This window comes from Chlorocebus sabaeus, chromosome 17 (assembly GCF_047675955.1).
Source record: "Chlorocebus sabaeus isolate Y175 chromosome 17, mChlSab1.0.hap1, whole genome shotgun sequence".
NCBI lineage: Eukaryota > Metazoa > Chordata > Mammalia > Primates > Cercopithecidae > Chlorocebus > Chlorocebus sabaeus.
In genome coordinates, this window is record NC_132920.1 from 7,366,174 (window position 1) to 7,422,868 (window position 56,695).

The window sequence follows — 56,695 nt, forward strand, 5'->3', positions numbered from 1 at the left end:
GGGTCTCACACTTTCATACACAGGCTTGATTGTGCAGTAACACCATCCTGGCTCCTTGCAGCCTTGACCTGTGCTCAAGGTATCCTTCTGTCTCAGCCTCCCAAGTGGCTGGGACTACAGGTGCATGCCACCATACCCAGCTATTTTTTTTTTTTTTTTTAAGAAATAGGATCTTGCTGCATTGTCCAGGCTGATCTTGAACTCCTGGCCTCAAGTGATCCTCCTGCCTTGACCTCCCAAAGTGTCAGGGTTACAGGCATGAGCCACCATGCCTGGCCTGATAATTTTTTTTTTTTTTTTTTTTTTTTTTTTTTTTTTTGAGACGGAGTCTCGCTATGTTGCCAGGCTGGAGTGCAGTGGTGTGATCTCGGCTCACTGCAACCTCCGCCTCCTGGATTCAAGTGATTCTCCTGATTCAGCTTCCCAAGTAGCTGGGACTACAGGCGTGCACCACCACACCTGGCTAATTTTTTGTATTTTAGTAGGGATGGGGTTTCACCATGTTGGCCAGGATGGTCTAAATCTCCTGACCTTGTGATAATTCTATCTTTAATTTTTTGAGGAATCACTATACTGCTTTAGTTCCAATTTTTTCATATCCTCATCAAAACTTGTTATTTTCTGTTTGCTTTGTTTTGGATCTTGCTAGTAGCCATCCTAATGAATGTTATTGAGAAGTGTCTGGGTTCTTTTTTTTTTTTTTTTTTTTTTTTGAGGCAGCGTCTTGCTGTGTTGCCCAGGCTGAGGTGCAATGGCACAAGCTTGACTCACTGCATCCTCTGCCTCCTGGGTTCAAGCAATTCTCGTGCCTCAGCCTCCTGAGTAGCTGGGCCCATGGTGTGTTCTACCACAGCCAGTTTTCTTTTATATTTTTGCCAGGGATAGGGTTTTGCCATGTTACCCAGGCTGGTCTCAAACTCTTAGCCTCAAGTGATCCACCCGCCCCAGCTTCCCAAAGTCCTGGGATTACAGGTGTGAGCCACCACACTTGGCTATGTCTGGGTTCTTTTAAATACCAATGTTTAAAAATAGAATTATTCTATGAAAGACAATCTAGGCCCCAAATTTTGACTGCTAGAATAAACAATATAGTAAAATGTGTATAATTTCCTAGTTACACTTTAAAGGTAGGATGAAGGTTAAGGTGCAGAAAGTGAAGTTAATTATTATTCTTCATTCATGGTTAGCCTCATCTTGAGTCTAGCAGGGCGCCACCCCTCCTCCCTGTTGCCAGTGCCTGTCCGGTTCTCTCTCACCACAGACATTCAGTGTAACGTGGCTGCTGAGATATTAACACAGGACTGCTATCCGCGATCCCAATTGCCCTCAAAACCCTTGGAAAATAGCTCTTTGTTAACAATGTCACTTCTTCTGTTACTCTTCTCACTCAAGCCACTATGCTGGGATTGAAAGACTTTGCTCTTCATGGCTTACGGGAAAGTTAAGGTAGTATTTTTTGCTCTAGAAGCCACGTGAAAATGGGACTGCATTGGAATAAGCATCTATAGGAGCTGATACCTGCCCTGGCAGTATCTGGTAACCAAGAATTTCCAGAATTGCAATGGGAGAGTGGGGTGGGGGGAAAAACCCCAGTTCAAAAGAGGAAAAACAATCAAAAGGCCACGTGCCATGGCTCATGCCTGTAATCCCAGCACTTTGGGAGGCTGAGGTGGGAGGATCACCTGAGGTCAGGAGTTTGAGAACAGCCCAGCCAACATAGTGAAACCCCGTCTCTACTAAAAATACAAAAATCAGCCGGGTGTGGTGGTGAATGCCTGTAGCCCCAGCTACTCAGGAGGCTGAGACAGGAGAATCGCTTGAACCTGGGAGGCAGAGGTTGCAGTGAGCTGAGATGGTGCCACTGCATTCCGTGTGGGTGACAGAGGGAGACTCCGTCTCAAAAAAAACAAAAAACAAACAAACAAACAAAAACCTGAAAGGTGGGGCAAAATACAATGGTAGAAATGTATACAGGTATGTCCATAAATGAACAAAATTCACCAGGAAAATAAACAAAGATTATTAGTCAGTAAAAGATAACCAGATAAATGCTGCAGTTCCTGCCTGCCTGAAGGCCTGAGAAACTTTCCCAGTAGGGTTAGGGGAAGTGAGAGAGAGACTGAAGGTATTGCGAGGGCTACCCAGCTCTCCACTTTTTTGAATGTGAAACGAAATAGAAGAAGAAGAAGAAGAAGAAGAAGAAGAAGAAGAAGAAGAAGAAGAAGAAGAAGAAGAAGAAGAAGAAGAAGAAGAAGAAGAAGAAGAAGAAAGACTTTGCCTTTGAACTCTCAAGAGCAATGGAACTGAATCTCAGGCTGGGCATCTACAGGCTGATGAGTGCTATGACTGGAGGCCCATTGAAGGCATGTGGGGCAATAGGAGCCATAGAGAGGGACCTACTTCTCTTTGCCAGGGAACTGAGAGCTCAGAGGTGGCTCCTCGCGAGACATGACTCCTAAACTGAGTCCTGAAGATCAGTGAGTGGGCCAGGCGGAGGAGAAAGGGAGGAGGAGCATGTGCAACGTCTCAGTGCCGAGAGAGCCAATTTGTGGGAAGAACCAAGAATCGCTCCGTACGCTGGAGTTGAGTGTTAGAGTGGGGTGGGAGGGTAAGAGAAGAGGTGGACAGGAGCTCATTCATGGAGGGCCTTGAACCTATGCCAAGTCTGTAATTTATCTTGTTAGAAATGCACAAACATTGGTTTTATACCAGGGCATGTCATGATTACATTTTTTTTTTTTTTTTTCAGAATGATCATTCTAACCCAAATGTGGAAAATAAATTGGACAGGGGAATGGGGAGGTCTGTTAGGAATCTGTTTTATCCTGGCAAGAGACAAAAAGGGCAAAAGGAAGAACATGCATTTGCTCATTCCTTTATTCATTCACTTATTTGACATTTGCTTCATGTTTTTGCCTGAGCATCTGCTATGTGCTAGCACTGTGCTGTGCTGGGTGCTGGGAATACAAAGGTAAAAAAGAGAAACAAGGTCCCTGCCTTCCTAGGGCAGACACTTGGCAGTTCTGGTTTTCTTAGTCTGTTCTGTGCCACTATAACAAAATACCACAGACTGGGTAATTTAGATGGAACAGAAATTTCTCTCCTCAGAGTTCTGGAGGCTTGGAAGTCCAAGATTGAGGGGCTGGCATATTTCAAGATCTTCTTCCTTAAAAAAAAAAAAAAAAAAAAAAATCTATCTCTTAGGCCAGGTGTGGTGGCCTATACCTGTAATCCTAGCACTTTGGGAGGCCGAGGCGGGAAGATCACCTGAGGTCAGGAATTCGATACCAGCCTGGCCAACATGGCAAAACCCCATCTGTACTGAAAAAAAAAAAAATACAAAAATTAGCCAGGCTTGGTGGCACGTGCCTCTAATCCCAGCTACTCAGGAGGCTGAGGCAGAAGAATCACTTGAATCTAGGAGGCAGAGGTTGCAGTGATTAGGAGACTAGGAGCCGAGATTATGCCACTGCACTCCAGCCTGGGCAATAGAGGGAGACTCCATCTCAAATAAAATGAAATAAAATAAAATAAAATAAAAAATATCTATCTATCTGTCTATCAATCAGCTATCTATCTATCTACTTATTTAGAGACTGAGTTATGAGACTGGCTAATTTTTGTATTTTTGGTAGAGATGAAGTTTCATCATGTTGCTAAAGTTGGTTTTAAACTCCGGGGCTCAAGCGATCCACCCGCCTCCACCTCCCAAAGTGCTAGGATTACAGGTGTGAACCATCGTGCGTGGCCAGGGATCTTCTTGTTGTGTCATCCCATAGTGAAGAGTGGCAAGGCAAAGAGAGAGACAAAAAGAACAGGAATAAGTGAACCCACTCTCTCAGTAATGGCATTAATCCATTCATGAGAGCAGATCACTAGCAACATAGACAAGGTCTCACTCTGTTGTCCAGGCTGGAGTTCAGTAATACAAATATAGCTCAGTGCAGCCTCAGCCTTCTGGGGTCAAGTGACCCTCCTATCTCAGCCTCCTGAGTAGCAGGGACTACAGGTGTATGCCGCCACATCTGTCTAATTTTTTTTATTTTTTGTAGAGACGGGGTCTCTCTGTATTACCCAGGCTGGTCTGAAACTCCTGGGCTAAAGTGATCTTCCCACTTTAGCCTCCCAAAGTGCTGGGATAAGATTACAGGTGTGAGCCACCTCATCCAGCCCTAAACATCTCTTAAAGGTTTCACCTGTTAATACTGTTGTAATGGCAATTAAATTTCAACATAAGCTTTGGTGGGGACAAACATCAAAACCAGAGCACCGGGCAAGTGTGAAGGCAATGACAGTATGTATGAGCTAACAGGATACAGAGTATTTCTGGAGCATATATACCAGAAGCGTATTCCAAGAGATTTGTAGCATCAGAAAGACTTTCTAAAAAACTTCCCTAAAATGATGTCTCAGCTAAGACCTGAAGGAGGAGCAGGAGGTGGCTGGGTGAAGGAGAGATAGCGGGGGTGCCAGGTAGTTGGAATAGTAGAAGCAGCTTTCCAGAGATGAGAGACATCAGAGCATCTGAAGGAATGAAAATAAGCTCAGTATGACGACCACAGGGATTATGAAGGTATGAGGCTAATGAGGGAAGCAGGGACCTGATCCCAAAAGGGCCTCTAAATGACATGAAGGAGGCTGGACCTTATAAGAGGCATGGGATCGTATAAGAGAAAGGATCAGATGGGCATCTTGAGAAGATCACAGTCTGGATCAATAGTAACAAAACAGACTAGAAAGGACTTGGTGAACCATTAGCTAGATTTGGGGTTACAGAAGGGCACGAAGACTCCCAGGTGCCTGACTTGGGTGCCATAAAACAAGAGGAAGGGAGGTTGGGAAGGAAAATCTAAATTTTATTTTGGACTTGTTGATTTTGAGGGACATTCAAGGGGAGCTATTCAGTAGGTGCTTGCATATACATTCCACCTGGAGATGGAATAGAGTTATTGGCGTGTGGGACCTACACAGTGCAGAAATCATGCGAGTGGATGAGATCGGGTAAGCGAGTTTGCAGGGTGAGAAGAGATCTGTGGATAGAAACTCAGGGGATTCCAACATTTAAGGTTCAGGCAGGGGAAGAGGACTCTGTAAAAGAGGCTGGGAAGGGACAGTTAGAGGTAGGAGGAAGACTCAGAGCAAGAAATCATGCACTCTAAAGATCTCCAAAGAAGAGGGCAAGGTCAAGTGTGTCAAATGCCTTGGAGAGGTTCGGCGAGATAAGGATTGAGAAGTGGCCATAGAGTTTGGCAAGGATAGTTTCGGCAGAGAGATGAGGGTGGGAGTGGGCCGACTGCAGTAGGAGTGGGTGGAGCCGTGGGAGGTGGGGAAGAGACTTCAAGTCAATGAAGTGAGGAGGCCAAAGCCATCCTTGATGGTAGAGCAGTGTCCAAGCCAGCCAGGGGTGGGTCCATGGAAAGACAGACGGAGTCCATGGCTGCAGGAGGAGAATGCTAGTAGTTAAAAAGGTGAGACCCAGCTAGGGGAACAGAAATGTTTAGGGGTTAAAGACGAGTGCTTCTGGCTGGTAAAGGATCCTGAACCACCGAGCACATTCACTTCTGTTGCCCTTATTAATCTTAAGCATTGGTTATATTCACCCAGACAGGAAGCAGGAGTTCTCTAAGTGTTATTTAAGTGACCGGTGAATAGGAATTATTGAGTACTTACTATGGGCCACGTGCTGGAGTTACAAATGTAAATAGGTGCCTGCTCTTGAGTATCTCATATCCTTTGAAATACCTGCATTGAAAAAGGCAGAGTAAAACTGGATTGATTTCCAAAGCATCAAAAACAGTAAGGAATGTAGATTTTAATAAAATCTCACTTGTGTTTTGTTAAATTGGGTTCAGAGAAAAACGAATCTCATGAAGTTTCGCCTCTACAATTCACATTCCCAAGGTCTGAGGGGTCAAACGGAAATGAAGGCGAACTCAAATCTAGAGTTCTGTGAGAGTGGGATTTGGGTCAGGGCAGATGGAGAAACAGACCACGAGGCCGGGGTGGGAAACTCGGGCTGGTAGGGCTGTTAGGACAAGCTTGAGATCAAGTTTACATGGTCTTATGCCAGATGGATATGGATTACAAATGGGAAAACGGCTTTTGGTTTATTTGTTGTATACCTTTAGGAGAAAAAAGTGATTCTACATGAAAATACTAAAAGGGCCGGGCGAGGTGGCTCATGCCTATAATCCCAGCACTTTGGGAGGCCGAGGCGGGCAGATAATGAGGTCAGGAGATCGAGACCATTCTGGCCAACATGGTGAAAGCTAGTCTATACTTAAAATACAAAAATTAGCTGGGCATGATGGCGCGATCCTGTAGTCCCAGCTACTCTGGTCGCTGAGGGAGGAGAATCACTTGAACCCAGTAGGCGGAGGGTGCAGAGCACCGAGATCATGCCACTGCGCCATCAGCCTGGTGACAGAGAGAGACTCTGTCTCAAAAAAAAAAAAAAGAATATACTAGAGGGAAATAAACTATAAGTGTTAACAGTGATTACCTTTTGGTGGAGTGATTAGGAGTGATTTCACTTTCCTCATAACTTTTCATATTTTAAATATTTGTGATGAATAATACTAATTTTATAATCTGAGAAAAGATGCTCTTTTTCGAATGCAAAAGAAAATATCAAAAAGAGGCACAATACCGGGAGTGGCGGCTCATGCCTGTAATTCCAGCACTTTGGGAGGATAAGGCAGGAGGACTGCCTGAGCCCAGGAGTTACACACCAGCCTGGGCAACACAGCAAGACCTTGTCTCTACAAAATGCAAAAAAAAAGTAGCTGGGCATGGTGGCATGCACCCGTGGTCCCAGCTACTCGGGAGGCTGAGGTGGGAAAATCACTTGAGCCCAGGAGTTTGAGGTTATAGGGAGCTGTGTTTGAGCCCTTGCACTCCAGCCTGGGCAACAGATGCCTGAAAAAGAGAGACACAGAGAGAGAGAGAGAGGCAGGTTTGTGTTCCAGTGCAGTGACCAAAATGAAAACAAAGAAACAAAAAAAGATACTGGATGATAACATCGCTTCATCAAAAACAAAAAATGTAGAAGATTGCATTGGTAGGAGCACTATTCAGAAATGACACCGAAGACCTAAAAACCACATGCCATGATTAACCTTGTCACAAACGAGGGGTGGTCCTAGGCATTTTCTTTAATGTATTTGTCAATATATAAAATCTAGAAATAATCGATCTGAAAGAAATGGTGTGATTGTGTGTCAGCCCTGCACACATTGCCTCTAGAAGAGGAAGATGACTTGTCCAGGTTTGTACAGTTATTATCTACATTTTTCTGATCATGTGATATTTAATTTTATCTTGAAAGTCTTCAAATTATGAGGTAGAAAGTGCACTATGATAACAAATGAATATTGAGTTATAGCTGCTGGAGCTCCAAAAAATTAAGTTATAATTCTTCTTCTTTTTTCTTTTTTATTTGAGACAAAGTTTCACTCTTTTTGCCCAGGTTGGCTGGAGTGCAGTGATGCGACCTCGGCTCACTGGAACCTCCACCTCGCGGGTTCAAGTGAGTCTCCTGCCTCAGCCTCCCAAGTTGCTGGGACTACAGGCACCCGCCACTCTGCCCAGCTAATTTTGTATTTTTAATAGAGACAGTGTTTCACCATGTTGGCCAGGCTGGTCTCGAGCTCCTGACCTCAGGTGATTCGACAGCCTTGGCCTCCCAAAGTGCCAGGATTACAGGCCTGAGCCACTGTGCCCAACCAAGTTACAATTCTTAATTGTGACATTTTTATTGATGAAAAGAAAATGATTTGATGTCTCTGATAAGAGAGTGATATATTCTAAAATAAAGACTCATTACTAACTGAAAAAGAGTTTTTAAAGTTTAATTTGTTTGGTAAGAGGGAAGTAATCTCTAAAAGATATGGTTGGCTATTCTTAAATTCAATTATAATGAGTATTTGTGGGAAGGGAGATAGATGGAAATGTGTTTTGGGAATGTATTCTCATTTTCAATACGATTCCCTTTTATTAACCTCATGGGAAGGGGGCCTGCTTTCCCTTGTACTGAATCTCTAGACAAAAGAGTAAAGTGTCCTTCCTGCAAGTTGCTGCCAGTGCAGGCAGGTCAGGGAATCTGCTGCCGCTGGTAGGGAAGACAAGCTTGCAGCTTTCCACACCCATTCCTGAATTGTGAGAAAGGAAACTTACCTAGAAGCTGGAAGGAATCCAGAAAACATGAGCAAACCCACAGCTTCTTCCTTGATAGAAAGGCGTGTCCACTCATTTCTTAGGTCTACTGAAGCCTTGAGAAGATTAATTGAGGGTTTGCCTGCCTCGGAGGCATTTCACCTGGGCAGGCTGTGTCCTGATCAGCAATGTTTTAGGCTGTCAGGACAGACAAACACTTAGGCACTCTGTGTGTGAAATCCCAAAACCACAGCTGCTGACCCAGGATTTTGTAGACCCTCTCCCCTCTTTAGGGCCAGAGAGCCCCAGCAGTGAAAAGCCCAAGGAAGGTTTTGTTTTCCTTGTCATGTCTTTCAAATAAATTAGGGAGAATGAGCACAGCTAAATTTGAGAAATTATTGGCACAGCCGTCAGTTAAATCCTCCAGATAGAAACACATTTTTCTTTCTTTCTTTCTTTTTTTTTTGCTGTGTTTATTTTCCATACAATTTTATTGAAATGTGCCAAGAGTACATGGGCAGCATAAATGCATGAACAGGAAAAAAAAAATCACATATACAATAATTTTTTTTTTTTTTTTTTTTTTTTTTGAGACAGAGTCTTGCTCTGTCGCCCAGGCTGGAGTGCAATGGCACGATCTCGGCTCACTGCAACCTCCGTCTCCCGGGTTCAAGTGATTATCCTGTCTCAGCCTCCCAAGTAGCTGGGACTACAGGCGCCCGCCACCACGTCCGGCTAATTTTTGTACTTTTAGTAGAGACGGGGTTTCGCCATGGCTGGTCTCGAACTCCTGGCCTCAGATGATCCGCCCACCTTGGCATCCCAAAATGCTGGGCTTACAGGCGTGAGCCACCGCTCCTGGCCTTGCACAATAATTTTTTAAAAGTGAAGAAGTGAAGGTTAATCTTGGGAGATATCAGGTCCCCTCTGGCTCCCCTTGCAGACTTCCAGTGTTCCAGTGTTTCCATTAAGGTTAAGCCTCTACAAACCTAGCATTCCAAAAAAAAAAAAAAAAAGGCATAAAGGAAAGAGAAATGTCTTCCCGCTCAGATGGGACTCTTCCTAGGCACCTAATTAGGAGGCATGCTGAGCGGTGGAGAAACACAGCTTCAGAGTGTGAGGGTATGGACCATCTGGGTTTTTCATCTGGCAGTGGTGCCCGGAGTCGCCAGGGCATCGCTCTGGGGTTCCCATTCCAGCAGCCCAGAGCAGCTGCGCCCACTTTTGCCTAAGAATACTTTCCCAGAGGATGGCCGCTTCACGCCCAGCACATTGCACATCTCAGCCACCTCCCGCGGGGCGTTGAAGAACCGCAGCACGTTGCTGGGGTGCTGGATGCGGTTCTGGGGTGCTGGATGCGGTTCTTGGCTGCCCGCTCCGGGGTGGGAACCGATTGTTCGGGATTCACTGAAGTCTGTGTAACTGCAAGACCTGACTTCCAACCCGCATGACTGACCGGGTATGATGCCTGGCTGCTTGGAGACAGACATTCGGCTTCTGTCCAAACATGAAATTGTTGTTGAGGTAGGTAGTGGCCCGGTCCACAGCGTAGCCATATCCACCACGGCGGTCCCCGGCTTGCTTTTCATGAATTTTACCTTCTCCGCATTGCTATACAAGCAGAAAACACTGAACACTTGGTCACAGTTCATCTTAGATTGATCCAAGCCATAGGCCATGAGCACAGGGCTGTCGGCGTGAGGGCCATGCTCGGGTGGTGGGGGAAGGGTGGGGGTGCCCATAGTGGGGGCCGTAGCGACTTGGGCCCCGACGGTGACTCCCCCCACTGGTGGACCCATCCCTCTCCCTTCTTAGTGAGGTGGGGGGCTGGGGGGCCGTAGCCCTCATCATGGTAATGGCTGTGATACCCGCCGTAGGGACCTCCATATTCTGTGGGGTGATCTCCCAGGAGAGGGGGCTGCCTCTGGCGTTTGTTTGAGTTGCTGCCAGGGTCACCTTGCACTGAGATTGCGGTTTGTGTAGTCCCAAGTATCCTGATCATTCTTGAACACATTCAAGCGTGTAGGCTTCGCGTACTCATCTTCAGAGTGCAGCAGTCAGAATAGATTTCAGCCCCATGGAGCGAGGCCTTGGCCCACCGGGCCCTTTGAACACAGTCAGATTCCACCGTGGCCTGAACTCCATTCTTCCGGAAAATGACAATTCTCTGGACAGGGCCACAAGGATTACAGATAGCGTAAAGAACATCCGTGGTGATCTGGGGTTCAGGATGGTAAAGAGAAAGAAGCACACGGTTCATGCTCCGGGAGTCACCGAGTTCGGGGCGGGAGATCTTCTGGCGGGTAGAGTAGTTGACAAAAGCTGGGTGACCGGCAATGTATATTTGGTTGTCGGCTGTGTAGTTCCCTGTGTTGCAAGCCCCCGGCATGTCTTCAAATTCCACCAGTGCTTGTCTCTTTTTAAGCATTATCATCACATAGCTGATGGCTCCAAATTCCTGCAAGGCCTCCACAAGGTCAGCTTCCACTACACTGCCAATTAGGCCCCTGATGTGGACAACTGGGGAGGCAGGGGTTTTGTGTGGGTCATAACAGTTCTCCTTAGAGATTAAGCTTCCGTCGGATGGAATTCCCCACTCCAGAGGACAGGGCCGCTGCCCATCCCTTCCGCTCCCTCAACCTCCCACCAGGCAGGGCGGGAGACACATTTTTCTTTTATGAAATAAAATCTGAGTTGAGAGCCCATCTGAGATTTTTCAGTACCTTTTGGAGTCAATTTAAAAATCCCAGGGCAGGGGAGGCGCGGTGGCTCGTGCCTGTAATCCCAGCACTTTGGGGGACAAGGCGGGCAGATCACCTGAGGTCAGGAGTTCAAGACCAGCCTGGCCAATAGGCCTTGGCCAGCCACGGCAAACCCTGTCTCTGCTGAAAAATACAAAAAATTAGCCAGACGCAGTGGCGCGTGCCTGTAATCCCAGTTTCTAGGGAGGCTGAGGCAGGAGAATTGCCTGAACCTGGGAGATGGAGGTTGCGGTGAGCTGACATCATGCCACTACACTCCAGCGTGGGCAACAGAGCATGACTTCGACTCAAAAAACAAAAAGTGCGACTGCAGGTGTCTATCAGGGTAATGTGGTGGAGTTTCTTCCAAGCGACTCAGAGCTTGACAAATCCGGTCACAGTGAGAAAAACATTGGTAAAGTTGTCCAAAAGAGCAGACAAGGTCATTCAAGGTATTTGACCCACTTTTAGGAGTTAAAGCAAAGAGCTAATTATTCAGGATTTAAAAAAAAAGATTTTTAGCATTATTGTACATACCCTTTTGTGTAAAGTGTAAGGTAAGGACCACACTTTTTTTTTTTTTTTTTTTTTTTTTTGGCATGGTGTCTTTGTTGAATATCGATTGATCATCAATGGAAGGGCTTATTTCTGGATGTTCTATTCTATTCCACTGGTCCATAAGTCTATGCTTAGGCCAATACAAAATTGTCTTGATAACAGTGGCTTTACTCATATAGTAAGTTTTGAAATCAGCTAGTTTAAGTTCAACTTTATTTTTCAAAATTGTTTGGCTTAAGTTTTTTTGCATTTCTGTATAACTTTTAGGGTCATCTTGTCAAATTCTATTTTTAAAGCCTGATGAGATTTGATAGGGATACATAGAATCTATAGATCAATTTAGGAAAAATTTCCCTCTATAATATTGAGTCTTCTGATCAATGTACATGGTATGTCTCTCCATTTACTCAGCTCTTCAGATAAATATCTTAGCAATGTTTTGTGTTTTTTAGTGTATAGCTATTGCACTTTATTTGCTAAATTTATTCTCAAGTATTTTATTCTCTTTGATACTGTTGTGAATAAAATTATTTTTTAATTTCATCTTACTATATTGAAATACAATTAATTTGCATGTAGTGAGCTTGAGTCCTGTGACCTTGCTGATCTCGTTGATTAATGCTAGTAATTTTTTTTTTTTTGTAGATTCCTTGGGGTTGTCTACATACAGAATCATGTTGCCTTTGAATAAATATACCAACCTTTATACCTCTTTCCCAATCTATATATATTTTATTTGTTTTTCTTGCATTATTTCATTGGCCAGAACCCCAAGTACAGTAAGTCCTCCCTTAAGACCATTGATAAATTCTTAGAAACTGTGACTTTAAGCAAAAAGACATTTTGCTCAAAGTCTTTTTTTTTTTTTTTTTTTTTTTTTTTTGGTAGCTGGGACTATATGTGCATGCCACCATGACTAGCTATTTTTATTTTTTGTAGTGACAGGGTCTTGCTATGTTGCCCAGTCTGGTCTTGAACTTCTAGGCTCAAGTGATCCTCCCGCCCGCTACCTCTCAAAGTGCCTAGATTACAGGCATGAGTCACTGTGCCCAGCCTCAAAGTAATTTATTTATAACATTGACGAGAAAAAAAATTGGTATGTTTTAAGTCATTTTGCTTAAAGTCACAGTTTTCAAGAACCTATTGACATTACATGAGGACTTACCATACAATGTTGAATAAAAGGGCTGAGAGCAGATTCCCTTGCCTTGTTCCCAATCTTAGAGTAAAACCATTTGATCTTTTGCTTTCTTATTATTTTAAAAATTGTAGTAAAATATACATAACAAAATGTGCTCTTTTAACTATTTTGAAGTGTACAGTTCTCGGCATTATGCCCATTTACATTGTGTAATCATCATCAGCATCCATTTCTAGAACTTTTTCATCTCCCCAAACTGAAACTCTGTACCTATTAAACCCGAACTCCCCATTCCCCCAGCCCCCTGCAAACACCATTCTACTTTCTGTCTCTATGGATTCCATTATCCCAGGTACCTCATATTAGTGGAATGACAATATTTATCCTTTTGTGTCTGTCTGGTTTCACTTAGCACAGTGTCTTCAAGGTTCATTCACGTTGTAGCATGCCTTGGAATTTTCTTTCTTCTTAAGGCTGAATGATATTTCATTACATATTTATTCTTTTAAGTATAATGTTAGCTGTGGGGTTTTCATAAATGTCTTTCATCGAACTGAGGAACTTTTCTTTTATTCCTAGTTTATTGAGAGATTTTATCCTGAATGTAAATGGGATTTTGAGAAACAGTTTTTCAGCAGCTATTGAGATGACCATGTGGTTTTTCTCTTTTATTGTAACTATAGAGTATAATTACATTAATCAAATATTGACTGTTAAACCAACCTTGCATTCCTGGCGTGAGTCCCACTCAGTCATGGTGCCTAATCCTGTGCTTTTTTCTCAGAGTTATATAGCTTTATAATAGCTCTTACATTTAGGTCTATGATTGATTTTGAGTTACCTTTTGTGTATTATGTAAAGAAGTGGTCTAAAATCATTCCTTTGCATATGGATACCCAGTTATCCCATTTGTTGAAAAGCCTATTCTTTCCCCACTGAATGATCTTGGCACTCTTGTTGAAAATCAATTGACTGTAAACGTAAGGGCTTATTTCTGGAACTTCAGTTCTGTTCCATTGATCTTTATATCTTCCTTATGCTGTACCACACTGTCTTGCTTACTGTAATAACTGTAGTAAATTTTGAAATCAGGAAGTATGAGTCCTTCAACTTTGTTCTTTTTCGAGACTATTTCGGTGAATTTGGGTCTCATATTTCTTAGAGTCCTTTTTAACTTAACTCATCTGGGAAGAATTGCCTTCACTCAGTTGTGGCTTAAGATTATACACTAAAGCAGTGCTTCTTAATTTGGCAGTACATAAGAATTACCTGGGGGGTTTCTATCTTTTATTTTTATTTTTGGAGACCAAGTCTGACTCTGTCGCCCAGGCTGAAGTACAACAGCATGAGCTCGGCTCACTGCAACCTCTGCCTCCCAGGTTCAAGCGATTCTCCCGCCTCAGCCTCCCAAGTAGTTGGGACTACAGGCATGAGCCACCATGCCTGACTAATTTTTGTATTTTTAGTAGGGGTGAGGTTTTACCATGTTGACCAGGCTGGTCTTGAACTCCTGACCTCAAGTGATCTGCCTGCCTCAGCCTCCCAAAGCACTGAGACTACAGGGTTAAGCCACTGTGCCTGGCCTATATAAATTCTTATAGCCTGCACGTTTATTGTATTTTTCCCCTCTTCTATTATTAGCTTTTATTTTACTTTAACTGCTTATGTTTATGGCATCCATGGTGCTATTATTTTATTCTCTTTTTTTTGAGACAGAGTCTCACTCTGTTGCCCAGGCTGGAGTGCAGAGGTATGATTTTGGCTCACTGCAACCTCTGCCTCCTGGGTTCAAGCGATTCTTCTGTCTTGGAATTACAGGCACACGCCACCATGCCTGGCTAATTTTTTTATTTTTAATAGAGATGGGGTTTCACTATGTTGGACCAGGCTGGTTTTGAACTCCTGACCTCAGGCGATCCGCCTACCTTGGCCTCCCAAAGTGCTGGGATTACAGGCGTGAGCCACCGCACCTGGCCTGTTTTATTCTTTTTTATATTTAATATATATATATATTTTAATGGAGTCTCACTTTGTTGCCCAGGCTGGAGTGCAGTGGTGCGACATTTGCTCACTGCAACCTCCGCCTCCTGGGTTCAAGCACTTCTTTTGCCTCAGCCTCCTGAATAGCTGGGACTACAGGCACACGCCACCATGCCCTGCTAATTTTTGTATTCATTTTTACTTTTAGTAGAGACAGGGTTTCACCACATTGGCCAGGCTGGTCTTGGACTCCTGAACTCAAGTGATCCGCCTGTGTCAGCCTCCCAAAGTGCAGGTATTACAGGCGTGAGCCACTACGCGGGGCCTAGTCATGTTATTATAGGTGTCTTTGTGATAAATCACTCCAAATCCCTGCAGGAGAAAGTGGGATGTTAATAAAAACTTTTAAGGCTTGACTTTCCCTTTCAAGAGCCTAATATCGTGCATGGAACTTCCTGCTCTCCATAAAATATGTTTTGAGTGCTAAAAAGGAATAACTGGCTGAGGGAGGGAGGTCAGAAAAAACTAGGTAAACCATTATCAAATTGATTAGGACAAGGATCCAGCCAACCCCATTCATCATTTATCAAATACCTGCAGTGCTACATGTTTGCCCAGACGATTGTGCTCAAATCGGGCTGGGCAAGGATGTCTGCTGGAGATCTCAGTGCCATGGACTTGGTGATGATATCCGCATCTGTAAAATGGGTTAACAGTACCTACCTCACAGGCCTGTTGAGGGAATGAGGTGAGATGATATATTCATAGCACTCACCCCAGAGTCTAGCACTTGATGAGTTTGTCAATATTATCTTTCCTCCTCGTCTCCTTCCTCAATTAGATGCTAATACATCTAATTACAATACATCTAATTAGCAATTAGATGCTAAACACAATTTAAACTAGGTACTAAAATTGTATTTACTTTACACAAAGACATAATTTGTCAAAAGTGCAAATGAACTTTGTCATGTTTTGATCCAAGGGAGTTTCTAATCTTTTTGGGGGAGGTGGGAAGGGGGAGTAAGAAATGAGAGGCTGAGCTCCCCATGCGGCCCATGATAAACACAAGACAACTTTGTGTGGAATCGTCACTGGAGGGCTTGAGTAGCAGAAACACGATGCTGGAAGACATTAGAAGAGAATGATCCATGGGCCACAGAAGGAGACAGGTGTGGAATGAGAATTGCTGGCAGCAGCCATCCTTAGAGAAGAGGTAAACTCTCCCCTCTGCAGGGGGCTTGACTCTATGGCCTCAAAAACTGTCAGCTCTCCAGACAACTTCTTCCTTGTGCGTCACATCCAACCGCTGTAGCTTTCCTCTGCCTCTGCGCTTTTCAGTCTGGACCCAGGACACCAACAGCATGGCCCTGGTGCCACCCAAAGCCCACCAGGGAATGGTCCCTATAGTGTCTACATTTTTTTTTTCTCTGAGACAGAGTCTTGCTCTGTCGCCCAGGCTAGAGTGCAGTGGTGCGATCTTGGCTCGCTGCGACCTGGTTCACTCCTGGGTTCAAGCGATTCTCCTGCCTTGGCCTCCAGAGTAGCTGGGACGACAGGTGCCCACTACCACGCCCATCTAATTTTTGTATTTTTAGTAGAGACAGAGTTTCACCATGTTGGCCAGGCTGGTCTCAGACTCCTGACCTCAGGTGATCCAGTCGCCTTGGTCTCCCAAAGTGCTGGGATTACAGGCGTGAGCCACCGTGTCTGGCAAAATGACAATTTTTTAAAAAATGAGAACCTGGCACAGTGGCTTATTCCTGTAATCTCAGCACTTTGGGAGGCCGAGGCAGGCGGATCACAAGGTCAGGAGTTCAAGACTAGCCTTGCCCACATGTTGAAATCCCATCTCTACTTAAAAAATGTAAAACTAGCTGGGTGTGGTGGTACACACCTGTAATCCCAGGTACTCAGGAGGCTGAGGCAGGAGAAGTACTTGAACCCAGGAGGTGGAGGTTGCAGTGAGCTGAGATCGTGCCATCGCACTCCAGTCTGGGCAACAGAGTAAGACTTCATCTAAAAAAAAAAAAAAAATTGAGGATGGCTGGTGGCAAAGGAGACTCTCATGCTACTGATTTTCTGGAGTCTAGAGTTGAACTTTAAGAGTCTTGGTTCAGGGGTGGGCCTGGTGGCTCATGCCTGTAATCCCAGCACTTTGGGAGGCCGAGACAGGGAGAATCACTTGAGATCAGGAGTTCAAGACCAGCCTGGGCAACACGGTGAAACCCTATCTCTACCAAAATTACCAAAAAATTAACTGGGCATGGTGGTGCACACCTGTAGTCCCAGCTACTTGGGAGGCTGAGGAGGAATAATAGTTTGAGCCCAGAAGGTTGAGGTTGCAGTGGGCTGAGATGGCACCACTACACTCCAGCCTGGGTGACAGAGTGAGACTCTGTCTCAAAAAAAAAAACAAAACACAAGATTATTGGTTTGGTGTTCCTAGGACCACTCCTTCTCCTTCTATCTCAGTCCTATTTTATAATTCGATAACACAATTTAGGTTGTGCATTTTAAGGTGAAGATTAATGAACTGTGCAATGGTTTCCTTTATTAACATTAAATTTTTTTGAGAGACAGGGTCTTGCTCTGTCACCCAGGTTGGAATGCAGCATCATGATCATAGCTCACTGCAACTGTGACATCCTAGGCTCAAGTAATCCTCCTGTCTCAGCCTCCTGAGTAGCTGGGACTACAGGTGTGTGCCACCACGTTTGGCTAATTTTTTTTTTTTTTTTTTTTTTAGATACAGAGTATTGCTATGTTGTCCAGGCTGGTCTCGGACTCCTAGCCTCAAGCCATCCCCCCATATCAGCCTCCCAAAGCACTGGGATTACAGGTGTGAGCCACTGTTCCTGGTTCCTTTATTACTTACTGAGGAAGATAAATATAGAGATTTCATGCCTTATTCCATGTTCAGCTCCTACATTTTCAGTGTCGCTTCCTACTAACTTACTCTCCAGTCACAGTGATATAGATATATAAGGCGTTGTCCCAAATCCACCATGCTGTACCTTTGCACATGCTGTTCACTCTTCTTTGAATGTCTTCCCAACTTTTGTATGCCTTGAAAATATCTATTCATTCTTCAATATCTAACTTAGACTTTAGCTTTCTCCATGAAGTCTTCCTGGGGGAGGTCTTCCACCCTCAAACCCCTACTCATTTTTTTTTTTTGTGCCTTTTTTAGACTCTATTTTCATTTTTACATATCAGTCTCCCTTACTACACTGTGAGTTCCTTCATACAAAATCTCCATATTCTTTGTATTTGTATTTCCAACACTATGACTATCCCTTTTATGTGTGGCTATAATGAATGTTTCTGCAATTTTACATAAAAGAAAAAAATTCATGAAGGGAATTTCTGAACTTATTGTATGCCAACAGGTTGGCAATCTACTTGTAGAATTATCCCCATCTTAGTTATTGGTTGGAATGAAAATTACACCCTTATGGGGACACTCCCAGAAAAGCTTGTAAATTTTCTCAAGTCTTTGTTTATCTATAAGATGGCATGAAGCCATAAAATAAGTAATTATACATGTGAAGTATATAATATGCTGTGTAATTACAGATGTGATGCTAATTGAACCCACTTCTCTGCAAGGGCTGTCTCTAAACAATTAGTATTTAGGGCCAGCTCTGTGATATGTTTAACACAATTTAAACAGAATAAAGCAACCAGAGTAAAACCAAGCAAACTAGCTGTTATATCAAATCCATCCAGTACATATCTATTTTAAGGTCTTCTTTCACATTTTAACCAGTATGATGTATTAGTTATGCCTTTTGGTTTGTGCTTCTCAGGAGGCCCATTTCATGTAGGACACTAAAGGATTTGAGGACACATTTGATTTGGAGGCAGCTCACCCTTCAGTTTAATAGTGGATATCCCTGAAAATCAATTCCTGATCAAACTGAAGGTTTAACATCATCCAAATTAAATTGCAGGCTGGGCACTGTGGCTCTTGCCTCTAATCCCAACACTTTGGGAGGCAAAGGTGGGAGGATCGCTTGAGCCCAGGAGTTCGAGACCAGCCTGGCCAACATAGGGAGACCTCATCTCTACTAAAAATAGAAAGGGGGCCGGGCGCGGTGGCTCAGCTTGTAATTTCAGCACTATAGGAGGCCGAGGCGGGCAGATCACAAGGTCAGGAGTTCGAGACCATCCTGCCGAACATGGTGAAGCCCCATCTCTACTAAAAATACAAAACAATTAGCCAGGCATGGTGGTGGGCGCCTGTAGTCCCAGCTACTCGGGAGGCTGAGGCAGGAGAATGGCGTGAAGCCAGGAGGCAGAGCTTGCAGTGAGCCGAGATCACGCCACTGCACTCCAGCCTGGGCGACAGAGCAAGACTCCGCCTCAAAAAATAAATAAATAAAATAAAATAATATAAAATAAAATAAAATAAAATAAAATAAAAAGGATCAGCTGGGCGTGATGGTGCGTGCCTGTAGTCCCAGCTATTCAGGAAGCTCATAGGTGCAGGATCGCTTAAGCTCAGGAAGCTGAGGCTGCACTGAGCCATGATCGTGCCACTGCACTCCAGCCAGGAGGACAGAGTGAGACCCTCTCTAAATAAATATAAGAAAAAGAACAACAAAGTTGCAGAGATACTTGAAGAGGCAGGAAATAAATAAGGACCATATGCTCTCTCTTTTAAACATGTACCTGTCTAAAGCTTCAACTTAAGCTTCATTAGTATTCCATGGATGTAATTTTTTTCCGCCTTAAGTTACCTGCTTATGCTCCTTTATCCATCTCATATAGAAGTGAGATTTTCTATAGTCCAACAAGCATAGTTTGAATATCTACTATGTGCCAAGCACTAAGAGGCATAGGATCTCAATGCTCATGCCATTCTGGGTCCTAAATCCTGTAGCACTCTGGAGCCAGTGCCCTGGGGGTGCAAAGGCTGCAGGATTCTGGTACAGCTATAAATGCCTGAACATTCCAGGAGGAGAGTTTTAAGTTGAATCTTTGTGTGCAGATAACATGACTGTCTGGAGCCTTCTCTTAAGATAACATAATTCATAATGCCACAAACTAGGAAACAGACATATTTTATCCAAAAAAGTAAATTAAAAGGGCTATCTATGCAAGGCATAATGTCTTCCCCCACACCTGCCTTTTTTTTCTGCAGAAGAGAGGCTGGAAGATTGACAATTTTCTAGCCAAGCAAGCTTCAGATATTTGTCAGCTGAGATCATTCTTTATATTCCCATGTTTGATATAAGACTTCAACATGGCAAAGCAAGTAAGTGCCAGCAGGATTTTAAAACTTTGGCATAGAAAGTGACATTGGAGAGCATTAGCTCGGCATCTTGAGGTGGCCCAGAGAGCCTCGGGGTTAGCTTCCTCATTCCACGGGTGAATCTTGCGACTCCTGTATTCACTGGAGCGAATCTCTCCCACCTTTGATTTTTGTGTATTTAGATATATTTTGATGTCTAACACAAAACATCCTCTGAATAAAAGGCTTGTCATTACCATTCACTTTCTGAATAAGTATCCCATTCCAAAGAGTACCATAACCATGTTGTACCTTACAATCATCTCTTCCCGTATCTGTCAACTCTCCTTTTATTTTATCTTTTGGAATTTTTTTATTGTAGTAAAATACATATATACAATAAAAATTTCCATTTTAACCAAAGCATACAATTAAGTGCTACTAAGTACATTCACAGTGTTGTACAACTATCAACACTATTTCTAAAAGTTTTTCACTACCCAAAACAGAAACTCTGTAAGCATTAAGCAATAACTCCCCATTCTCCCCTTTCCCCAGCCCCTGATAATCTATATTACACTTTCTGTGTCTATAAACTTTCCTATTATAGGTATTTCATATAAATGGAACCACACAATATTTGTCTTTTTGTGTTGAGCTTATTTTAGTTGGTATAATGTTTTTAAGTTTCATCCATATTGTAGCATGGATCAGAACTTCGTTCCTTTGTATGGCTGAATAATATTTCATTGTATAGATATACCACATTTTGTTAATTCATTCATGTGCTGATAGACATGGGTTGTTTCCAGCTTTTGGCTATTGTGATTAATACCATGATGAACATTGACATAGACATATCTGTTTCAGTCCCTGTTTTCAATTCTTTAGGAGTGGAATTGCTGGGTCATATGGTAATTCAGTGTTAGATGTCTGGAAAAATGTCAAACTGTTTTCCACAGTGGTTGCATCATTTTACGTTCCCACTAGCAATGTACCACATTCCAATTTCTCCATATCATCACCAACACTTGTAATTCTCTGTGTGTTTATATATATATATGATAAACATCATAATAGATGTGAAGTGGTATCTTATTGTGATTTTGGTTTGCATTTGCTTAATGGCTACTGATGTTGAACATCTTTTTATGTGCTTGGTGCCATTTGTCTATCTTCTCTGGGGAAATGTCTACTCCATTCTTTTGCCAATTTCTTAAATTGGGTTGTTTGTCTTATTGTTGTTAGGAGTTCTTTATACATTCTGGATATTAAACCTTTATCACATATATGGTCTGCAAATATTTTCTATTCCATTGGTTGTCTTTTCACTTTGACAATGTCCTTTGGTGCATGAAAGTTTTTAATTTTTTAAGTGCAATTTATGTTTTCTTTTGTTGCTTATGGTTTGGTGTCATATCTAAGAATTCATTGCTAATAAATCCAAGGTAATGATTGATTAGTGTTTTCTTCTAAGAGTTTTATGGATTTAGCTCTTATTTTTAGGTCATTGATCCATTTGAATTAATTTTTGCTTATGGTGTAAGATAGGGATTCATCTTCATTCTTTTGCATAAGAAAGTCCAATTTTCCTGGCACCATTTGTTGAAAAGACTTTTCTTTCCCCATTGAATGGACTTGGCACCCTCACTGAAAATCATTTGACCAGAGACACACAGGTTTATTTCTATACTCTCAATTCTATTCCATTGGTCCATAAGTTTATCCTTAGGCCAGTGCCACACTGTTTTGATTATTATATCTTTGTAGCAAGTTTTGGAATTGGGATGTGTGAGTCTCCCAACTTTGTTCTTCTGTCTCAAGATTCTTCTGGCCCTTTGGGTACTCTTGCAATTCCATATGAATTTGAGGACCACCATTTACATTTCTGCAAAAAATACCTCTAGTTGTTCTTTGTCCTCTTCCCATAAAGAGCATTCAAACAACTGCTTACTTCCCCAAAGGCCACTCTGGCGCCAGCTCTTCAGGCTGTCTGTGCGATTCTTATCACTGGTGTTGGTCCTATCTGCCTCCCAGGACAGAGTAAGCATCTCCTTGGCTGCAGACTTCCAAAAGCCTGACCTGCTCAACTCCTTTATCAACAAGCTCCTTTTGGAGGCCTAAGAACACTTTCTGAAATGGGGTTAATGGTTTTTTGAGCTGCATTAAGAGAATAAGGGATGAGGTAGTTGGGTTGGGACTTAAGGACTATTTCTATGGAGAGGAATAAATATGATTGCATTCTATCTCTGACCTTTTTGCCAACCTACCCCATTCCCTGAGCCAAGGGAAGAATCCTACATGGACTTATGGGGTGTTAGCTATCATCTTAGCATGCATTTGTTGAGCCTCTAATATGTACTTGGTTGGGCAGTGTAACCATCTGTACACAAGAAACCCTAAATTCATAACCTCAAGGAGTTTACCATCTCCTGGGGGATTTTTCTAGACATATGAGTGTTCCAAATATCTAAAGCATGTGCATGATGCATTATTCAATATCATGATGCATTTTCTGGTATAGACAATGCGTGTGATTGAGGTTCAACTAAGGGAGAGTGCCATGTGAGCCGCAGTCATCAGAGGGCTGCATGGAGAAGGCAGTATACAAACAGGGATGGATTTCCAGAGGTAAGGAACAGAGGACATTCTAATAGGTGCAAGAAGTGTGATGAGAGGAGATGACAACAAAATCCAAGACGTAGTGGGGATTTAATGCCTCTGTGAACCAGTAAGAATCTCAGTTTGAGTGTAACCTACTCATATGGGAGAAGAGAAAGGACCCACTTGCAGAGCCAGGGTGGAGCTAAATTGAGAAGTCCTTGAGTCAAGAGGAGTTGTCTGGAATTGTGGTGTTCTGGAACTTAGGAGCTCATCCTATGTAGCTCTGGCAGCCACTGCCTTTCCAGTTTCTATAGGACTCATTGTTCTCAAGGTGAACGTGAAATGTGGCTCTCACGGACACATCAGCAGGTGCAGGAGTTTGGAGCAACTGCCAGGCACACCCATCTGTATCCAGCTTTTATCCAGGCCACCACCCTGGTCAAGGCCCTTGTCACTTCATAACCTGGAATGACTGACTAGTCTCTCATCTGATCTCCCTGCCCTCAGGCTCAACTGTCTCCAAACCCCGGGACAAATGAACACCAGTTAAATGTGCCTGCAACAATGTCAATGCCATGTTATGCCTTTGCTCAAGGGCATCCTACAGCTAGGATCTGGACTTCTCTCTCTGGAGCTCAAGGCTCTCCATGATCTTGTCTGCTTTTAGTGTCCCACCAACCTCCCACTGCACCTGCAAACAAAGTAATCCCATTTACTTCATTCATTCAGCTTTTCAACTATTTCCTGGCTATCTACTGCGTCTCAGGCATAGGAACTGTTGTGGGCTGAACGGTGTCTCCCTTTAATTCGTATGTTGAAGTCGTAACCCCTAGTATCTCAGAATGTGACTATATTTGCAGACAGAGTCTTTAAATAGGTTATTAAGTTAAAAATGAGGTCACATGGGTGGGCCCTAATCCAATATGACTGGTGTCCTTCTAAGAGGAGGAGATGAGGACACAGACACACACACACAGAGAAGACCATGTGAAGACAGAGGGAGGAAACAATGTCTACAAGCCAAGGAGAGAGGCCTCAAGAGAAACCAACCCTTCTGACACCTTGATCTTGGACTTCCAGCCTCCAGAACTATGAGGAAATAAATCTCTGTTGTTTAAGCCCCCCAGGCTGTGGTACTTTGTTATGGCAGCTCTGGCTGACGAAGACAGACCACTTTGCCAGACCACCTCAATAGCAGCACTTTATGTGCAGTGCACATGCCATTTTCTTACAGAAAAAAATAAGATGATACTGTACATATTCTGCAACTAAGTTTTTCAGTGTAGCAATATTCATAAGCATCTTCCATGTTGGTACTTATAAATCTGCATTATTTTTAGTATGTGCACAGTATTCCATGTTCTTCCCTCGGTCTTTTTTTTTTTTTTTTTTTTTTTTGAGACAGAGTCTTACTCTGTCACCTAGGCTGGACTCTGTCACCTAGACTGGAGTGCAATGGCATGATCCTGGCTCACTGCAGCCTCCACCTCCCAGGTTCAAACGATTCTCCTGCCTCAGCCTCCTGAATAGCTGGGATTACAGGCACACACCACCATGCCCGGCTAGTTTTTGTATTTTTAGTAGAGACAGTGTTATACCATGTTGGCCAGGCTGGTCTCAAACTCCTGACCTCAAGTGATCCACCTGCCTCAGCCTCCCAAGGTGCTGGGATTGTAGGCATGAGACACTGTGCCTGGCCCCCTCAGTCTTTTTAATAGCAAAATTCCCATGACATCAATTTTATTAAAACTCCTAGAACCTATATAGCATGAGTGAATCTTTTTGATTCAAAGCCCTATGTTGCCTTCAGAATGTGAAGCTGGATTAGAATGCCAACTTTCTATGAAAAGGATCATAGACGCCCCCTTCTAGAACTCCCGTATTTTAGAGATGCAAAGACAAAGGGCCAAATAATTTCATTATTTTCTCAAGGTCATTTCAATGGTAAATACTGAATCCAGGGGAAAAGGTCACACCTCCAGGGTTATTCCCACTGTATCACAGTGCCATTGAGGTGGAGAGACCATGAGTACCTTTCCTGGGATTGCTATGCCAGGTTCTATTCCTTAGCCCATTTAACCAGTGTTTTTTATTAACATGGAACAAAAAAACCCATAGAATTAAACGTGACCCTAGAGTCAGCTGGTCTACCCTCATCTTATAAATAAGAACACTGAGGACCGGAGTTCCCTAGGGAGGGTTCACAGGTTGATCAATATTTCCTATAACTGAAATCATACAATGCGAGTCTGGCTTTTAAAATAACTTAAATCTGATTTTGTTCATTTTAGATTTCAGTCCCTTCAAGAGTTGCCTGTTACACTTACAGTGAAGCACATACTCCTCCAGGCTCCAGGCCTGATCTGGGCCCCGCAGCTCAGCCTGTTGTCTCCTCTGCCCACCACACTTTTTCATACTGTCCTCCTTGCTGTTCTTTAAACCACAAAATATTTATTGAGAAGCTGTTTCATGTAAGACCCACTGGCAGATATTAGAGGAAATACAAGTCAGATTTAACCCTGGTCTTTTAAAATATTTTTATTTTTAAAAAATGCTTAATAAAAAAAAATTGTAGTAGAGATGGGGTCTCACTTTGTTGTCCAGGCTCATCTCAAACTCCTGGGCTCAAGTGATCCTCCTTCCTTGGCCTCCCAAAGTGCTGGGATTACAGGTGTGAGAGCCACTATGCCCAGCAAACCCTGGTCTTAAATGAGCTTTATATGTATTTCTCTAGGTGGATAGACAGATAGAAAGATAGAATGGGCTGGGGTTCACTCTTTCCTTCAGTTGCTTAATACAGAATTCTTATCTGTCTATACGTTTTAAATCCAGAGCTAAGCACAGAGGACACAAAACCCAGCAAGGCAAGGGCCCGGCGTCCAGCAGGGAGGACAACCTGGCACATCACTTATAAGAACAGCATGCACTGAACGCTGGGAACGATTGGAACAGTGAAGAGGGCTCTCTCCTCAGCCTAGGAGGGTCGGGGGGCCTCTCAGAGGAGGTGACGGTTGAGTTGTGTCTTGGAATGACAGGGAGTTAGTAAATGTGGGAAGTAGAGAGTAAGGTGGAGGTGGGCCGGGGAGGAGGGGAGGCAGTGAGAACTGCCTGTGTGAGACTCGAGTGCGTGGAAGGACATGTGGAAGGGCGTGCTGCACGGGACAACTGTGCACACTTCTGTCTTGGTAAAGGGGGCACGTCAGAGCAGTGGGCGGAGCAACCAGGGGCAGGTGGGCTGCTGCGTGAACAGCCTTACAGGCTGAGCTAAAAAACCATCCCCACTGCATTTTCATTCTAAACACATTCTATTTTATTTGATTAGCATTAAAAGAAAAGTTATGTATAGAATTTTATGTCTTTTATAGAGCTCATTGGTAGTGTAGTGGGCACAGGATTTTATCTGTGTGTTGTGGCAGCCAGGGGCTAGTTAGGAAGTTACTTTATTAACTCAAGCAAAAAGAGTCATAAATTGATAATTTTATTAGTACTTATTATACGTGGTAATTTCTCTCGCTCTCTCTCTCTCTCTGGATCAGGATATATATGTGTGTGTGTGTGGGTGTGTATATATATGTATATATATAAAATAATCACTGATCCAAAAATCTGAAACCTTAAATGCTCCAAAATTCAAAACATATTGAGCACCCAAGACATCACAGGTAGAAAATTCCTCAACAAACCTTACAAAACGGGTCATAGTCAAAACTTTGTTTCATGCACAAAATTAAAAATATTGTACAAAGTTACCTTCAGGCTATGTATATAAGGTGTGTATGAAACATAAATGAATTTCCTGTTTTGGCTTGGGTCTGATTCCCAACATATCTTGTTATATACAGGCATACCTCGAAGACATGGTGGGTTTAGTTCCAGACCACCCCACAATAAAGTAAATGCAGCAATTAAAGTGAGGTACAAATGTTTTGGTTTCCCAGTTCATATAGAAGTTATGTCTATACTATATTGTCATCTATTAAGTGTGCAATAGCATTATGTCTAAAAAAGGTATATGCCTTAATTTTAAAATTGTTTATTGCTAAAAATGCTGAAAATCATCTGAGCCTTCAGGGAGTCATAATCTTTTTGCTGGTGCAGGGTCTTTTGTCAATGTTGGTGGCTGCTGACTGATCAGGGTGGTGGCTACTGGAGGTTGCGGTGGCTGTGGCAATTTCTTAAAATGAGAAAACAATGAAATTTGCCACACCAATGGACTCTTCTTTTTAACCTCTCCTAACTTCAAACTTATCTTCTGCAGCTTCGTCATCTTTCTCGGCCTTCACAGAATTGAAGAGAGTTAGAGCCTTGCTCTGGAAAAACAAAAGATTTCTCTAGCAGGTGATGCTGTTCGATAGCATTTTACCCACAGTAGAACTCCTTTCAAAATTGGAGTCAAGCCTCTTAAACCCTGCCACAGCTTTATCAACTAAGTTTATGTAATGGTCTAAATCCTGTGTTCTCATCTCTACAGCGTTCATGGTATCTTCACCAGAAGCAGATTCCATCTCAAGAAACCACTTTCTTTGCTCATCTTTAAAAAGCAGCTCCTCATCTGTTCAAGTTTTCTCATGAAATTGCAGCAATTCAATCACACCTTCAGGTTCCACTTCTAATTCTAGCTCTCTTGCTATTTCCACTACATCTGCAGTGACTTCCTCCACCGAAGTCTTGAACCCCTCAAAGTCATCCATGAGGGTTGGAATCAATTTCTTCCAAACTGCTGTTAATGTTATATTTTGACCTCCTCCCATGAATTACAAATGTTCTTAATGGCATCTAGAACAGTGAATCCTTTCCAGAAGGTTTTTAATTTGCTATGCCCTCATCTAACCAAGGAATCATTGTCTATGGAAACTATAGCTTTATGAAATGTATTTCTTAAATATTAAGACTTGAAAGTTGAAATTACTCCTTGATCCATGAGCTGCAGAATGAATGTTGTGTTAGCAGGCATGAAAACTACATTCATCTCCTTGTACATCTCCATCAGGGTTATTGGGTGACTAGGTGCATTGTCACTGAGCAGTCATATTTTGAGAAGAATCTTTTGTTCTGAACAACGGGTCTCAACAGTGGGCTTAATATATTTAGTAAACCATGCTATGCTGTAAACGGATGTGCTGTCACCTAGGCTTTGTTGTTCCATTTATACAGCACAGGCAGAGTAGATTTAGCATCATTCTTAACAGCCCTAGGATTATTGAAATAGTAAGTCAGCATTGGCTTCAACTTAAAGTCACCAGGTGCATTAGTCCCTAACAAGAGAGGCAGGCTGTTCTTTGACGCTTTGAAACCAGGCATTGACTTCCTCTCTTCTAGGATGAAAGTCCTAGATGGCATCTTCTTCCCCAGAAGCCTGTTTTGTCTAAATTGAAAATCCATTATTTAGTGCAACCACCTTCATCAATGCTGTTATAGCTGGATCTTCTGGATAACTTGCTGCAGCTTCTCCATCAGCACTTGCTGCTTCACCTTACATTTCTATGTTATGGAAATGACTGTGCTCCTTAAGCCTCATGAACCAACCTCTCCTAGCTTCAAACTTATCTTCTGCAGCTTCCTCATTTCTCAGCCTTCACAGAATTGAAGACAGTTAGAGCCTTGCTCTGGATTAGTTTTGGCTTAAGGGAATGTTGTGGCTGGTTTGATCTTCTATTCACACCACTCAGACTTTCTCCGTATCAGCAAAAGGCTGTTCTGCTTTCTTATCATTCATGTGCTCACTGGAGTAGCACTTTTAATTTTCTTCAAGAACTTTTCCTTTGCATTCACGACTTGGCTAACTCTCTGGTGCAAGAGCCCACCTTAGCTTTTGACATGCCTTCCTCACCAAGCTGCACCATTCCCAGCCTCTGCTTTAAGGTGACAGACTTGCAACACTTCCTTTCCCTTGAACACTTAGAGGCCATTGTAGGTTATTAACTGGCCTAATTTCAATATTGTTGTGTCTCAGGGAATAGGGAGGCCTGAGGAGAGGGAGAAAGATGTGGGAAAGGCCAAGTGGTGGAGCACAGAACCCACGCAACATTTATCAATGAAGTTCACTGTCTTATATGGGCGTGGCTTATGGTGCCCCGAAACAATCACAATAGTGACATCAAAGATCACCGGTCTCAGATCACCATAGCAGATATAATAATAATGAAAAACTTTGAAATATTGCAAAAATTACTAACATGTGACACAGGAATGAAGTGAGCATATGCTGTTGGAAAAATGGCGCTGAGAGACTTGCTTGACACAGAGTTGGCCACCTTCAATTTGTAAGACATGCAATATCTGCAAAGCATAATGAAGCAAATTGCAATAAAATGAGGTATGCCTGTATACACAAATATTCCAAAATCTGAAAAAAATCCAAAGTTCAAAACATATCAAGTCCCAGGCATTTCAGATAAGGGATACTCAATCTGTGTGTGTGTGTGTATGAATTTTGAGGGTGTTGTTTATTTTTATTTTGTAAAGACAAGGTCTTGCTCTGTCACCCAGGCTGGAGATCAGTAACACGATCCTAGTTCACTGCTGCCTTGAACTCCGACTCAAGGAATCCTCCCTCCTACCTCAGCCTCCCAAGTAGGTAGGACTCCCAAGCAGGTGGCGTATACCACCATGCCTGGCTAATTTATTTTATTTTTTCTAAAGACTAGGACTCTCTGTGTTGCCAAGGTTGACCTCGAACTTCTGGCTTCAAGTGATCCTCTCTTCTCAGCTCCCCAAGTGTGTGTGGTTTTTAAAAATTCCCTTTTGCTGGTGAGGCAACTGAGGAAAGGCTGAGGACACACAGGTCGTGAGCGAGCAGGGAGGAGGTGGGGGGCTGCCTACCTCAGGGACACATAGAAAGTCCTGCCCCAGCTCCCTAGATGAGTGTGGCCTGAGCCAAGGGAGGGAAAGGAAGGCTGAACAGAAGGGGGTAAAAGGAGGGAGGTTTCAGGGGCAGACTTGGGAGCACTGAAGTACAGGGGGAGGGAGAGGAAGGAATCTAGAACAATTTCTAAGTTTCTGGCGTGGACAACTGAGAGATCATGGCATTCCCGGAGGTTGGGGGGAAGGAAACAGGTGAAAGAAAACAAGCCCAGGCATTGCTGTGGGACACGGCAGAAGAGGACGCATGCCCCAGACCAGGAGCATGGTGCCATGAGCGGGTACCAGGAAAGGCCCCGAGGGTGCTGTGTGTTTTAAAATGGGCTTTGCAGCTGGGCGCACTGGTTTACACCTGTAATCCCAGCACTTTGGGAGGCCGAGGCATGTGGATCACCTGAGGTCAGGAGTTCGAGACCAGCCTGGCCAACATGGTGAAACCCTGTCTCTACTGAAATACAAAATTTAGCCGGGCTTGGTGGTGTGCACCTGTAATGCCAGCTGTTCCGGGGGGGGGGGGTGGTGACGGGAAGGGGGCTGTGGCAGGGGTCTGAGGCAGGGGTCTGAGGCAGGAGAATCACTAAAACCCAGGAGGCAGAGGTTGCAGTGAGCTGAAATTGCACCACTGTACTCCAGCCTAGGCAACAGAGCCAGACTCCATCTCAAAAAAAAAAAAAAAAAAGAAACAAAGGGCCTTGGATTAGGTTCAAAGGTCTTTCCGCAGGTGAGGTTGCAATGGAGAGTGTTCTGTAGAGAAGAAACGGGTAGGGAAACATGAGATTGTGTGTCGGGAGTAGTGACCGTATATTTTGGTCAAGGCACTCCATCTGTGGCTGGAAAGGTGTTTCAGGTGGCGGCATAGAAATCCTGGGCTGGGCTTCCTGATGGAAGGCTGTCAGGGTGGATCTAGGTGGATTTAGAATGGGGAGATATTGGAAGTGGGGAGACCAGTTTGCAGGGTTTTGCAATGATGCAGGGAAGTGGTAAGGCACCCTTGGATTGGGTGGTGATGCCGGTATTGGAAAGAGGAGGGTGTAAAGGGACCAGGGACATAGAGTCAACAGGCTTTGATAACTAGAAGTAGGGCTAAGTGGGTAGGGAGGTAGTCCAAGGCCATCCTGAAATTGTTGAGCTTGGGGTGAAAGAAATAAATTCATTTTGGGGAATACTGTGGTAAGACGACCATTGCCTATCCAGGCAGTGCAGCCCAGAAGGTTGACAATGTGTCTGGAGAAAGTCAGTGCTAGATTTGGGATTGTCCTCCCAAGGTTGCAACTGAAGTCTTGAACAGCAGATGATACTGTGGAGAAAAGAGTGAAGAGACAGGAAGGCAGCAGAGGACGCAGCCTCGCCAAACAGCCCATTTATGGGGCAGGAGAAGAAGGAGGCATCAAAGGTGACTGAGGCGATGTAGGAGGAGAATGAGGGCAGTGCCAAGATTCAGAAGTCTGGAGAGGGATTACAAAGAGGAGGTGGCATAAATCAAAAATCACCTCAAAACCCAGGACCCGGCAGGGCGCGGTGGCTCAAGCCTGTAATCCCAGCACTTTGGGAGGCCGAGGTGGGTGGATCGCCTGAGGTCAGGAGTTCAAGACCATCCTGGCCAACATGGTGAAACCCCGTCTCTACTAAAATACAAAAATTAGCTGGGTGTGGTGGCACGTTCCTGTAATTCCAGCTACTCAGGAGGCTGAGGCAGGAGAATTGCTTGAACCTAGGAGGCGGAGGTTGCAGTGAGCTGAGATCGCGCCACTGCACCCCAGCCTGGGTGACACAGTGAAACTCCAACTCAAAAAGACAAAACAAAACAGCCGGGCGCAGTGGCTCACACTTGTAATCTCAGCACTTCGGGAGGCCGACGCAGGCAGATCACCTGAAGTTAGGAGTTCGAGACCAGCCTGACCAACATGGAGAAACCCTGTTTCTACTAAAAATACAAAATTAGCTGGGCGTGGTGGCACATGCCTGTAATCCCAGCTACTCAGGAGGCTGAGGCAGGAAAATCAATTGAACCTGGGAGGCAGAGGTTGCAGTGAACCAAGATCATACCATTTCACACTCCAGCCTGGGCAAAAAGAGTGAAACTCCGTCTCAAAAAAAAAAAAAAAAAAAAAAAAAAAAGCAACAACCACCACCACCACCACCAAAACCCATAACTAGCAAGCTACTGCTGCTTTAGTATTTTGGCCAAGAGTAGATACAACCCTTTCCTTCTTTTTCCCCTCTTACTGTTAGATGCTGGGACTTTCAAAGACTTTTCTAAGTATTGCCAACAGAGAGCGGAAGAGAATGGAGTAAGTAAACATCAGGGTATGCGGTTCTCATGCCAGCACAGCCATGGTGCCCTATGGTGCTTGTGGGTCTCCCTCCAAAGAGGAGCGGAGTTCCGCACACCCCAGCCCGAAGTTGGTAAGGCCCCTTGGAGTTCTTGGCTGGGCCCCCTGCTTCAGTGGGTGGTTGCCACTTGCTGGCCTCTTTTTGCTCCCCCCACATAGGGGCCCCTGCTCTGACAACTGGCATTTGCATCTGGGCAAGATGGAAATGACCTCCCTCTTCCTTTGCCCAGCATGAGTGACCCCTTGTCCTGGTCAGGGACACCAGGAGTCCTGTCACCCTTCCCCGGAGACAGTGACTATAAGCAGGGTCAAGACCGCAGTGATAGGCTAAGAGCTACCAGCACCGCAGTGTGTAAAGAACAGGGTCATGGGGTGCAGCTGGGGCAGGTGGGAAAGGAGGCAGCGCTCTCCCTCGGAGCCAGGTGTAGCAAACACTGCCGTGGTGGAGGAGGCTGGGACTGAGATGAGCCTCTAGGAAAGGACGAGAAGGATGCTGGTGGCTTTTGGCAGAGCTCACTCACTGTGGGACAGGTCGGACCAGACAAACTGCAGACGGCTACAGCGTTGAGTGTGGAGGCTGTGGTGTGGACAGCCCCGCTGGACAGATCTGGCCAATTCCTGCCTTCTCCTGCACCCCATGCAAGCTAGCCGCTCCAGTTCCTGTTCAGGTCTCACCGGTCCGGGTGGTTCAACCACACAGAAGCAGAGGCCCCATCATTCCCCGCAGGCTCACTGCCCTCTGTGGGGTGGGGTTGTCCCTTTACCTTTCTGAGAGTCAGCTGTTGAGGCTGCACCCTCTAACTTAGGTTTGGGGCGTATCCTGGCAATTTAAAGAATCACCCAGTGTTGCAGTCACAGAATTGTGGCATTTTAGGGCTGAAATGGATTTCACATATACAATGTCATAGAACTTCAGAATGTAAGTAGCATGTGGTATTGATCCTGTCTGGTGTTGTCCCGTAACTGGTTCATCCTGGCTCCCCAGAGTCACCCTAAGAAGGTGGAATGCACCCTCTAACTACAGTTTCCATCTCTTCCATCCATCCTTTCCTTGCCTTGCCTGTCTTATACTTTATTTTTTTTTTCTTTTGGTGACAGTCTTGCTCTGTTGCCCAGGCTGGAGTGCTATGGCTCAATCAGGGCTCCAGTGATCCTCCCACCTCAGCCTCCCGAGTAGCTGAGACTACAGGCTTGAGCCACCACACCTGGCTAGCTTTCAAGTTTTTTGTAGAGATGGGGTCTTACTATGGTGCCCAGGCTGGCCCTCAAACTCCTGACCTTAAGTGATTCTCCTGCCTTGGCCTCCCAAAGTGCTGGGACTCCAGGCGTGAGCCGCCGTGCCTGCTGCTCTGGTTTATAAGTGTCCATGCTTTCTTGACTTTTATCCTCCTGTAAAAGTCCTAACCAGAACTTTGAGCTCAGCTGTGCAAGTACAGAAAAATCACACTGTGTGGAAAAAATGTGAGCATCAAAGTTAATTTGCTTTTGTGTTGGAGTCACATTTATCACAAAGACAATAGAGCAAGTCCAAGAAACCATCCTAAATGACATATTGCCAGTCTAGTTTGTTTCTTCTTACTTGTGGTCATGCTGTTGACCCCAGCCTACAGGGCATGCCACTTTCCCCCTCAAGGGTAATGAAGCCTCTTATTGTTGAGGATATTACAAATACACGATTGTGTCTGCATCTCCCTGTTGCATTCCATGTAAATATAATAAGAACATTGCCCCATATTCAACTTAAACTATGACAGGGAATTCCAGGAGGGTTTAATAGTAGTCAGTCTCTTTCCCCTGAGAACCTATTTTCAGAGGAATTATTTATCCCTCACTCCCTATTGATAGTGCAATAACATCCTCCTGCTTCTATTTTTTGACAGGATTCTAGGCTGGGGTGACAGGACTATGCTTTCGGTATCCACTCATTGAAATAAAATGCAAAAGACCAGGCACGGTCTTTTGAGGATCATTTGAGGTCAGGAGTTCAAGACTAGCCTGGCCAACATGGTGAAACCCTGTCTTTACAAAAAATACGAAAATTAGCTGGGTATGGTGGCGAGTGCCTGTAATCCCAGCTACTCAGGAGGCTGAGGCAGGAGAATCACTTGAACCCAGGAGGTAGAGGTTGCAGTGAGCTGAGATTGTGCTACTGCACTCCAGCCTGGGCAACAGAGTGAGACTGTGCCTCAAAAAAAAAAAAAAAAAAAAAATAGAACACAAAATATTTGGATTCTAAATTCTGCTGCTAATTAATAGCGTGACCCTGGGTAAGTCATTTCCTGTCTCTAGGCCGAGGTTTTCTCATCTATAAGTGAAGGATTTGCATAAGGTCAATGATGGGCTAGTACATTTTTTTTAACAATCAGCTCTTAGTGGAGTGGGAGGAGACAGAAGCCTGATTTGTAGTGTTTGTCAGTTTCTGTGGTGTAAATAATCCCACTAAAGGCCCATTTCAAACTACCAATTTGAAGTAAACCGGCTTGAAAATATCCTGAAAATTAAGCCATTGGCTCTGGTGAGCCAGTTATTTAAATTCTGAAGTTCTATGACATTGTATATGTAAAATCCGTTTCAGCCCTAAAATGCCACAATTCTATGATTGCAACACTGGGTGATTCTTTAAATTGCCAGGATACACCCCAGACCTAATTAACAGCACTCGCTTGCTGCATCAGTGCACCGGCATCCTGATGAAAGCTGGCACTGGTCCAGATTCGGAGCCAGACGCCGTGGAAGCAGAAGCTGCTCGGAAGCTGTCGTGGCTGTGAGTTGGGGAACTCAGGCCTTGAAACTCAGTCAATCAAGAGCAGCTCCTGCCTTCCCTTCTTTTGGTCAGATGGGATGATTCATCCCTGTGTTATTTCAGCCACTGTTTCCCAGGGTGCCTGGAAGCAGGGAAGGCCTGAGAGTTTGAAGCAGACAGAGGAAAACAGGGAGGAGGAGGAGAAAGGGATCCGCCTTGGGTAGGGCCCCTGCTGAGTCGTGAGCAGGTGTGAGTCATTCCTCTCTGCTTCAGCAGCCACACCTTTTGTCAAGTTCTGAATGCCAGGTGGAGAATCTGCCTAGACCAAGCGCCCTTGATCAAGTCAGAACAGGTTTCCTGAAAGCTCATTCCCATTAAAATTAATGGAATCAGAATAGGCTGATCTTTTCTGTAACGCCACGTGTTTCTTTTCAACGTGTTTCCTAAATGCTTAGAGAGACCCCAAAAAGTATAGAAGAGGGAGAAAAGAGGAAGAAATGTGCTTTCACATCCCCAGGGCTCGGCACTAGAGAGAGAAGGTGGTTTTGTCTTATCCATTCCTGCCCTCCCAACCAACCACCTTACCAGCTTGCCAAAGAACTGACCAGTGAGGGCAGTGAGGAGTGTAATGAGCATGAATTCTCATGTGCTGCCATATTATGATCAAGATCTTTCCACTGAGTGTGTGTGTTGCTATTGAATTAAGAAGAAAAGGTCTAGAAGGGAAAGACTTGGCATACAACTAATTTCAAAGTCTTAGGGACACACTTCACAACCATAAGGATGGCTACTATTGAAAACAGAAACAGCTCCTCTCTCCAGTCCATGTCTTCAGGGTGACAAAGAAAAGAAGGAACAATAGTCGCGCCAGAAAGGGCCGCGGCCACGTACAGCCTATTCACTGTAACTGTGCCCTAACTGTGCCTGATGTGCGCCCAGCGACAAACCCGTTAGGAAATTCATCTTTTGAAACGTAGTGGAGACCGCAGCAGTCCGGGACATTTCTGAAGCGAGCATCTTCGGTGTCTATGTGGTTCCCAAGCTGTATGTGAAGCTACAATACTGTATGAGTTGTGCAATTCACAGCAAAGCAGTCAGGAATCTATCTCATGAAGCCCGAGGACTGAACACCCCCACCCCGTTTAGACCTGTAGGTGCTGCCCTGCAACCACCAGCAAAGCCCATGTAAAGAGCTGAGTCCTTAAAGACTGAGGACGAACTATTATCTGGAAAAAAATTAAATGGAAATTGTAGTAAAAAAAAAAAAAAAAGAAAACAGAAACAAACAGAAAATAACAATGGTGGGTGAGGGTGTGGAGAAATTGGAACCCTTGTGCATTGTTGTGCATTGTTGGTGGAATATAAAATAGTGCAGCCAGTGTGGAAAACAGTACAGCAGTCCCTCAAAGAAACTACAGACAATTACCATATGATCCAGCAATCTCACCACTGGGTATACCTCCAGGAGAATTGAAAACAGAGTCTTGGCTGGGCACAATGGCTCAGGCTTGTAACTCCAGCACTTTGGGAGGCCGAGGTGGGCAGATCACTTGAGGTCAGGGGTTCAAGACCAGCCTGGCTAACATGGTAAAACCCCGTCTCTACTAAAAATACAAAAATGAGCCAGGCGACCAGGTGAAGTGGCTCATTCCTGTAATCCCAGCACTTTGGGAGGCCGAGGTTAGTGAATCACTTGAGGTCAGGAGTTTGAGACTAGCCTGGCCAACATGGTGAAACCCCATCTCTACTAAAAATACAAAATTAGCTGGATGTGGTGGCGCATGCCCGTAATCCCAGCTACTAGGGAGGCTGAGGCAGAAGAATCGCTTGAACCCGGGAGGTGGAGGTTGCAGTGAGCCCAGATCATGCCATTGCACTCCAGCCTGGGCAACAAGAGTGAAACTCTGTCTCAAAAATAAATTAGCCAGTTGTGGTGCCACGCACCTATAATCCCAGCACTTTGGGAGGCTGAGGCTGAGGCAGGTGGATCACCTGAGGTCAGGAGTTCAAGACCAGCCTGGCTAAATAGTGAAACCCAGTCTTTACTAAAAATACAAAAATTAGCCAGGCGTGGTGGCAGGCGCTTGTAATCCCAGCTACTCAGGAGGCTGAGGCAGGAGAATCACTTGAACTCAGGAGGGGGAGTTTGCAGTGAGTTGAGATTGTGCCACTGTACTCCAGCCTGGGTGATAGAGCAAGACTGTCGAAAACAAAACAAAACAAAACAAAACAAAACAAAACAGGGTCTTGAAGGTATATTTGTACACCAGTGTTCATGGCAATATTATTCGTGATAGCCAAAAGGTGGAAGCAACTGAGTAACCACTGAGGATGGATGAATGGATAAACACAGTGTGGCCTATCCATACAATGGAATATTATTCAGCCTTAAATAGGCAAGAATTTCTGACACATGTGACAACAAGGATGAACCTCGAGGACATTATGCTTAGTAAAAGTAAGCCAGACACAGAAAAACAAATACTGGATAGTTCCATTTATTTGAGATACCTAGAAGAGTCAGATTCATAGAGCGAGAAAGTAGAATGTGGGTTACCAAAGGCTAGAGTGAGGGGGGATGGGAGTTATTGTCTAATGGGTACAGAGCTTCAGTTTGGAAAGAAGAAAATGTTCTGGCGATGGGTGGTGGTGACGGTGCACAGCAGTGTGAATGTGCTTAATATCAGTGAACTGTACACTTAAAAACAGTTCAGATTTCTGTAACGTGTATTTTACCACAGTTTGGAAAAGATTCTACACATACACATAAGGATGACAATAACCAAAAACATTGGAGACAAACTCCCTGGGAAAAAAAAACTCTCTTATTTATTTATTTATTTATTTATTTATTTATTTATTTGAGACAAGGTCTCACTGTGTCACCCAGGCTGTTGTGCACTGGCATGATCAGGGCTCACTGTAGCCTCAACCTCCTGGGCTCAAGGGATCCTCCCACCTCAGCCTCCCAAGTTGCTAGGAGTACAGGCACATGCCACCCCACCCAGCTAATTTTTAAAAATTTTTTTTATAGAGACAGAGTTTCATTATGTTGCCCAGGCTGGTCTCGAACTCCTGGCCTCAAGCAATTCTCCTGCCTCAGCCTCCGAAAGCACTGGAATTACAGGCGTGAGCCACTGTGCTGGGCCTTGAATCTCTATTTTGTGTCTTTATAAGAAATACGAGCTTTGGCCGGGCTTGTGTGGTTATAGATGTGGTTACAGATGTAGTGGCTCACATCTATAATCCCAGCACTTTGGAAGGCCAAGGCAGGTGGATTGCTTGAGGCCGGGAGTTCAAACCAGCCTGGCCAACATGGTGAAACCCCTTCTCTACTACAAATACAAAAATTAGTTGGGCATGGTGATACATGCCTGTGATCCCAGCTACTCGGGAGGCTGAGACACAAGAATTGTTTGAACCTGGGAGGCAGAGGTTGCAGTGAGCCAAGATCATGCCATTGTACTCCAGCCTGGGCAACAGAGTGAGACTCCGTCTTTAAAAAAAAAAAAGAAAAGAAAAAAAGAAAAGAAAGAAAGAAAAAGAAAAGAAAAGAAAAAGAAAGAGAAAAAAAGGAAATATAAGCTCAGACTAGTAACTTGATCAATATGAGTGTGTTTGGTTATCTGTAAAATGGAGATGATAATGACATGTACTTCTTAAACCTGATGTAAGGTTAAAGTGAGACAGTCAAGTAAAGCTCTTGGTACAGTTTTGGCATATAGTATGGGCTCAATCAGTGTTAGGGGCTGGGCGCGGTGGCTTACACCTATAATCCCAGTACTTTGGGAGGCTAAGGAGGGAGGATCGCTTGAGCCCAGGAGTTCAAAACCAGCCTGGACAATATAGCAAGATCTCATCTCTTAAAAACAAAAAGGTGTTAGCCATTGCTGTTATTGAATCATCGGACATCATGGTTGAAAGTCAGTTAGAAGCTGTCCACGGGCAGTCTTATCTAATTTATCGTTTTAAACTGGTTCCAAAAAATGCAGACAATTTTCTGCCACATATCCACATGCATGAATACATGCATCATTGAGACCTACCTGTAAGCGGAGCAAAAGCAAGCTACCCTCTCTAGTCAGCACTCTTAACCCGTCTTCGTTGCTTATTCTGTGTATCAGAGTCCTGCCTTTGCCCTTAGGCAAACTGCACTTAGAGCACAGGTGTCTTATGTTTATCAACACCATCAAAGATGAGACATTTGTTTTCTATGAGAAACTACCAGAATAATGTCTGTGGTGCTATGGTGTCCACATAAACTTAAGAGGAAGGCCTGCAGGAGCAAGCCGGCTCTGCAGGTGAGGCAGTGGTGATGGTAGAGCATGCCTGCATCCCCCAGGGTCCCACCCTGGGATACATGGATCCTCCAAAGCCATCTCCGTGCTCCCAGCTGCAGCAGCCAGCATGTCACCTTCAGGATATTTCCTGGAAAGTTCATCCAGTGAGGGCTCAAAAGGCAAGGACAGGGAGAAAAACAGAGAAACAATACTAGGAACACCTAATACGTGGCCTTGAAATCTTTGAGACAATAGTTAAGGATGCCATATGGCAAAATGTGAATGTGTGGGGTTGCAATGCCACTGAATATTTCCAAAACAGTGGTTCTCAACCTGGGGTGATTTGCCCCTCCCTCTCTACTCCCCAGGGGACATGAGGCAAGACATTTTCGGTTGTTACACTGAAATGAGGTGCTGCTGTGTCTACTGGGTAGAGGCCAGGGATCCTGCAGAAAATCCTACAGTTTACAGGACAGCCCTCCGTAACAAAGAATTATCCCATCCAAAATGTCAGTAGCACTCAGGTAGAGAAGTTCTGCTCTAGAACAAGCAGAAGGGATGAAAGGAAATTATTTCCTCCTCAGTGAGGGAAGGATGAAATAAAAGAGCTGTTACTATGGATGGTTACAGACGAGGCCTAAAGAAAAAGAATCTAAAGAAAAAGACTGCCCTGCCGGATGTGGCGGTTCACACCTGTAATCCCAGCACTTTGGGACACCAAGGTGCATGGATCACCTGAGGTCAGGAGTTCAAGACCAGCCTGGCCAACATGGTGAAAAGCCATCTCTACTAAAAATACAAAAATCAATCGAGTGTGGTGGCATATGCCTGTAATCTCAGCTACTTGGGAGGCTGAGGCAGGAGAATCACTCGGGAGGCAGAGGTTGCAGTGAGCCGAGATTGCGCCACTGCATTCCAGCCTGGGCAACAGAGCAAGGCTCCGTCTCAAAAAAAAAAAGCAATAATTTAAAAAATGCCCTTTGCCTTTTAACATTTATTTCTTTTCTTTTCTTTTCTTTTTCTTTTTTTTTTTTTTTTAAGACATAGGGTCTTGCTATTTTGCCCAGGGCTGGCCTTGAACTCCTGGGCCCAAGGAATCCTCCCACCTCAGCCTCTCAAAGAGCTGGGATTACAGGTGTGAGCCACCACACCCAGCCCAAGAATGCCCTTTGTATACTATTGGACATTTCTTAACTTTCTTACCCTTATATTCACACCCATACACCCATTACCGAGCAAAGGATACATTTATTTATCATGTTTTTGCAACAGAGATATCAACATTTAAAACTGGATTTGGCGAGGAGGGGAAAATTCCTTTATAAAAATAAGACTTCTTCCTTCAGACCTTCATCTGTATTAGTCAGAACTTGTTTCCTATCTAGCTTAACATTCAGTAGGAATGCGTCCAGACATGAAATCATTGTAAACTTCGCAGTGGGTTATACCTGTGGGAACGGTTTTACGGACCACAGATTAAAGTGGGGAAAAGGTTTAGAAAACTGTACTCAATGGTCTTTTGAGAACTAAGAAAGAAGCAGCAGCTCCCCCAGGTCCTGGAATCCTAATCTGCATCTCTGTGTTCCTGGAGCACCATCCCCCATAGAACAAGTGGCCCAATAGTGACCAGCATGTTCTATGACTGCCTGGGTTTGGATCCCATCTTCAGGAAGACAAGCTGTGTGGCCTTAAAGCCAGTTACTGAACTTCTTTGTGCTGGTGTTTTTTCATCCAGAAAATAGAGATAACAATGGAATGTACCTCATAGCAATGTCGGGTGGATCATGTGAGATAATAGAGGTAAAACACTTAGCACCTGTCAGGGCATTGCAAGCCCTCTAGAAGTCCTAGCTGTTACAGTTTGGATGAGAAAGTGAAACACAGTATATTGATCAAAGTTAAAGAACTGGGTCTGCTTGCTTTTAAATATAATCAACTTTTGTATCTCTGTGGCTTAAAATAATCTGTAGGTTGTTTTAAAACTAGACAAAATAGAATTAATTTTCTTTTCCTCTACTCTGGAACTGACAAGCCAAAATTATACCGGTACCAAAGAATGCTTATAAAATTAGAAAACAGCGTTAGTGGAGAAAGAGCCCAAGAAAGGTAATTTAGATAATTTACTGTGAAAGGAAGCTTAAGAAGGGGTTTTGTGTGTGTGCAAATCCTAGGTGCTCAATGAATGTCTACTGAGAAATAAAACTGAGTGATATTTTTATGGAAGATGAGAAGTAATACAATCCTAAGGAAAAGTTGCGTGGGGAAAAAAAAAAGGAAATCACTATAGAGGCGACACACTGGACTCACAAAATATTGTAGGAGATGTGGGGAGTTCCCATGAAGACACTCACAGTGGTTCTCTTCCCTGGCAGCTCACTGGGGCACTATTGTTGGCCAGGTTGTGGTGGCTCACACCTGTAATCTCAGTAGTTTGGGAGACTGAGGTGGGCGGATCGCTTGAGCCCAGGAATTCAAGACCAGCCTGGGTGACAAAAAATATAAAAATCAGCTGGGCGTGGTGGTGTGTATCTGTAGTCCCAGCTACTTGGGAGGATGAGGTAGGAGGATGGCCTGAGCCTAGGGAGACCGAGGCTGCAGTGCCACTGCACACCAGCCTGGGCAACAGAGCGAGACCCTGTCTCAAAAAAAGAAGAAGAATCCTATTGCTCAGGGGGGATTGATTAAATCAGGATAGGCAGAAGAGGGCTGGAGCTCAGGCATCTGTATTTTTAGTTTTTTATATGATTCCAATGTACGGCTAAGGTTGAGAGCCAAGGCTCTAGTCTAGACCAATGGTTCTCAACCTTGAATGCCAAAGGAATGGCCTGGGATTTTATTAAAACTCAGATTCCAGTTCCGTCGGTGTTTCTAAGGGAAGCGGGGAGCAGAAGGGAGCAGGAGGCCAAGATATCTGTTTCCTAAGTAACTCCAAGAAGATATTAATTTTGCAGTTCTGTGGATTCCATTTGCAGCTGCAAGGCTCATATGCTTTGAAAATGGCTCTATATAAACAAATGTATGATATCATTATAAAGTGCTACTACTGTTCTTTCAGAGGAAACTCATTTGTTCTACAAATTTATAGGAGCCTATGTGCTTTTGGAGGGATGCAAAGATTGATAAATAGATGACTTCCCTCAAGTTATTTACAATTCAATTTATAATAGATGACATTTAAGTTAAGCAGAAAATAAAATTTCCTGATTGTAAGGCTTTCTGATGGCGGTGAGATGGGATGGGTGTTCGAGGACACTGGAGAGGTGTTGATGGGTATTGAGGTTGAGGATACTAAGGGAAAATTTTGCTTCAGGAAAGTAATGAAGGAAGAATATCTGTGTCACGCAACAGAGGAAAAGTGGAAAATTCAGGAAAGAGGTGGAAGAAGTTCATAGCAAAAAGAGATTGGGCATCAGGGTTTGGGTTTGTTTTTTTGAGACAGGGTCTCACCCTGTTGCCCAGGCTGAGTGTAGTGCTGCAATCATAGCTCACTGCATCCTTGACCTCCCAGGCTCAAGCAATCCTCCCATCTCAGTGTCCTGAGTAGCTGGGACTACAGGCATTCACCAGCACACCTGGCTAATTTTTGTATTTTCTGTAGAGACAGGGTTTGGCTAATGCCGCCCAGGCTAGTCTTGATTTCCTGCATGCAAGGAATCCTCCCACCTCAGCCTCCCAAAATGCTGGGATCACAGGCATGAGCCACTGCACCAGACCATGAAAGTTTGAAAGAAGTAGTCTTATAGATGGCTATGAAGAGTTGGAAGTTTCTGAGGAAAGAGAGCCTTGTTGCTGAAGGTAAGAGGACATTGCTACTGGATTTGAGGTTTTATCTGGGAGCTCCTACTGGTCTATGATACTTACTGGGCTTCTCACGTAAGCCAAGCACATAAATTCAGCTAAATTTTCTCTAAAAGATTCATCCATATGCCATTTGCACCTGACTTCCAAACCAAATAGATTTATAAACATTGAGAGCAGCTTTAGTCAAGTATTGGAACCTGGTGGTTTATACCATGAATCTTTCTGAATAGTTTCTCCTCGTGTCTTCTCCATGTATTTAACATTATCAATCAACAGCAGTCTGACATCAAGAGTGTTCAAATCCATTCATTTGCGTCAGGCTGGGCACCAAGTGGACAGACAGAGGTTGCTGGAACTTCATCTTTATTGGTCACCTGGCTGATACCAACTTTGCTGAGGCTGGCAAGCTCCACACCAGGCTTGCAAAATCTCCACCTGCTGACAAAAGCACTAATGGATCTGCTGAGCTTTCAAGCTGTCGGACAAACCTGCTCCTCCTTGTCTAAGTGCCAGCAGATTTAGAAATGCCTCTGAGAGTCATTCCCCAGACTTGAGCACCTTAAATTTTTTTAACCCACCTTCTGTACACACACACATACACACACACACAATTTTTAAAGGGTAGTGTTTTTTTTTCTTATTAAAAGTAATATCTGTACTAGGCAAAACATTCAGAAAACAGAAAAATATAAAGGAAAACATAAAATCACCATAATCTCTCTATCCAAAGATAAACATGAGCTCTGTTCATATTTTGGTAAATTTCTTCCAGGTCATGTTTATTACAAATGTGGGATTATGCAGTAGAGGCAGCTTTGCTATTCTACTTTGTCAGTTAACATTCTTGTTAAATAAGTTGAAAGGGGGAATCATTTCTCTTTTCCTAGTCTGCTCATATCCGTGAAGGCAAATAGCTCTTCCATAGTGTCAATTCCCTCTGGTGGGTCATGCCCTTCATTATATACTGGAAACAGCATTTGGTAAGAGAATTATCTGGTGTTCCAGATGCCTTGTGCTGAGACTGCTGTTGGATTCAGTAAAGAATGGCTCTGTCCGAGGTAGGGATTAGTTAAGGTAGGTAGAATTTGCTGATTCTCACTCTCACAATATTCTTGGGGAAAAGGTGTTGTGCCAAACTCCTATTAATCTCAGTAAGGAAGGTACTAGATTCAAGAGGCCAAAGAAGAGACCAAGAGCCGGCAAATGAGACATGGGGTTTTATTAGGGGGTTACATACAGGGGAGAGAGTCCGGCGGTGGCAGGCTGGACAACATAACCACGTAGCCCAGTGGCAGTGGGTTGGGCAGGAACACTGCAGCTGCCTGCAAACAGCATGAAGTTTTTATAGCATTTCCACTTAACACCCTTCCTGTGACGACCTCCACCTGGCAACCTTCGTTTAACCCAAAACTCAGGTCCTCGATGTACAGCCTGCGTTCCATGGAACGTGCCAGGGGTTCAGATGTTTATCATAGAAAAGGAATGAACTTCCGGGTTAGCTACTTGGGTTCCCTAGATTGGAACACACATTTAGATGCATCTGCCATCCAGGGTCATTCTCAGAGTATGCTTAAATAATTGCTACCAGGTGTGTTTACCCTACATCAGACTATCCCAGGTTTAGGATAGCAGCCTCAACGACTTAAGAAGGCCACCTTTGTGTTCGTAAGATAATCTGCATATTGTCATAATATTTGCTTAACTAACTACATAATCCCCCCTCAGGACATTTTCATATTAAATGCTCATTATTTCTTAAACTTGCCCTTTTCTTCTCACCTGTCAATAGACATTGATTCTCATGAGGCAATTCTTTCAACAAGCACTTATTGAACACGGACAGTGCTAGACTTTTGAGAATGCTGATGGTCAGGCCCTTCCCTGAGAGATGATTTTAGACTAAGGATGCATGGTTTGGGGAGCCTATGAGCAATGGTTCTCATACCTGCTACACATTAGCATCACCTAGAAAGCTTTTGCAAAGGCCGGGGCCCAGGATGCACCCAGACCAGGTGATTGACTGTTTCTGAGGATGGGACTTAGGCCTGTAGTTTTCAAAGCTCCCCAAGTGATTTTAATGTGCAGCACAGGTTGAGAACCAGTGCCAGAAAACAATGATTCTCATCGAATTGGCTGCATATGAGAATCATCCAGGGACATTTTTTAAATAAATTAAACTACCTGGGCCCCACCCCAGAACAAATGAGTCAGAATCTTTGGAAGAGGGATCTGGGCAACTGTATGTTTTCCACAGCTCCTTCATATAAATCCGGTACATGGCAAGTATTGAGAATCATTGCCACAGGCAATCTAGTGAATGAGAAAATCTGGAGTTGAACCCATTTCTGGCTTTTTGGCTTTGCAAGCCACGCATAGCTGTAGGATGAAGAGTTACCTCTGAGCATCTGTGTTGGGTAATGGTAACAGCAGGGCTGAGAACCTGAAGGGGTGGGTCAAGTCTTGGCTTTGCCATATAACATTTGCTCTGCAATGTCGCACAAATCACAGAACTTCTCTGGGTTGGGAGTCCTGTCTACCTGCCTAAAAATCCAGTGCTCTTTCTACCATACCTACTGTTTTTAGACTTTTTTTCTACCTTAATTGATATTTTACTGTTTTTTTGTTTGTTTGTTTGTCTTAGTGATCAGTACATAGACCTAATGATTCATATACACATACAACTATATACATATAATGGATATAGTTGTTTTATTTTTTTTCCACACCTCCAGGTAGTATTTATCCCAGATTCCAAACTCTCCTGTGGCCTGAAAAATACTTAGTCTATTGGAAACATTCAGCAAGCTCTTTACAAAAACGACTGCAGTATCTTCAACACATTTTAATTGTATTCATAGTTTGTTCCAGTCATGTGCAAGTTTAATGTACAGCTCTACATCACATAATGGGACATCTTTAACAACAAAACCTCCCCGTGCCCAAGGTCATGGACAGGAGAAGAAGGGTGTAAATTTCTACTTTATGCATATTCTAGGGAAAAATACCGTGGCTATCATTGACCCTTTTGAGCACTCTTGATTTTGGTCATTTATAATAGAACATGAGAAACAGTGACAGTGAATACAAATGAGTACTAACCGAATTCCTAGGCTGCTACCAGAAAATAAAATTTAAAGTCCCTTGCCACATTCACAAAGGCGGCAATAACTATATACAAGAAAAAGACTATAAACTTATAGAAAAGATAAACTCTGGCTTCTAAACAAATTACAAAATAGATTTTGTCTTTAGCCTTGAGTGTGATACAGAAAAATGTAAACCTGTAAACCTAGTTGCCAAAAGATACTTATCCTCCTCAGCCCAGGTATGAATTTCAAGTTTGGCCTGAGCCAGTTTGATCTTCAAGTTTTCTCCAAGTTTGTCCATGAAGTCAAACATATTCAAGTAGTCAGAACATTGCACACTGGGTAAACCTTTAATGCAAGCAGCCAAGTCCTCGGTCGTGAAACCAGCCTCAATTGTCTCAATACGGACTTCTTCCAAAGCATTTGCAAAGAAGCCAAGTTCTTTATCATTATCAATCTTTGCTCTGAGGGCCAACCCTCTGGTCCAGGCAAAAATGGAAGCAATGGGATTGGTGGACGTCTCCTGGCCTTTCTGGGACATGCGGTAGTGACAGGTTATAGTCCAGTGGGCAGCCACTGCTTCTACTGTCTTGCCTTGTGGACACACCAGCACACTGGTCATCATGCCAAGAGAGACATACCCTTGAGCCACAGAGTCTGACTGCATGTCACCAGTATACTTTTTAGAGGCCCAGATGAAGCCTCCTTCTGATTTCATAGCTTGGACCACCATGTCATCGATGAGCCTATGCTCATACAAGATCTTATGGGTTTCAAACTGGGACTTGTACTGCTTGTCATATATCTCCTAAAAGATGTCTTTAAAACATTCATCATATTTCTTCAAAATAGTGTTTTAGTGCTCAGATACAAAGGCCAACCCTTAGAGCCATTTGGAAGGAACTGTGTGCAAAATCTTTAATTGACTTATCTTGATTATACATCCCCATGGCAACACTATCATATCATCCTCTTCCAAGTTATGTACCAGGTATGTCACCTTTTGGGTGCTGTCACTTAGTGTGTAGGTTAGCTCTACTTTTCCAGGCCCAGGAACAACAAAATAAGTTGCTCTGTATTGATCCCCATAAGCAGGACGACCTACAATGGTGGGTTTTACCCATCCACTCACAAGCCGGGGGATATTTTTGCAGATAATGGCTTCTCTGAAGACTGTGCCACCTAGAATAATATTTTGGATGGTGCCATTTGGCGATTTCCACATTTGTTTCAACTTGAACTCCTCAACCCTTTTCTCATCGGGGATGACAGTGGCACACTTGACACCAATGTTATACTTTTTTATAGCTTCTGCAGCATCCGTGGTGACCTGGTGGTTGGTGGTATCACGATTCTCTATGCCTAAATCATAGCTATGTAGATCCAATTCCGCATAGGGAAAAATGAGTTTCTCTTGAATCAACTCCCAAATGATTTGTGTCATTTCATCTCCTTGCATCTCTACCACAGAACTGCCACTGATTTTTTTTTAGATATTTTGACTTTAATAAACCTTGAAAGTGTATCAATTTTTTAAAAATCATTTTTTATTTTTTTTGAGACGGAGTTTTGCTCTTGTTGCCCAGGCTGGAGTGCAATGGCATGATCTCGGCTCACTGCAAACCTCCACCTCCAGGGGTTCAAGTGATTCTCCTGCCTCAGCCTCCCAAGTATTCTCCTCCTCAGCCTCCCAAGGGATTACAGGCATGCGCCACCACGCCTGGCTAATTTTGCATTTTTAGTAGATACAAGGTTTCTCCATGTTGGTCAGGCTGGTCTCAAACTCCTGACCTCAGGTGGTCTGCCCGCCTCAGCCTTCCAAAGTGCTGGAATTACAGGTAAGAGCCACCACGCCCGGCCAACAGTGAATCAATTTCTTATCACCCCAATTCCTTCCAGTCTTGCAGACTTAACTGAATGTAGTATATCTCCTGCTGGGATGATATGCTGACGAGGACCTGGGGCGCCACAGCTGCTTACATACTCAGACTCACACACACAGGCTGGCAATCCCAAACCAGACTCCCGCTGCCTTGGTTTCTGTCACAGCCTCTGCAGAAACCCTGTATATAGTTCTTAACAGCAGGTACTGAAAATATAAAAAGCTATGCAACTGTAATTCTTTTCCAAACAGTTATTCCATTGACTTTTTAGCTTACAATTTGGAGACAAATTATTTTTTTTAGAAGGAGGTTTTCAAATGCCATTATCTTAAAACATTGAAAATTTGTTTGGTCTAAAGTTTGACTAATTCACGATTTAATATAGATACTACATGCTCAAACCTGTCCAATCTTTCACAACACATTGATAAAATTATTCGGAAAAATTGGATTACCAGGAACAAAGGTGTCATGGAGGACACCCAAGTCCGTCAGGGAATCCAGATCAGGGAATAGTTTTATAAATAATTTTAGTAAAAGACAAGGGAACAAAGCTAAGCAGTACAAAATGTTTACAAGTTAATTGCATGATCACGACTTTAAATTGCCATTTGATTGTGCTACCTTTTTTTTTTTTTTTTTTTGAGACAGGGTTTCCCTCTGTGGCCCAGGCTGGAATGCGGCGACCTGGGGCATCTCAGCTCACTGCAACCTCTGCGTCCCGGGCTTGGGTGATTCTCTCGAGTAGCTGGGACTATAGGCGTGCACCACCACGCCCGGCTAATTTTTCTATTTTTAGTAGAGACAGGGTTTCTCTTTGCTGCCCAGGCTGGTCCCAAACCCCTGGGCTCAAGTGATCCACCAGCCTCGGCCTCCCAAAGGTCTGGGGTTAGAGACATGCACCACCACACCCGGCCTGATTGTGCTTCTGGTTATGGGATGTTGGAAACTGCCAGCACAGCTTCCACCACCTCCCCTCCCCCATCCACAGACTATAGTCAATATCTCCCTTAATTTGATTTCCACTTATTCTATGAATAGCTAAATTGAAAAATGTATGATGTATATAGAAAAATATACAACCAGGGTGGGGAAGGGGCATTAAATAAAAGAAAAAGAAATCTAACGCCAGGCCATGAGCTTATTTCTTTAAAAAAGTATTTACACTTATCAAAAACAATTTTTTTTTTTAAGGGATGGGGTAGGTTTCCTGCTTCTTACAAGTGTGTTTCTAGAACTACTAAAAACTTGCATTTACAAAATAGTTGGTAAAATGGCTCTTCTGGTGTCTGCAAGAAGGCAATGCTCAGATAATCGAGGGTACTCGGTTGAGGATACTCACCAGATTTGGCTGCTTTCTCTCCTGCTTCACCAGAGTCTGGCCTCTTCTGGTTTTAGCATCTTCATTTTCTGCAGGGGAGTCTGATTTCATAGTTTGGCTCCTCCTTTGCCTTTTGTTTACAGTTTCTTACTTTCATTATTTGCATATTTTAAAATCAGTTCCAGCATCTGCAGGAGCAGGTTTGGATGCCATCCTGCCGGTCTCTCCATGACTGTCTCTTGAACTGAACCGCTCCTTTTCCCCGGCTTCCTGGCGGAGGCCGTGTTCCAGGATGGCACTGCGAGGGCCTCTGCAGAGCTGCACTGGCTGCAATTCTTACCACCCCTAAGCTGCTGGGACCCTTAAAACTTCTTAAAAGCATCAAAACTCCTTTTTACTTGGGCAATCTTGCACAGAATCCTGATATTTCATAGGGATAGAGCTGTAACTGTCCCTGTTGAAGTGGGAGTAAGCACATTTCTGTGGAATGCTCACACCCTCGACCTGAAAATTCCACCAGTCATCGTGATGCTGACAGATTTTTTACCTCTGAATATGAAAAATGATTAAGAATACTTTGGGGGATTTTCTTTTCATAAAGATAAATTACCATTCACTTCTCCCAATTCTTTTTATTTTTTATTTTTATTAATTTTACAGAGATGGAGTCTCACTGCATTGCCCAGGCTGGCTTCAAACTCCTGAGCTCAAGGAATCCTCCCACCTTGACCTCCCAAAGTGCTGGGATTATAGAAATGAGCCACCGTGCCTGAGTTCCCAATTCTCAAAGTTGGAGAAAACAGGGGAAAAAGGCAACGTTGATGGTGAGGAGCCTGGAAACCAATAGCCCTCATGTTCCTGTCTGCTCCTGTCAATGAGGGAGGGGATCCTTGGTGGAGTACCTCACATGAGAGGCAGGAGTCAAAATCTGACGGGGTAAGAATACAGGACCTTGGCAGGCCCACGTTGTATTGGCCTCCTTTATCCATAAAGGGTGAGGTGGAAAGTGACAGGAATTCTAACACCATATATCTCTCATTTCCTCCTGAGAGAATAGGGTTGTGATACAGCCATATTGGACCTGGTCATCCCTGATGGTCCATCAGGTACTACATAAGACCAACAGAAACTACTCACTGAGCCATCCCTATTAGGTGACCCGTGACCTTAATTAATGACCACTAATCTGTGTTCATCGTTTACCAGCAGGTTAATAAGCCTTTAGTAATACCGGAGAAGAAAACAATTAGGAAAGTACAGGCTAGATGACTGTATGACCTGCAGAGAACCTAGACTTTTATCTGGCCCATCAGTTTGGGCTCTATGGTAAGTGGAGCCCAGTATTTCCTTTAATAATTACGTAGGACTAACGTCTCATCTCCCTTGGTGGCTCCAAACACTTGACTTATGAATAGGCTCTCTTTCTCTTCATTGCTAGAATTCTATCCATCACCACCCTTGTTAAAGAAAATATATATATATAAGTTTTGAAATTGCTTATGTTTTTATAGAGATTCAATTGCCAATGAAATAATCTTGAATTTTCTAGATAGCACTGGGCATGGTGGATCACACCTGTAATCCAAGCACTTTGGGAGGCTGCGGTGGGAGGATCACTTGAGTCCAGGAGTTTGAGACCAGCCTGGGCAATATGGCAAAAGCCTATCTCTACAAATAATACAAAAATTAGCCAGATGTGCTGGCAGGCACCTGTAGTCCCAGCTCCTTGGGAGGCTGAGTTAGGAGGAATCACCTGAGCCCAGAGAGGTTGAGGCTGCAGTGAGCTGTGATTATGCCACTGCACTCCTTTGGGTGACAGAGTGAGACCCTATCTCAAAACAAAACAAAACAAAATGAAACAAAACAAAACAAAGCAAATGTCTATGTAGGTATTTTGAGTGAACTAAAGTGCGATATTCATATAGAAATATATACAGATCATTAAGTACAGAGTGGGATGAATTTTCTCAGTCATCAACACACCATGTCCCCAGGTCAAGAAACAAAACATTACTGTCATCCCAGAAGCTGGATGACATCCCCTCTTTGGACCCTTTCGGTCACTCCCCACCCAATGTAACCATTATCCTAATTCTTCTTCTTCTTTTTTTTTTTTTTTGTGAGGCAGTCTCACTCTGTCACCAGACTAGAGTGCAGTGGTTCGATCTTGGCTCACTGCAACCTCTGCCTCCCAGGTTCAAGTGATTCTTGTGCCTCAGAGGTCTCTTGAGTAGCTGGAATTACAGGTGCATACCATCACACCTGGCTAATTTTTGTATTTTTAGTAGAGACGGGGTTTCACCATGTTGGGCAGGCTGGTCTCAAACTCCTGGCCTCAAGTAATCTGCCTGCTTCGGCCTCCCAAAATGCTGGGATTACAGGTGTGAGCCATTGTGCCTGGCCACCACTACCCTAATTCTAACACCATATATTAATATTATCTATTTTTGAATGTTTCCTTTTCAAGTTAACCAGTTTAAGTTTGTTCCTGTGGACAGAAAGACTTCCCGTTAGTATTTTTATCTCATCAATTATAAGGCTAAAGAATGTTTTTTTTTCATCTTTTCCCTTAGTGCCTTAGAGTGGTTGGACCAGCTCGATATAAAGTTGTAGAGCTCAAAGGCTAAAACATCTTTCCCACAGATGCTGTCAGTCTATTTGTTTAATCGTCTGACCGAGAGGCGCTGTGAACATCTCTTTGGTAGCTGGTGCATTTTAGTGCTTATTTGTGGATCCGACTCAAGCCATATATATATTTGCATATTTTACTTTTATGCACGTGTGAAATGTGCACATACACACACACAGAGCTCCTGTTTTTCCTGCATTGATTTCTCCTTTCCTATTTCTACCCTCAGTAGATATCCTTCTCTACCCCATGCTATCCTTGCCTTGGGCTCCTCATACAAACCTTCCTCAACAAAACACTCTCCAGAATCAGTCACCCCTGTACACACTGCCTTAAAATGATTGACTATTTATCATTCAAAAGGCGCACACAATCATGGAGAATCTCCTTTCACTTCTACTTTTGATGTAAAGACCATAAGAAATCCAGGTTTGGAAGGGGAAATCGTGTAGTTAAAGCAACTGGTAGAATGTGTGGCTTTTCATTATCTGCCTGAAGTTCCATTCTGAGTTTTTCCTGAATGAGGATGGAATCTCTGTGTTTATACATTTTTTTTTCTTTTTAAAATATGTCTCAGGCTGGAGTGCAGTGGCTATTCACAAGTGCAATCATAGTGCACTATAGCCTCAAACTACTGGGCTCAGGCAATCCTCCCACTTCAGCCTCCCAAGTAGCTGGGCCTACAGGCAGACACCACTGCTTGTGGTTCTGTGTTGAGACATTTGTTTGCTGAAGTGACAGGCACCCTGTTTATGAGCTCATTCATTCATTCTTTCACTCACTCATTCATTAATTCATTCATTCATTCAACACATCTTTCCTGAGTCCTATAATGTGCCTGACGTTGTTTGAGAGGCTGAACTTCTCGAGGGAGAGATCTATTCTTCAGACCAGAGGGAAATTTGGAAGCCCAAATAGAGAACAGTATTTATAGATCTGACCTTTAGACTACAAGAGGCACCTAATTCCTTAAAATAGAATATTGTTGCTTTTCATTATGCCATGCACATGATAAGAGCTCTGTATATATTTTGGGATGAGGGCAATAGTATTGTACATGTTTCTCTGAAATAAACTGGTAAAACTCTGGATTGTTTATTTTTTATTTTTTATTTTTATTTTTAATTTTTTTTTTTTGAGGCAGAGTCTCGCTCTGTCGCCCAGGCTGGAGTGCAGTGGCCGGATCTCGGCTCACTGCAAGCTCCGCCTCCCGGGTTCACGCCATTCTCCTGTCTCAGCCTCCCGAGTAGCTGGGACTACAGGCGCCCGCCACCTCGCCCGGCTAGTTTTTTTTTTTTTTTTGTATTTTTTAGTAGAGACGGAGTTTCACTGTGTTAGCAACTCTGGATTGTTTAGATTGAAATGAATACAGATCATTATTACTTTTTAAATTAAGTCTAATTTCTTAGTTAAGTCACCACAACGTATTTGCAGTTGTTTGTGTACGGGCCTGTTTCTTTCTTGGAATAATACTCACTCCTTTTTAAGCTGCACCTTTCCTGTTAGTTCTACTATGACGGTGAGCATCATAGTCTACTTTTGTATATTGCCTTTCATTTTAAAGGCTTATGGCAGAAGGATCAGAGGCATCCTTAAGGAAGCATCAGGTACGTTAGGTAGATGTATGAAAAAAATACTACATATCCTTTTTGTGTTATGCAATAAATCATATAGTGCTTGCTTCAGATGATTTCTTCCAGGTTCACTCAGCAACATTCTCTACCCAGACTATATAGCCTTGACTTTCAATAAAAAACAAATATGAGGCCAGGTGTGGTGGCTCACGTTTGTAATCCCAGCACTTTGGGAGGCCGAGGTGGGAGAATTACCTGAGGCCAGGAGTTTGAGACGGGCCTGGCCAACACGGTGAAACCCCGTCTCTACTAAAAATACAAAAATTAGCTGGGTGTGGTGGCACATGCCTGTAATCTCAGCCACTTGAGTGGGTGAGGCACAAGAATCTCTTGGACCCAGGAAGCAGAGGTTGCAGTGAGCCAAGACCACTCCAGGGTGGTGCGTAGGTGACAAAGTGAGACCCTGTTTAAAAAAAAACAAAGATGAGTTACCAAAAAAGTTTTAACAAAGGGCACAGTGAGGAGAAAGTCCTCCTCTTTTCACGGCCAGCATTCTGTTTCCAGTTGATAGTTCGCACATAGCCAGCTTTGACTGAACTCACCCCTGTTAGTGCAAATTTCTCTGAGATCTGAACTGGGAAGAGGAAAGAGACATTAAAAATGAGCTCTCTGAGTTGTGTTTAAATTCGTCACACTGAATCCATGACTGTTAATCCCATTCACAGCTGTAGTAATTATATTGCATAATCAGTGAGGGGAAACCCTCCCCCTTTTGTATTCTTATTGAATAGAGAAGACAGATAAATGTCAGAGCTCTGCCCTAAACTAAGATTACTTCCTACAAAAGAATTCTGGACTCAGAAGGGAAGCATGATCCTTTACAAGTGAGCTCACCTTGTCCACTCTCAGCTCAGGGATAGCAAACACATAGATCAGGGATTCCTAGTCTGTAGGACATGGATGCCTGATGAGGCATTTAAAATCGTAGGATTGCAAGCATTATCTATAGACTGCATACACAATATTTTACACCTACACGTACTATTCAAAAACATGGGGATGTGTAATTCCAATTAATAAAATACAAATTTGCTCAAAGGCATCACTAAATTCATGACAGTTTTAAAAATAATACTAATGCATAGTGTTTCCTCCATTGGTTATTGTCAGAAGATTTTCTTTGCTTAGAAACAAATTAGCAGTTTTGGGTAACAAGATGGTCCTCGTAATTTAGAAGTTTGGGGGTCACTGTTTGAGAGTGCTGGTGATCTATGTTTAACTCATGGATGACTTCCTCCTAGCTCTATAAAATATTGAGGTGTTGACATCCCAAACTTGTTATAACTGGAACATACATATGAATCCTACTCTGCACAAGGCACAATATTCTTGATTTCATATTTTCCTAACTCCCTTTGTCTCATGGCATTTACAAACCTTTTTTTTTTTTTTTCCTTTTTGAGATGGAGTCTTACTCTGTCACCAGGCTGGAGTGCAGTGGTGTGATCTCGGCTCACTGCAACCTCTGCTTCCCGGGTTCCAGCAATTCTCCTCCCTCAGCCTCCCAAGTAGCTGGGACTACAGGTGCGCACCACCATGCCCAGCTAATTTTTTTGTATTTTTAGTAGAGATGGGGTTTCACCATGTCGGCCAGGATGGTCTTGATCTCTTGACCTTGTGATCCACCCGCCTTGGCCTCCCAAAGTGCTGGGATTATAGGCGTGAGCCACCGCACCCAGCCCAGCATTTACAAATCTAACTGAAGAAACATGAAATAAGTGCACACAAAAGTTACATAACGAGTTAAGAAATGCAAGGAGAAAACATACAGTACACGAACAATTGCCGAATGCTGTGAACACAGAGGCAGCAGAGAGGGAAAGGTAGAGAGAGAGAGGGAGCGGAAGGTGAGTGGTATGGTGAGAGGAAGTGTGTTCCCAGGGCGCACATCAGAGCAGGTTTTTATAGACTCTCATTCCTGACTCTGCTGATTGCCACCCAAGTAACCACAGATAGATAACCTGACCCCGCTAAGCCTCTGTTTAATCATCAGTAAAATCAAGATTATAATTATAATACCTCTCATACTGTGTTATTGTGAAGATAATTTATGACAAAATATATTAAGTGCTTCGTACTATAGCTAGTGTATAATATGTGCAAACTAAATCGCAGCTGGTATTTACTCTATTAGACTGTAAATCCCTCCAGGATGGGAAGTATGACTAACTTGTTTTTGCTTCCATAGAATCTAGCACAATGCTTGACTCATAAGTACTCAATAAAAGGAAAACATTTGCTGAATGTTTTGAATGTAATGAAGGGAAGGTAAATGGCTAGATGGTGGGATGAAATTTTTTAAAAAATGAACTATGGGCTTTGGTGACATGAAAGGGTGTCACGGAGAGCAAAAGGTGAATCTAACCGTGCATGGAGAAGAGAGGAGGGCACTGCAGTGGGAGAGGGCAGGAACCAAAGCGCAGAGGCAGGAAGGCACCTGGGATTGGGTACTGGGATTCGGCTGTGGAGGGAGTGGCCTGCCAGGCTGGGGAGTATGTATCTTACCTGTGAACAGCGGGAGCCCATGAAGATTTGTGAGGGGGAGAATGGCATGAGGAGGGAACTTTCCAGAGGGTTAGCCTGGTGCTGGTGTGGAAAGGAAAGGGGCAATCCATGCTAAGCAAGAAGTGGTTAAGTCCCTGACCAGAGTGACAACTATGGAAATAGAGACAAAGGACTGATTGAGGAGAGGGCAGAGGTCCCACATCTCAATTCTTTCGGAATTGGTAAGGTGGTCACTTAAGCCATCTACCAACATGCATGCTGACTCTTGAAAGGGCACATTTTTCGCTGGGCGTGGTGGCTTAGGCCTGTAATCCCAGCCCTTTGGGAGGCCAAGGCAGGCAGATCACCTGAGCTCAGGAGTTCGAGACCAGCCCGGCCAACATGGTGAAAACTTGTCTCTACTAAAAATACAAAAATTAGCTGGGCGTGGTGGCACATGCCTGTAATCCCAGGAGGATGTACTTGGGAGGCTGAGGCAGGAGAATTGCTTGAACCTGGGAGTCGGAGGTTGCCGTGAGCCAAGATCATGTCATTGCACTCCAGCCTGGGCAACAAGAGCAAAACTCTGTTTCAGAAAGAAAGAAAGAACGAAAGCAAGAAAGAAAGCGAGCAAGCAAGAAAGAAAGAAAAGAAAGAAAGAAAAGAAAGAAAGAAAGAAAGAAAGAAAGAAAGAAAGAAAGAAAGAAAGAAAGAAAGAAAGGAAGGAAGGAAGGAAGGAAGGAAGGAAGGAAGGAAGGAAGGAGGGGAGAGAGGGAGGGAGGGAAGGGAGGGAGGGAAGAAGGAAGGAAGGAAGGAAGGAGAAAGAAAGAGAAGGAAGGAAGGAAGGACCACATTTTTGAAAATCACTATGGGTGAGTACTGAGTTAGAGAAGAGACAATGGAGCGATGGATTGACAAGGAGTGCGGAGCCTGCCGCATGAACTGAGTCAAGGAAAGGTGATTTGAGTGGAAGGGTTTTTTTTTTTTTTTTTTTTTTAGAGAGATGGGAAGATCAACAGTGGTGAGTATTAGAATGGGCAATGGAGAGGGAATAATCTATAAACGTGGAATTGAACTCGGGGCTAAACTGCCAATGACAGAGACTCACTTGCCTGAACAAAAGTGAACTGGAAGTCTAGCAACACGGGCAGAGCCGGACGGCTCTGCCTGTGGTGGGGCCGAGGGCACAGGTGAAGCCTGCTGGATGGAGCCAGACTGGGCCA

At 43.7% G+C, this 56,695-nt stretch overlaps 3 pseudogenes; 1 reads left to right on the top strand and 2 right to left on the bottom strand.

The window, feature by feature from the left end:
* Positions 1–9,177: 9,177 nt before the first annotated feature.
* LOC103222212 (heterogeneous nuclear ribonucleoprotein L pseudogene) lies at positions 9,178–10,696 on the bottom strand (annotated as a pseudogene).
* A 20,916-nt stretch (positions 10,697–31,612) lies between these two features.
* Positions 31,613–35,543, top strand: LOC103222383 (small ribosomal subunit protein eS26-like; annotated as a pseudogene).
* A 7,761-nt stretch (positions 35,544–43,304) lies between these two features.
* LOC103222211 (isocitrate dehydrogenase [NADP] cytoplasmic pseudogene) lies at positions 43,305–46,973 on the bottom strand (annotated as a pseudogene).
* Positions 46,974–56,695: the final 9,722 nt, after the last annotated feature.